Source organism: Lithobates pipiens, unplaced genomic scaffold (genome assembly GCF_037356315.1).
Source record: "Lithobates pipiens isolate NorthernLeopardFrog02 unplaced genomic scaffold, aLitPip1_a1.2 Scaffold_10, whole genome shotgun sequence".
In the NCBI taxonomy this organism is placed as follows: Eukaryota; Metazoa; Chordata; class Amphibia; order Anura; family Ranidae; genus Lithobates; species Lithobates pipiens.
In genome coordinates, this window is record NW_027507686.1 from 375,812 (window position 1) to 447,900 (window position 72,089).

Genomic DNA, 72,089 nt, shown 5'->3' on the forward strand with positions numbered 1-72,089 from the left:
GTGGTGTGTGACAACGGTGCCAATCTGCTTAGCGCATTGAAACAGGGCAAAATCACGCACGTGCCGTGCATGGCACACGTCTTAAACTTGGTCGTGCAGCGATTCCTTGTCAAATACCCTGGGGTCCAGGACATCTTGCGGCAGGCAAGGAAAATCTCGGCCCATTTCAGAAGATCTTACACGGCCATGGCTCGCCTTGCTGACATTCAGCGGCGACACCATCTGCCGGTCAGACGTCTTATTTGCGATTGCCCGACGCGATGGAACTCAACCTTCTATATGCTTGATAGGCTGCTCCAGCAGAAACGTGCAGTTAACGTCTACCTGTATGAACTCTGCGAAAGAAACGGTTCTGGGGAGCTGGGTTTTTTTTCACCGCGCCAGTGGCTGCTCATGCGCGACACATGCAGACTTCTGCGGCCATTTGAGGAGATCACCAAACTGGTCAGTCGCAGCCATGGCGCCATCAGTGACATGGTACCTTATGCCTTCTTTCTGGAGCGTGCATTGCGTCGTGTCATTGATCAGGCTGTGGAGGAGCAGGAGCGGGAAGATGAGGAAGTCGCAATGCTGGATGAATTCCCAGGGGGGGCTACTCTATCTGAGACAAGTCAACAACAGGAGTCTGATGAGGAGTCAGAGGAGGATGGTGCCGGGGCGGATGAGCAGGAGCAAGAAGAGCATGCTTTAAACCTTTCTGGGATCCCTGTTGTGCGAGGATGGGGAGAGGAGAATGAAGAGGACGACATTATCCTGGATGATGAGCAGGAGCCAGGCCACCACACCGCTTCCACTTTAGTGCAAATGGGGGCCTTCATGCTCCAGTGTTTTAATAGGGACCCCCGTATAAAAAGCATGAGGGTCAAGGACCAGTACTGGGTGGCAACGTACTTAGACCCCCGGTACAAACACAAAATGGCGGAAATGTTACCGCCGTCGCAGAGGGCTGTCAGAATGCAGCACTTCCAGGCCTTGCTTCGAGAAATGCTGCATTCTGCTTTTGCGTGCGCTGGCAGAGGAGCAATTCCCACTCCCAGAGAAGGATTTGCGGGTACCAATCCAACAGCGCCTGCAAGAAGAGGCCGGTTTGAAGATGTGTTGGTGACTTCGGATATGAGGTCATTCTTTCAGCCGACCCATCGACAGGTGTCATCCGGATCCAGCATCAGGGAACGCCTAGACCGTCAGGTGTCCGACTACATTGGGTTAACGGCCGATGTGGACGCTCTGAGGAGTGATGAACCCCTAGACTACTGGGTGGGCAGGCTTGACCTCTGGCCAGAGCTTGCCCAATTTGCAATCGAACTGTTGGCTTGCCCCTCATCCAGTGTCCTGTCCGAAAGGACGTTCAGCGCAGCAGGGGGGATTGTGACCGATAAGCGTACTCGCCTAGCTCACCACAGTGTTAACTACCTCACATTTCTAAAAATGAATGAGGCATGGATCTCGGAGGAATTCAACACATGTGATCAGTAGACCATGTATATGTCTATAAACAATTTTTGGAATCAAGCACACAGACCTTCTTAATTCATTTGGCTCACTTCCCTGACCCAAAAAAGCACACCGTACTATATGCCCCTACCCTCCTCTTTGAAGAGGTTGAGCGGTGTCATATTTCTACTGGGGCTGCTTATTATGAGGGGTTCCCACCATCCCTGTGCTGTGCTGACTTCCTCCTGGGTGTTCTTATTATGAGGGGCTCCCACCATCCCTGTGCTGTGCTGACTTCCTCCTGGGGGTTCTTATTATGAGGGGATCACACCATCCCTGTGCTGTGCTGACTTCCTCCTGGGGCTGCTTACGGTGCTGCTGTCAGCGCTGTATGTCACGGAGCTGCTGTCAGCGCTGTATGTCACGGAGCTGCTGTCAGCGCTGTATGTCACGGAGCTGCTGTCAGCGCTGTATGTCACGGAGCTGCTGTCAGCGCTGTATGTCACGGAGCTGCTGTCAGCGCTGTATGTCACGGAGCTGCTGTCAGCGCTGTATGTCACGGAGCTGCTGTCAGCGCTGTATGTCACGGAGCTGCTGTCAGCGCTGTATGTCACGGAGCTGCTGTCAGCGCTGTATGTCACGGAGCTGCTGTCAGCGCTGTATGTCACGGTGCTGCTGTCAGCGCTGTATGTCACGGAGCTGCTGTCAGCGCTGTATGTCACGGAGCTGCTGTCAGTGCTGTATGTCACGGAGCTGCTGTCAGCGCTGTATGTCACGGAGCTGCTGTCAGCGCTGTATGTCACGGAGCTGCTGTCAGCGCTGTATGTCACGGTGCTGCTGTCAGCGCTGTATGTCACGGAGCTGCTGTCAGCGCTGTATGTCACGGAGCTGCTGTCAGCGCTGTATGTCACGGAGCTGCTGTCAGCGCTGTATGTCACGGAGCTGCTGTCAGCGCTGTATGTCACGGAGCTGCTGTCAGCGCTGTATGTCACGGTGCTGATGTCAGTGCTCTGTATTACGGTGCTGCTGTCAGTGCTCTGTATCTCCTGCACCCTCTTGTTTGCCTACCCTGGTCCCTGACCTTCCCTCTCCTCCATTGCCTTCATTAGCTCCATAGTCCTGAATTGTCAGAACAATTTCCCAAATAAAAAAAAAATGCTTGTAGTTATCGATCCCAAATTCACCTCATACATGTATTATGCTATTGTCCAGGTGGTGGGACTACGTGCTACCCCCTAATAATTACCCCGTGGCCGCAAATTCGACCTAAAGGTTTGCGAAATTCGCCTCCCATTGAAGTCAATGGAGCCCGCGGCGAACGGTCGTTTTCGCGAACGTTTGTGTCCGTTCGCGTTTCGCGTTCGCGAAACGTCCCGTCGGAAGTTCGTCCATCACTAGTTATGTGTGTGTAAAGGCAGGCGTCCCAATACTGTACTTTTGGCAATATAATAAATAAATATATATATATACATACAAACATATAAAATATGTGCACAATGACTAAGCCATAGATGAGTCCATTTTTTTCATTCATCCAGTAGGTTTATTGAAAAAAACTGACCCAATTCCCCCCCCCCCCCATGCACAATTCCCCCCATGCACAACTCCCCCCCCCCATGCACAATTCCCCCCATGCACAACTCCCCCATGCACAATTCCCCCCATGCACAATCACCCCATGCTCAATTCCCCCCATGCACAACTCCCCCATGTACAACTCCCCCATGCACAATTCCCCCCATGCACAATCACCCCATGCTCAATTCCCCCCATGCACAACTCCCCCATGTACAACTCCCCCATGCACAATTCCCCCATGCACAATCCCCCCATGCACAATCCCCCCCATGCACAACTCCCCCATGCACAATTCCCCCCCCCATGCACAACTCCCCCATGCAAAATACCCCCATGCACAATTCCCCCCCCATGCACAACTCCCCCATGCACAATTCCCTCATGCACAATCCCCCCATGCACAGACTAGATGTGGATGGGGAATCCTGTCCGCTGTGTCTCTGTATTGTGACTGCTGGGATCTACAGTATAGCCTGCAGAGGAAGTTCTCCAACAGGGAGGAGGTACAGAAGTTGATTGGTCGATTACCTTCTGTACAACTACAGCGCCCGTACGGCTGGTCTCTGCTGAACCGGCTGAATATTGACCTATCTATGGGCAGCTTTAGTCCCGGTTTACACTAGAATGCAGTGCAGAAATCCTGCGATCCGTAAAACATTTTCCACACTGCGTTCAGAATGCACGTCCCTTGTGATTTGCAGCGGGTGTCAGTGCAGTGTTAGCGACACTCCAAACGCAGGTCGCAATTGCAGCACATTTGGCTGCACCATGCAATCCGGTTGTAGTGCGTTTCCAAAACGAGAACCTGCACTACTTTAAGTGTAATGCGGAGCGATGTGAGCAAATTCAAATGGCTGTGTTAAATATTTTCTAATGCTGCGTACACACGATCGCACATTCCGACAAGAAAATCCATGGGGTTTTTTCCGACGGACGTTGGCTCAAACTTGTCTTGCATACACAAACTTGTCGGAATTTCCTGAACATGAAGAACGCGATGACGTACAACATGTACGACGAACCGAGAAAAACAACGTTCAATAGCCAGTGCTGCTCTTCTGCTTGATTCCGAACATGCGTGGGATTTTGTACATCGGAATTGTGTACACACGATCAGAATTTACACAAACGGATTTTGTTGTCAGAATATTTGAGAACCAGATCTCAAATTTTGTGCGACGGAAATTCCGATGGAAACTGTCCGATGGCGCCTACACACGGTCGGAACTTCCGACAACAAGTTCCGATCGCACATTTGCCATCAGAAAGTCCGACCGTGTGTACGCGGCATTAGGATTAAAAAAATCCAGGTCACATTTTGGGTTTATTAAATATACAAATTCTGAGTTTCCAGTGATAAGGGGGTGATGGTGGACCCACCAATACATTGTTGGTGGCCTTGATCAGCCGAGCAATGTGGTTGATCTATTTTGGCCAAATTATATATAAATATATATATATAGTCCTAAAGAGGAACCACCAGGTGTGAAGGATCATATTGTGTCCCAAGTAATGAGATTTCCCTAGCACACCATTGAGGACTGAGGAGGACCTGGGAGCTCCCACACAATGTGGTCTGTCCATATATTGTGACACTCCAAACAGCCAGAGATCTTGAGGGAATCAAAGAGATAAGACGTTGGTGCCATCAAGCATAAAGTCCAAGCATTGAGCGATCACCATCACCAGCACACCATTGTAGAAAAGTATAACGGGTACATTTGTTTGGCACTACAGGAAACCGATATTTTAGGACCTCGGAGAACCTTTTCCTTGGGAAGCAGTGATGACAAAATTACCTGGGGAAGGTGGCAAATATGCGACACTTTTATACTTTTCTACAATGGTGTGCTGGGGATATCTCATTGATTGGTGCTTGATGGGGCCAACGTCATATCACTTTAGCACCTACTGTAGGTCTATGGCTGTAGTGAGGGCACTTGATTTCCTTATTATATGAATAAAGTAGATTGTGTGGGACCTCTTAGGTTCCCCTCAGTCCCCAGGTAGATTGTGTGGGAGTCCCCAGGTAGATTGTGTGGGACCTCTTAGGTTCCCCTCAGTCCCCAGGTAGATTGTGTGGGACCTTTTAGGTTCTCCTCAGTCCCCAGGTAGATTGTGTGGGACCTCTTAGGTTCTCCTCAGTCCCCAGGTAGATTGTGTGGGACCTCTTAGGTTCCCCTCAGTCCCCAGGTAGATTGTGTGGGACCTCTTAGGTTCCCCTCAGTCCCCAGGTAGATTGTGTGGGAACTCTTAGGTTCCCCTCAGTCCCCAGGTAGATTGTGTGGGACCTCTTAGGTTCCCCTCAGTCCCCAGGTAGATTGTGTGGGACCTCTTAGGTTCCCCTCAGTCCCCAGGTAGATTGTGTGGGAACTCTTAGGTTCCCCTCAGTCCCCAGGTAGATTGTGTGGGAACTCTTAGGTTCCCCTCAGTCCCCAGGTAGATTGTGTAGGACCTCTTAGGTTCTCCTCAGTCCCCAGGTAGATTGTGTGGGACCTCTTAGGTTCTCCTCAGTCCCCAGGTAGATTGTGTGGGACCTCTTAGGTTCTCCTCAGTCCCCAGGTAGATTGTGTGGGAACTCTTAGGTTCCCCTCAGTCCCCAGGTAGATTGTGTGGGACCTCTTAGGTTCTCCTCAGTCCCCAGGTAGATTGTGTGGGAACTCTTAGGTTCCCCTCAGTCCCCAGGTAGATTGTGTGGGACCTCTTAGGTTCTCCTCAGTCCCCAGGTAGATTGTGTGGGACCTCTTAGGTTCCCCTCAGTCCCCAGGTAGATTGTGTGGGACCTCTTAGGTTCTCCTCAGTCCCCAGGTAGATTGTGTGGGACCTCTTAGGTTCTCCTCAGTCCCCAGGTAGATTGTGTGGGAACTCTTAGGTTCTCCTCAGTCCCCAGGTAGATTGTGTGGGAACTCTTAGGTTCTCCTCAGTCCCCAGGTAGATTGTGTGGGACCTCTTAGGTTCTCCTCAGTCCCCAGGTAGATTGTGTGGGAACTCTTAGGTTCTCCTCAGTCCCCAGGTAGATTGTGTGGGAACTCTTAGGTTCCCCTCAGTCCCCAGGTAGATTGTGTGGGACCTCTTAGGTTCCCCTCAGTCCCCAGGTAGATTGTGTGGGACCTCTTAGGTTCTCCTCAGTCCCAAGGTAGATTGTGTGGGACCTCTTAGGTTCTCCTCAGTCCCCAGTGGTGTGCTGGTTATATCTCATTGCTTGGACTTTATACTTGAGGGCATCTAAGTCTACTGCTGTAAAGAGTGCACTGGATTTCCCAAATATATGGACGGCTCGGATTATGTGGGACCTCCCAGGCTCTCTTCAGTTCTCAGTGATGTGCTGGTGATATCCCATTGCCTGGACTTTATTCTCCTAGGCCTATGGCCATAAGGAGTGCAATGGAATTTCCAAATTTATGAATGAAGCAGATTGTGTGGGATCTCTCAGGTTCCCCTCAGTCCCCAATAATGTCTGATATTTCCACATAGATATCTATATCCTGGCTCCCAGAATTACCCCCCCGGCTGCGGCCTTCAGATTGTACATTGGAGAATCAGGGACATGTAAATGTATTTAAAAAACGACACTACCATGACTGGAAGATAAGCATGTAGGGCAGGTGGGTGACACTCGCTCCATGTTTCCCTCCTCGTTGAGTGTCAAGTGTTGGTCACATAAGTGCTAGGCACCCTCAACAGGATCACTCTCCTGCATATGGGGTATCTTTATTTGTGCCATATTCATCAATGCCCCGGGACAAGGCGGAGGCCGCTTTCAGGGATAACTCAACCTTAAGGCGGACATACAACTTCAATATGGCTGTACACCGTCTACATTTAAACAAAAAAACTGTCTTCCAGTTAACTTTCCCATCCCCGTGTCAATGTGCACCTTCAGGCCGCGTACACACGGGCGGACTGTATGGCGTACTTAGTCCGTCGAAACACATTTCAGCGGACAGTCCGCTCGTGTGTGGGCTTCAGCGGACTTTTTCAGCGTGCAGTCTGGCGTACTAAGTATTTCGGATTTTTCGAAATACTGTCCGTCATACTTTGGTTTCAGCGGACAATCCGCTCGTCAGTAGGCTAGTTCGACGGACTAAGAATGGCGCATGCTCAGAAAGGATTTACACGGCGGAAGGTTGCATTGCTGTGTATTGGACGTCCTATTTCTAGTCCCGTCGTACGTGCTGTACACGTCATCGCGCAAGCTTTCGACGGACTGTTTGTGCATCCGTGTGTGGTCAAGTCCGTTCATTCGAAAGTAGGACGGACTGTCCGTCGGATTGTATGATGGACTAAGTAGGCCATACAATCCGCCCGTGTGTACGCGGCTTCACTTTAACTTCTTGCACTTAGGACAGGGTGACCAGATGTCCCCGGGTTCAGGGGACAGTCCCCGGATTGAGGACACTGTCCCCGGACCAATTCTGTCCCTAGATTTGATTTCAACAGGAGCTGGGGCAATTTTCAAAGACAGTCAGTGCAGAATAAAAAAAAAAAATCTGAATTACACCCCTCCCCCTCCCCCGCTCCTACTAGCTTAGGGGGTGTATTCTTTCCATTCTCTGTGTCCCTTTCTGATGATGATGTGTTGGTCGGAGCGGATGGAATATTTCTTCAGTTTCCGGCACATGCCCATTCAGCTCACATCTTCTTCTGCCTTGGCTCAATTCATCAGCCGCCTGCCTGATTATCTCCTTCCCCGGCAGAGTCATTTTCCTCCGGGCCCCACCCAGTAGTAGGCGGGGCCCAGAGAGTGAGACCTGAGAGGCTGTGAGGCCGGCGGAGGCGACGGGCAGAGAGGCTGTGAGGCCGGCGGAGGCGACGGGCAGAGAGGCTGTTAGGCGGGCGGAGGCGACGGGCAGAGAGAGGCTGTGAGGCGGGCGGAGGCGATGGGCAGAGAGAGGCTGTGAGGCGGGCGGAGGCGACGGGCAGAGAGGCTGTGAGGCGGGCGGAGGCGACGGGCAGAGAGAGGCTGTGAGGCGGGCGGAGGCGACGGGCAGAGAGGCTGTGAGGCGGGCAGAGGCGACGGGCAGAGAGAGGCAGCTGAGATCAGCTGATGATGTCCAGCAGCAGGAATAGAGGGGGAGGGGATCCAATCGGGGGGCTGCCAGTGCCTTCAAGGCTTCAACACAGGTGAGCTTTGGGGGTGTCTGTGAATAGACTACATTGCACTGTGTCTGTCTCTCTGGCATAATGGATGGTATCAGAACTCACAGGCAGCGGGGGGCACTTATTGGTCACAAAATCAGCACCCAGCAGCCATGTTATGTGATACACTGTGACAGAGCCATGATAGAGCGCCCCCTGCCTGTGAGTTATCATGATGCTGATGATCTTAACCAGTTTCTGATCGCCTGATAGCAGATTTACTGCTACAGGGGGGTCGCACCGCACAGGATCACTTATACACGTGATCCTGCATTTCTGGGTATCAGAGCCAATCAGCGGATCCGGTGGACTCGCCTAGTGGTCTGCTATGTAAACAAGGCAGTTCACCATTCTGTCAGTATGGAAGACATTGATCCTGTGTTCCTGCAGAGCAAGTACAGGGATCTATGTCTTCCCTTAGTAAAAGCACCTCCCCCACAGTGAGAAAACACTTGTTAGGCACACATTTAACCCATTGATTGCCCTACATGTTATCCCCTTCCAAGGCAGTGTCATTAGTACAGTGACAGTGCATATTTTTAGCACTGATCACTGTATTAATGTCACTGGTTCCCACAAAGTGTCAATAATGCCGCGTACACACGACGAGCGGAATGTTAGACAGAAAAAGTCAGACGGAATCTTTTCATCGTATATTCCGATTGTGTGTGGGGCCTCATCTGACTTTTTTTTTCGAAAATTCTGACGGACCTAGAAATAAAACATGTTTTAAATATTTCCGACTGAACCATTTCCTATCAGGAAAACCGCTCGTCTTTGTGCTGTTCCGACGGACCAAAAATGACCCATGCTCTGAAGCAAGTATGAGATGGAAGCTATTGGCTACTGGCTATTGAACTTCCTTTTCTAGTCCCGTCCTATGTGTTGTACGTCACCACGTTCTTGACGATCGGACTTTGGTGTGACCGTGTTTAAGCAAGACAATTTCAGTGGAACTCCATCAGAAAAACCTTCAGAGTTTATTCCGACAGGAAAACCGGTCGCGTGTAAGCAGCATTAGTGTCCAATTTGTCCACCACAATATCGCAGTCCCGCTATGAGTCGCTGATTGCTGCCATTACCAGTAAAAGAAAAACATGCCCCCGGATTTCATTTTAAAAATATGGTCACCTTACCTTAACACTAACCCCCACCCCCTGTAACACCCCCCTATAACCCTAACACTCCCCCCATCCCCTGGAACACTAACCCCCATAACCCTAACACTCCTCCCATCCCCTGGAACACTAACCCCCATAACCCTAACACTCCCCCACCCCCTGTAGCACCTACCCGTCCTATAATCCTAACACTCCCCCCATCCCCTGGAACACTAACCCCCATAACCCTAACACTCCCCCCATCCCCTGGAACACTAACCCCCCCATAACGCTAACACTTCCCCCACCCCCTGTAACACTGACCCTCCCTATAACCCTAACACTCCCCCACCCCCTGTAGCACCTACCCGTCCTATAACCCTAACACTACCCCCCATCCCCTGTAACACTAACCCTCCACCTCTTGTAACACCAACACTCCCTAGAACCTTAACACTAACACCCCCACCACCTGTAACACTAACCTTCCCTATAACCCTAACACAAACCCAATGCCCCCTGATGGGTGCTACTTCCTCTTTGTCTCCCTGCAAAGGTAAAGCATAATGGACTACTGTGCATCTCATCGCATCGCATAGTAGTCCATTATGTGTCACTTACCTGACACAGGAGCCAGTGAAGTCACCGCTGTCCCCTGTAGCACGAAGCGTCCATCTTCCTTCCGGGTATCACTGCTCCGGCGCTGTGAGTGGCCGGAGCAATGACGTCACTTCCACGCATGTGCACGGGAACTGCCACTAACGGCATATCGCTCAGTGCGCCTGCTCGCCGCTGTCTACGACACATGCGCCATAGACAGAGGTGGCTGTCTTTTTGCAAAGCGTGTAGGTTTAGGAGATATTTCTTGGACCTACAGGTAAGCCTTAATCTAGCCTCACCTGTAGGTAAAAGTGGTCCGTAAGGGTTTACAACCACTTTAAAGTGTTTCTAAAGGCTCAAGGGTTTTTCTATTCTATTCTATGCATGAAGGTAAAAAAAAACTTCGCAGTGCAGGAGCACACACCCCATCCGCCTAATACCTGAGCCCCATCATGATCCAGTGATGTGCAAGAGAGCCTCAGCTCTCCGGGAACTCTCTCTCCCTATTGGCTCCCACTGAGCCAATCAGGAGAGAGAGGGGGAGGGCTGAATGGACACAGAGCCCCAGCTTGGAAGCGAGCCTGTTTGCTCTGGGGGCACTTGGGAGGTGGGAGGGGCCAGGAGTGCCAGCGAGGGACCCAAAAAGAGGAGGATGGGGGCTGCTCTGTGCAAAACCACTACATAGAGCTGAAAGTATAACGTGTTCGTTATTTAAAAAAAAAAAAGAAGAAGACTTTAATATCACTTTAACAATCTTACTTTTGCTATGCATGTAGGTGGCATATAAATCCCAAGTCCATCAGTCCCCGTTGTGAAGTGGGGACACAGTCACCTATGGACAGTACTGATGACCGGCAAAGATCATACAAGTGCTAACCTATAAATAAGGAAAGTTCTAGAGACGCCGCTCTAGAAATTGACATCAATCAGAAACAGATGCACAGAATCTTGTGGTTCAGAAAGAATTTAATGCAACATGTTGCAAGCAACAGAACCATCAACAACAAACCCCTTAAGTGCCATGAACCTCCCATCCTATAGGGGGCCTTCACATCCCTTTGCTGTGGGGTTTCAGCCACTTCATGTGATTTTAAAGTGCAAAAGTGTCACCAAAGTAACAAAACAAAAGTGGTCACCTGGACTTTGGAATACACATTGGAACTTCTTCAACATGACGTGAGGACAATCTGACAAATTGCTTGTGTACGGCATCGGACCACCAACATGATCCACAAACATTCTGTGGCAAGTCTCTGACCCAACAGGGGGAGGGGGCCACTAAAGGTATTTAAAGGTGTGGTAGATGAGGTGTACTTAAGGCTGCGGGGGAGGGGGGGAATCTGTGCTTATGAAAGACATTTATGTCAACTGGAATTAGTCCCAAAAGCTGCCGACTGCCATCCTGAAGTGTCCTCCTCTTTGTGTCTCTGGAGAGAGGGGTGGGATTGTGGCAGATCTCATAGAAGGTCCGTCATGGATGTGCTTCCTTACTTTCCCACCAATCAGCATTGTGCTGGTGTAGACCCAATCATTGTGAGTGCTGAGTCTCAGCTTCTTGTTACGTCTCCTTGGAGTATTCCTCAATCTCTGATTCCTCGATCTCTGATTCTTCAGTCTCTGATTCCTCAATCTCTGATTCCTCGCTCTCTGATTCCTCGATCTCCGATTCCTCAGTCTCTGATTCCTCAATCTCCGATTCCTCGCTCTCTGATTCTTCAGTCTCTGATTCCTCAATCTCTGATTCCTCGCTCTCTGATTCCTCAGTCTCTGATTCCTCAGTCTCCGATTCCTCGATCTCAAATTCCTCTGTCTCTGATTCCTCGATCTCTGATTCCTCAGTCTCTGATTCCTCGATCTCTGATTCCTCGATCTCTGATTCTTCAGTCTCTGATTCCTCAATCTCTGATTCCTCGCTCTCTGATTCCTCGATCTCCGATTCCTCAGTCTCTGATTCCTCGATCTCCGATTCCTCAGTCTCTGATTCCTCAATCTCCAATTCCTCGATCTCAAATTCCTCAGTCTCTGATTCCTCGATCTCTGATTCCTCTGTCTCTGATTCCTCGATCTCTGATTCCTCAGTCTCTGATTCCTCGATCTCTGATTCCTCGATCTCTGATTCCTCAGTCTCTGATTCCTCGATCTCCGATTTCTCGATCTCTGATTCCTCGATCTCTGATTCCTCAGTCTCTGAGTCCTCGGTCTCTGATTCCTCGATCTCTGATTCCTTGATCTCTGATTCCTCAGTCTCTGATTCCTCGCTCTCCGATTCCTCGATCTCTGATTCCTCAGTCTCTGATTCCTCGCTTTCCGATTCCTCGATCTCTGATTCCTCAGTCTCTGATTCCTCGCTCTCCGATTCCTCGATCTCTGATTCCTCGATCTCTGATTCTTCAGTCTCTGATTCCTCGCTCTCCGATTCCTCGATCTCTGAGTTCTCGATCTCTGATTCCTCGATCTCTGATTCCTTGATCTCTGATTCCTCGATCACTGAGCACCAACAGACCATAGGGCAGGGAATGGCGTTGAAGGGCAGTCAATCGGTTGTGCTGTACTGTGGTTCTCTGATGCCTGGATATTGAACTGATAATTGTACAATGTCACCTATACTATTGTAGTTACTAGTCCTTCACTTCTCTGCACTTCACTGATACTTGCAGCTCCTCTACTCTTTTGTGCTGCAAGAAAGTATTCAGAGTAGGACCCTGGACCCCCCAGTTATATGCCCAGCAAGGTTCTACCATGAGGGCAGCGCCAAGGTGGCCTCTGTGATATTGCAGTTTGGAGAGTTATGGTCTTGGCAGTTGGCACTTTCTGTGGTCCATTCCCTGATATGGATGATAAGAGGGCAGCAGGGACCAGTCTGAGTTGGTGGGGGGGGGGGGGGGGGTAAAGGCTTATCTTCTTTTTTTAATTCTCTTTGGATCTCTCTACAGCAAGGTACGTGTCCAGCAGGCCTCCTTGCAGTTCTGAGTCACTGAGATGCTTCTTCTCCCTCTCTGCTCGCGATCGGGTCCAGGATGGAGAGCGTAGATACCCAGCACGGGGCAGGGGAGGTAACTGTAGACCTGTAAATGAACAGAGGGTATCAGAGAGGGCATTCCACCAGACACAAAATCCTAACATGTAAACTTACATACAGAAATGTATCCAGGATGGTCACAACTCAGTGCCGTCCTTTCTGGACCATGAAGGTCATAGAAAGAGCTGAGCTGATCCTTCATGTATTCCGAGCACGCTCTCACCCAACACTGGAATTCTTTTATTAAAGGTTCATTAGCCTTGGGGTGGATGCTGAGTCACCTGCAAGGCTTGCCCATTTTTTACCCTCAGCTCCATCCTCTACTGCAGCACAATATATGGCTCTTCATGTCTAAATACATTTTGGATGGCAGATCATTTTCCAAGGTCACAGGGGGGCCTCTTGGCCATTTGGAATTGATTTCTACCATCACACTAAAGCTTTAGAAGGACGTATCTCCAAGCGACACTTCTGTCTGACTGTGATATGTTGTGTAACTGTACGGGGCTGTCTCCAGTTCTTCCTCCTCTCCAGCATCAGGACAGGAAGGTATCCCCATGATTAACCACTTGCTTACTGGGCACTTAAACCCCCCTCAGTCCCAGACCAATTTTCAGCTTTCAGCGCTGATGCACTTTGAATGACAATTGCGCGGTCATACAACACTGTACCCAAATGAAATTTTTATCATTTTTTTCCTACAAATAGAGCTTTCTTTTGGTGGTATTTAATTCCAGCTCGGAGTTTTATTTTTTGCTAAACAAACAAAAAAAGATGCAAAAAAAAAAATCATGTTTTAATAGTTTGTTATAAAATTTTGCAAACGGGTCATTTTTCTCCTTCATTGAAGTGCGCTGATTAGGCGGCACTGATAGGCTGCATTGGTGGGCACTGATAGGCTGCATTGGTGGGCACTGATAGGCTGCACTGGTGGGCACTGATAGGCATAGTTAAGGCGGCACTAATAGGCACAGATAAGGCGGCACTGATGGGCACAGATAAGGCGGCACTGATGGGCAAAGATGGGCACAGATAAGATGGCACGGATGGGTGGCACGGATAAGTGGCACGGATGGGTGGCACGGATGGGCACTGATAGGTACCACAGATAGATGGGACTGATGGGCACTGATAGGTGGCACTGATAGGTGGCTCTGATAGGTGGCACTGCTGGGCACTGATGGGCAGCACTGCTGGGCACTGATGGGCGGCACTGCTGGGCACTGATGGGCGGCACTGGGGTGCAGCACCTTTGAGGCAGATTGTGGGCACTGTGGGTGGCACTGTGGGAGGCACTGTGGGTGGCACTGTGGGGTGGCACTGTGGGTGGCACTATGGGCACTGACGGGGGGCACTTACTTTTATTCAGGATGGCACTGCGGGAGGCAGGTGGGCACTGGCAGGTGGTAGCTTGTATTGCTGGCCGTGATCGGGACTGATGTCCCGATCACGGCCGCCGGTGATCGGCTTTTTTTTTTTCTCCTCGTGCTGTCAGCGCGAGGAGGAATAATAGCCGATTACCGGCTCCGTTCTATCACATGATCAGCTGTCATTGGCTGACAGCTGATCACGTGATAAGGGGTCGGGATCGACCCCTTGCACGGATCGGTGATCAGGCAAGTCTCATGGACTCGCCGATCACAGAGCGCGCCGCGCGCGCCCCTCAGGGGGCGCGCAGGCCCGCTCGTACACGGGACGACGTCAATAGACGTAGTCCCGGAAATGTAGGTCCGCGCTAATGCCGTCATTTGGCTATAGCACGGATCCCAAGTGGTTAAAGTAGAAAAAGTAAAAGTAGCCACTGAACTCGTTATTTGGTTTATCTCATCGCTTGTTCTTTCCATCCACTGATCCAATGGATCTGCTAGACAGGAGATTCTGCTGTGTTTGAGCAGTGAGGTAGTCACCCTCAATGGTAGTATAGAAGCGGTGTAATATATATATATATACACACAGCATATAGATCAGCCTTTCTCAAACTTTTCAGCACAGAGTAACCCTTGAAATAACTTTCCGGTCTCAGGGAACTCCTTCTAAAGATTCTACATCTACAGCCCCTTACACACTATCAGATTGTCTGCTGAGTTTTTCCTTCAGATTTACCAAAACCATGTAGTAGAAGGGCCTGCCTGATTGCATACGCATTGAAACTCCTAAGGTCTGACCTCATATTATATGGTTTTGGTAAATCTGAAGGAAAAACTCAGCAGACAATCTGATAGTTTGTACGGGGCTTAAAACTCAGGATACATTAGTGTGATGGTCAGTGGGAAGAATGTTCCTTACTCTTGTAGTCAATGGGAAAAATTACCTTCTTACAGATAGATAAAAAGATGAATGGTGTCAGTGGGAACTTATCTGAGAGGCAGAAATTGTTCATTGACCAAGGAGCCCCTACAACCTCTGGAGGAACCCTGGTATTCCATGGATCCCTGGTTGAGAAACCCTGATATGACCTCTTCCCATATCCATCCAACCAGCATAAACAAGACACAAAACACCCTCTGGAGGGCTGTAGGGCACAAAGGGTGACCAACACCACCCAAGAGCCTCGAACCTACAGTATAGCATTCATTAGAGGAAAAGTAAAAAGACCTTCCAGCACTCAGACCAAGGAACTTCAACCAGGGACCAAGGCACGTATTGCACGAAACACCTAGTGCAATACTTTCAAAATTGTTTATTATAAAATCATAAAATGGTAACATACTTCACAAAAGCATATAGCTCTGAGGAAGGGGGTCTGTCTCCTGAAGCGCGTAAGTTTCTCCATTGTGCGCCGTTGGTGGGGATGCTCACCTCACTTGCTGGATTTCTGCTATTGTCTAGCTTGATTTTATTCTGCTTTTTACCATTTTATAATAAACAATTTTGGATGTAATGCACGAGGCATTTGCACCCTGTTGTTCATGTTTTCACATATATATCATTCACCCCTGAGGACTTTGGAGCAGTTATTTTATGCTTCTTGATGAAATAGTCCCACCTTATAACCTATTTTTGAGGGAGGCGCGATCTGTCTTCTGGCGGACAGAAGAATCAGATAAATGCCCCACTGGGGAAAATGGTTTCCAGCAAGAATTGTATTTCCTTAGCTTGAGGTTGTGTTGGCTTTTACCCTCAGAGAGGCCGTCATCTCACATGGCACCTTCCTGTGATGCCTGGGCTATGGTCTACACCTTGCCCACCACTTACTTCTTATCCGCCTGATGCTGTGTCCTATTGATATGGAAGAAATCAGGAATACAAGGCCTGTACAGCCGCACTCTTCCCCAAAGCATACTTAGACACCTGCATACTAGAGTGTGTGGCAGGATATTATAGTGGTGAGTGTATATAGAGACAGTAGGGTGGCATGAAGGGACATAACATCCCATCCAATGTAATATATGGGAGCTGCAAATGGTGACCTGGTTTAGAAGGTGCTTATGTCTGACAGAGACTCACAAGATAGTACAGAAAGTATGGCAGCCCCCCGATATTTGCACCTTCGAGTTCAAGTTGTCAGGGCTGGGCTCTTAGCAGCTCCCTTCTCTGTGCTCAGGCTGCTCAGCTGTCGGTTAATTATCAGCACTTCGTCATTACCTGCTCGTCAGTCCCGCCTACAGCCTGCCCCTTATGGCTATTTAAACTGCCCTGTTCATTCCTTTCCTGCCTTTGCCTGGTCAACATATCTGGAGATTCTTTGATGTGTTCCTGTGAATGACTTTGCCCGGCTGATGTCTCTTCTGGTTCCTGATCCCGTTCTTCTGCCTCTGACTATGCTGATCTCTGGTTTCCTGATTACTGGCCTGTCTGACTACCCATTTTGGTTACCAATCCCTGGCCTTATGTTTTGACCACATTTACTGTTCTGTACAATTTTTACCATTGCATTAAAGGTGTGATTTTTACTGCATTTCTGCCTCAGTCTGATTCATGGTTCCTGACACCAGTCCACCACGAAGCTTCCATGTTTCTAACCTGTTCTTCTGAGATGGAACATCATCATTTTATCATTGAACCTTCATTATTTTTTACATAATGGCTAAAAAATTGAAGTTTCTTTAATAACACGGGAGACCAAGTTGGATTTATTGTTATTTCTTTACAGTAGCCCTGAAATCAGAGCAAAATGGTGGAAATTAAGTTAAAAATCTTAATTCATTAACCGCTTGCTGACCAGCTGCCACAGTTATATTGCAGCAGGTTGGCACGTGCAAATCGCCATAGCTGTTCATCGGCCGCATTGAGAGCTCTAGGGGGCGTGCACATGTCGCCTGAGGCACGTGCGCCTGGAGCCAATGAACTTGGCAGGTGGCCGTGATGTCCGCCGGCGACCTGCAATCGTTCCAGAGAGAGACAGATCAGGGATCTGTCAATGAAAAACAGACAGATCATCGTTCTGTCAGGGAAGTAGAGAGAGATCTGCTGTTCCTAGTGATCAGGAACAGCAATCTCTCTCCTCCTCCAGTTAGAAACCCCCCGATCGCCCCCTAGTGCTAACCCCTTCCCTGCCAGTGACATTTATACATTAATCAGTGGCTATTTTTAGCTCTGATCTGCCACAATGTGTCAGTCCCGCAAAAAAATCGCTGATCACCGCCATTACTAGTAAAAAAAAAAAAATATACTAAAAATGCCATAAATCTATCCCCTATTTTGTAGACGGTATAACTTGCGCAAACCAATCTATATACGCTTATTGTGATTTTCTTTTTTTTTTTTACCAAAAATATGTAGAATACATATTGGCCTAAACTGATGAATACATTTTTTTTTTTTGGACATTTAATATAGCAGAAAGTAAAATATATTGTTTTTTGTTTTTTCAAAATTGTCGCTCATTTTTTTGTTTATAGCGTGAAAAATAAAAACCGAGGTGAAAATACCACCAAAATAAAGCTCTTTTTGTGGGGAAAAAAAAGGACTTAAATGTTGTTTGGGTACGGCGTCGCACAACTGGGCAATCGTCAGTTAAAGCGACGCAGTGCTGTTTCGCAAAAAAACTTCCAGTCATTAAGTGGGTAAATTAAGTTAAGATTCTCCTCAACCGTCCAATAATATGACCAGCATATGATTGCACAGGTAAGTAGATTTTTGTAAGAAGTCATGCAGGCATGGTAGGTGGGCCCGTCTCCTAGGTCCAGTCTACATTTCTGTGGCTTCAGACAATAGTCATGATGGACGCCATACCTGGGGGCGGAGGCTCGTTGTGCGGGTTTTCATCATCGGAGTCGGCGAACACTTCGGCCAGTTCCTGATCGGACATATCTGTGAGTTCTGTCAGGTCCAGGAGATCAAAGTGCACTTCGAGAGAGGAGACGCTGCTCAGAGGCTCTGCAAAGGTGCCAACAAAGGACCCGTCACTCCACACCGCCCACAACAACAAGAACGCTTTATATGCCCATCTAACACTAATGTAACTTTCATTACAGCGGCGTCACCACACACCAGGGGGGCGCCCACACACCAGGGGGCGCCCACACACCAGGGGGCGCCCGGGGCTGCTTACAGTGTCACCTGCACAGAAAAATGACACATTTTTCTATTTTGGTCCAATGGGAAGGTGAGAGGAACAGGACGGCGCAAGAAGTCATCTGTTTGCATTTTCCTCTACAAGGCCCAGTTCACACCTTTGGCATTTTTAGTGCTTTTTGCATTTTGCAGATTGGCACCACAGTCCATTTATCGTGGTTTCCTATGGAAGGTGTTCTGTAGTGCAAATCTGCAAAATGCACTAAAAACGCCAAAAGGTGTGAATCAGGCCTTACAGTGTTTGAATGGAAAGATATTCCAGGAGCTTTTCCGAAAAGTAACAGTACATGCAGACAGTACATGCAGACAGTACATGCAGGCAGTACATGCAGACAGTACATGCAGACAGTACATGCAGGCAGTACATGCAGACAGTACATGCAGACAGTACATGCAAACAGTACATGCAGACAGTACATGCAAACAGTACATGCAGACAGTACATGCAAACAGTACATGCAGACAGTACATGCAGACAGTACATGCAAACAGTACATGCAGACAGTACATGCAAACAGTACATGCAGACAGTACATGCAAACAGTACATGCAGACAGTACATGCAGACAGTACATGCAGACAGTACATGCAAACAGTACATGCAGACAGTACATGCAGACAGTACATGCAAACAGTACATGCAGACAGTACATGCAAACAGTACATGCAGACAGTACATGCAAACAGTACATGCAGACAGTACATGCAGACAGTACATGCAGACAGTACATGCAAACAGTACATGCAGACAGTACATGCAAACAGTACATGCAGGCAGTACATGCAGACAGTACATGCAGACAGTACATGCAGGCAGTACATGCAGACAGTACATGCAAACAGTACATGCAGGCAGTACATGCAGACAGTACATGCAGACAGTACATGCAGACAGTACATGCAGGCAACAGGAGGGGACTTGACTATCATGTGACCAGCAGGTGTCTGTTACCTGTGGCTGTAGTGGCCAGAGCTTTGCTGCAATATGTTGCACCACATGGGCTTCACATGGCCTCCTGGGTGATACCGAGAATGAAATAGGGATGGGAAAGACTGCTTGGGATTCCAACTGGTAGGTTTAATATAGAGCAGTGGTCTCCAGACAGGCCCTCTACTTTCCTTGATCTGGCCCTCAGGGCACTATTCCTCCCACTGACACCAATGATGGGGCACTATTCCTCCCACTGACACCAATGATGGGACACTATTCCTCCCACTGACACCAATGATGGGGCACTATTAATCCCACTGATACCAATGATGAGGCACTATTCCCCCCCACTGACACCAATGATGGGGCACTATTCCTACTACTGATACCATTGATGGGGCACTATTCCCCCCACTGACACCAATGATGGGGCACTATTCCTACTACTGATACCATTGATGGGGCACTATTCCTCCCACTGACACCAATGATGGGGCACTATTCCTCCCACTGACACCAATGATGGGGCAACATTCCTCCCACTGACACCAATGATGGGGCACTATTCCTCCCACTGACACCAATGATGGGGCACTATTAATCCCACTGATACCAATGATGAGGCACTATTCCCCCCACTGACACCAATGATGGGACACTATTCCTACTACTGATACCATTGATGGGGCACTATTCCTCCCACTGACACCAATGATGGGGCACTATTCCTCCCACTAATACCAATGATGGGGCACTATTCCTCCCACTGACACCAATGATGGGGCACTATTCCTCCCACTGACACCAATGATGTGGCACTATTCCTCCCACTGACACCAATGACGGGGCACTATTCCTCCCACTGACACCAATGATGGGGCACTATTCCTCCCACTGACACCAATGATGGGGCACTATTCCTCCCACTAATACCAATGATGGGGCACTATTCCTCCCACTGACACCAATGATGGGGCACTATTCCTCCCACTGACACCAATGATGTGGCACTATTCCTCCCACTGACACCAATGATGGGGCACTATTCCTCCCACTGACACCAATGATGGGGCAACATTCCTCCCACTGACACCAATGATGGGGCACTATTAATCCCACTGATACCAATGATGAGGCACTATTCCCCCCACTGACACCAATGATGGGACACTATTCCTACTACTGATACCATTGATGGGGCACTATTCCTCCCACTGACACCAATGATGGGGCACTATTCCTCCCACTAATACCAATGATGGGGCACTATTCCTCCCACTGACACCAATGATGGGACACTATTCCTCCCACTGACACCAATGATGGGGCACTATTAATCCCACTGATACCAATGATGAGGCACTATTCCCCCCACTGACACCAATGATGGGGCACTATTCCTACTACTGATACCATTGATGGGGCACTATTCCTCCCACTGACACCAATGATGGGGCACTATTCCTCCCACTGACACCAATGATGGGGCAACATTCCTCCCACTGACACCAATGATGGGGCACTATTCCTCCCACTGACACCAATGATGGGGCACTATTAATCCCACTGATACCAATGATGAGGCACTATTCCCCCCACTGACACCAATGATGGGACACTATTCCTACTACTGATACCATTGATGGGGCACTATTCCTCCCACGGACACCAATGATGGGGCACTATTCCTCCCACTGACACCAATGATGGGGCACTATTCCTCCCACTGACACCAATGATGGGGCAACATTCCTCCCACTGACACCAATGATGGGGCACTATTCCTCCCACTGACACCAATGATGGGGCAACATTCCTCCCACTGACACCAATGATGGGGCACTATTCCTCCCACTGACACCAATGATGGGGCACTATTAATCCCACTGATACCAATGATGAGGCACTATTCCCCCCACTGACACCAATGATGGGACACTATTCCTACTACTGATACCATTGATGGGGCACTATTCCTCCCACGGACACCAATGATGGGGCACTATTCCTCCCACTGACACCAATGATGTGGCACTATTCCTCCCACTGACACCAATGATGGGGCACTATTCCTCCCACTGACACCAATGATGGGGCACTATTCCTCCCACTGACACCAATGATGGGGCACTATTCCTCCCACTGACACCAATGATGGGGCACTATTCCTCCCACTGACACCAATGATGGGGCACTATTAATCCCACTGATACCAATGATGAGGCACTATTCCCCCCACTGACACCAATGATGGGACACTATTCCTACTACTGATACCATTGATGGGGCACTATTCCTCCCACTGACACCAATGATGGGGCACTATTCCTCCCACTGACACCAATGATGGGACACTATTCCTCCCACTGACACCAATGATGGGGCAACATTCCTCCCACTGACACCAATGATGGGGCACTATTCCTCCCACTGACACCAATAATGTGGCACTATTCCTCCCACTGACACCAATGATGGGGCACTATTAATCCCACTGATACCAATGATGAGGCACTATTCCCCCCACTGACACCAATGATGGGACACTATTCCTACTACTGATACCATTGATGGGGCACTATTCCTCCCACTGACACCAATGATGGGGCACTATTCCTCCCACTGACACCAATGATGGGGCAACATTCCTCCCACTGACACCAATGATGGGGCACTATTCCTCCCACTGACACCAATGATGGGGCACTATTCCTCCCACTGACATCAATGATGGGGCACTATTCCTCCCACTGACACCAATGATGGGGCACTATTAATCCCACTGATACCAATGATGAGGCACTATTCCCCCCACTGACACCAATGATGGGACACTATTCCTACTACTGATACCATTGATGGGGCACTATTCCTCCCACTGACACCAATGATGTGGCACTATTCCTCCCACTGACACCAATGATGGGGCACTATTCCTCCCACTGACACCAATGATGGGGCACTATTCCTCCCACTGACACCAATGATGGGGCACTATTCCTCCCACTGACACCAATGATGGGGCACTATTCCTCCCACTGACACCAATGATGGGGCAACATTCCTCCCACTGACACCAATGATGGGGCACTATTCCTCCCACTGACACCAATGATGGGGCAACATTCCTCCCACTGACATCAATGATGGGGCACTATTCCTCCCACTGACACCAATGATGGGGCACTATTAATCCCACTGATACCAATGATGAGGCACTATTCCCCCCACTGACACCAATGATGGGACACTATTCCTACTACTGATACCATTGATGGGGCACTATTCCTCCCACTGACACCAATGATGTGGCACTATTCCTCCCACTGACACCAATGATGGGGCACTATTCCTCCCACTGACACCAATGATGGGGCACTATTCCTCCCACTGACACCAATGATGGGGCACTATTCCTCCCACTGACACCAATGATGGGGCACTATTCCTCCCACTGACACCAATAATGTGGCACTATTCCTCCCACTGACACCAATGACGGGGCACTATTCCTCCCACTGACACCAATAATGTGGCACTATTCCTCCCACTGACACCAATGATGGGGCACTATTAATCCCACTGATACCAATGATGAGGCACTATTCCCCCCACTGACACCAATGATGGGACACTATTCCTACTACTGATACCATTGATGGGGCACTATTCCTCCCACTGACACCAATGATGGGGCACTATTCCTCCCACTAATACCAATGATGGGGCACTATTCCTCCCACTGACACCAATGATGAGGCACTATTCCTCCCACTGACACCAATGACGGGGCACTATTCCTCCCACTGACACCAATGACGGGGCACTATTCCTCCCACTGACACCAATGATGGGGCAACATTCCTCCCACTGACACCAATGATGGGGCACTATTAATCCCACTGATACCAATGACGGGGCACTATTCCTCCCACTGACACCAATAATGTGGCACTATTCCCCCCACTGACACCAATGATGGGGCACTATTCCTCCCACTGACACCAATGATGGGGCACTATTAATCCCACTGACACCAATGATGGGACACTATTCCTCCCACTGACACCAATGATGGGGCACTATTCCTCCCACTGACACCAATGATGGGGCACTATTAATCCCACTGATACCAATGATGAGGCACTATTCCCCCCACTGACACCAATGATGGGACACTATTCCTCCCACTGACACCAATGATGGGGCACTATTCCTACTACTGATACCATTGATGGGGCACTATTCCTCCCACTGACACCAATGATGGGGCACTATTCCTCCCACTAATACCAATGATGGGGCACTATTCCTCCCACTGACACCAATGATGGGGCACTATTCCTCCCACTGACACCAATGATGGGGCACTATTCCTCCCACTGACACCAATGATGGGGCAACATTCCTCCCACTGACACCAATGATGGGGCACTATTAATCCCACTGATACCAATGATGGGGCACTATTCCCCCCACTGACACCAATGATGGGACACTATTCCTACTACTGATACCATTGATGGGGCACTATTCCTCCCACTGACACCAATGATGGGGCACTATTCCTCCCACTAATACCAATGATGGGGCACTATTCCTCCCACTGACACCAATGATGGGGCACTATTCCTCCCACTGACACCAATGATGGGGCACTATTAATCTCACTGACACCAATGATGGGACACTATTCCTCCCACTGACACCAATGATGGGGCACTATTCCTCCCACTGACACCAATGATGGGGCACTATTAATCCCACTGATACCAATGATGAGGCACTATTCCCCCCACTGACACCAATGATGGGACACTATTCCTACTACTGATACCATTGATGGGGCACTATTCCTCCCACTGACACCAATGATGGGGCACTATTCCTCCCACTAATACCAATGATGGGGCACTATTCCTCCCACTGACACCAATGATGGGGCACTATTCCTCCCACTGACACCAATGATGGGGCACTATTCCTCCCACTGACACCAATGATGGGGCAACATTCCTCCCACTGACACCAATGATGGGGCACTATTAATCCCACTGATACCAATGATGAGGCACTATTCCCCCCACTGACACCAATGATGGGACACTATTCCTACTACTGATACCATTGATGGGGCACTATTCCTCCCACTGACACCAATGACGGGGCACTATTCCTCCCACTGACACCAATGATGGGGCACTATTCCTCCCGCTGACACCAATGATGGGGCACTATTCCTCCCACTAATACCAATGATGGGGCACTATTCCTCCCACTGACACCAATGATGGGGCACTATTCCTCCCGCTGACACCAATGATGGGGCACTATTCCTCCCACTGACACCAATGACGGGGCACTATTCCTCCCACTGACACAAATAATGTGGCACTATTCCTCCCACTGACACCAATGATGGGGCACTATTAATCCCACTGATACCAATGATGAGGCACTATTCCTACTACTGATACCATTGATGGGGCACTATTCTCCCCACTGACACCAATGATGGGGCACTATTCCTCCCACTGACACCAATGATGTGGCACTATTCCTCCCACTGACACCAATGACGGGGCACTATTCCTCCCACTGACACCAATGATGGGGCACTATTCCTCCCACTGACACCAATGATGGGGCACTATTCCTCCCACTAATACCAATGATGGGGCACTATTCCTCCCACTGACACCAATGATGGGGCACTATTCCTCCCACTGACACCAATGATGTGGCACTATTCCTCCCACTGACACCAATGACGGGGCACTATTCCTCCCACTGACACCAATGATGGGGCACTATTCCTCCCGCTGACACCAATGATGGGACACTATTCCTCCCACTGACACCAATGACGGGGCACTATTCCTCCCACTGACACCAATGATGGGGCACTATTCCTCCCGCTGACACCAATGATGGGGCACTATTCCTCCCACTAATACCAATGATGGGGCACTATTCCTCCCACTGACACCAATGATGGGGCACTATTCCTCCCACTGACACCAATGATGGGGCACTATTCCTCCCACTGACACCAATGACGGGGCACTATTCCTCCCACTGACACCAATGATGGGGCACTATTCCTCCCGCTGACACCAATAATGTGGCACTATTCCTCCCACTGACACCAATGATGGGGCACTATTCCTACTACTGACACCAATGATGGGGCACTATTAATCCCACTGATACCAATGATGAGGCACTATTCCTACTACTGATACCATTGATGGGGCACTATTCTCCCCACTGACACCAATGATGGGGCACTATTCCTCCCGCTGACACCAATGATGGGGCACTATTCCTCCCACTGACACCAATGACGGGGCACTATTCCTCCCACTGACACCAATAATGTGGCACTATTCCTCCCACTGACACCAATGATGGGGCACTATTCCTACTACTGACACCAATGATGGGGCACTATTCCCCCCACTGACACCAATGATGGGGCACTATTCCTCCCACTAATACCAATGATGGGGCACTATTCCTCCCACTGACACCCATGATGGGGCACTATTCCTCCCACAGACACCAATGATGGGGCACTATTCCTCCCACTAATACCAATGATGGGGCACTATTCCTCCCACTGACACCCATGATGGGGCACTATTCCTCCCACTGACACCAATGACGGGGCACTATTCCTCCCACTGACACCAATGATGGGGCACTATTCCTCCCACAGACACCAATGATGGGGCACTATTCCTCCCACTAATACCAATGATGGGGCACTATTCCTCCCACTGACACCAATGATGGGGCACTATTCCTCCCACTGACACCAATGATGGGGCACTATTCCTCCCACTGACACCAATGACGGGGCACTATTCCTCCCACTGACACCAATAATGTGGCACTATTCCTCCCACTGACACCAATGATGGGGCACTATTCCTACTACTGACACCAATGATGGGGCACTATTCCCCCCACTGACACCAATGATGGGGCACTATTCCTCCCACTAATACCAATGATGGGGCACTATTCCTCCCACTGACACCCATGATGGGGCACTATTCCTCCTACTGACACCAATGATGGGGCACTATTCCTCCCACTAATACCAATGATGGGGCACTATTCCTCCCACTGACACCCATGATGGGGCACTATTCTTCCCAATGTCTTTTATTTACTCTCATTGAACATGTCAGAGGCAGTGTTTACACCCACAGATGCTAAGGCATTTTCTACCCCTGGGGGACCACCATCCACCCCCCCCCCCCCCCAATGTCTGAAGGACAATAAACTTCCCTATTCTGGCCACATGTAAAGACAGATCCCACCGACTCCTGCCATCCACTCCAGTCCATGAATGTCACCAGTGAGGGAGCAGCAGTGGGGTCATGACTTACTGGTCCGGCCAAGTCAGTGGGGAACACCATGGAAGCCAGTGAGCTGTTTCTTTGCCCTCCCAATGATTTTGGCAGCTTCAGTTTCCTCCAAGAGGCGGATTGCAGGTTGGACACAGACATTCTTCTTTATTCTGTGCTATTGGTGGGGGGTCCCTGATCTAAAAACAGCCCCACACTGAAGGTACCAGAAATCCGGCGCGGAATACTTACGTCTTCTTTCTGTGACCTGCAGAAGGCCGGAATTTGGTGCCAGGATTCCCGATTCTTCTTCTACAACCGGCGAATGTTGGGGTTCCTGTACAGTCACCTCTGCAGGGGTGCTAGGGGGAGAAACAGCCGAGCGCTCTGCTTCTCTGCTCCGCTCTGCACAGGCTGAAATGGACAGAAAAACAGGAAAAATACAATATGGATACAAATCATATATTACTGGATAAACCACAAAGAGACAAGAAGGAGCGACCTGACCAGTGATGGATGATAGAGGAAGACACCAAATCAGGAGCTGCGACACGTCTACCATAGTCCAATAACCTTCTCTGGTAAGGAGTCAGATATAAGAACCGTCTATTAAGTCCCAACCAATCAGAATAATAGATTATTTCTTATACAACTTGTCACAAATGCCCCGGGGGTGGAAGGAACTTTTCTTCCCATGGTGTGGGAGAATACCAAGAGAAGGCCTCTATGGTGACTGAATTTATAGATGACATATTTGACCTTCCTAATATAGCTCCCCCTTGTGTTGCCTCTTGGGAACTTTTGAACAAGAGGAGTTGGATGTGTATACCAAATCCTCTATTTTGCAGTATGGAAGCTCATTGCAAGGAGGTGGATATATGGCTATATATATATATATATATATACACATATACGCGCACGCAATAACTGATGTTAGAGATGTGGTTGAAGGTAGTAAATGTTGACGTTCTTTTATATGGTATGAGGTCCGGGGTTCCCCCACAAGGTTTAGGAAGGTGTGATTTCGGTGGGTAGACTCGAAAGATACGCTGGAGGAAGATGCGGATCACTGATTGGTTAAGGGGTGAGGGGAAGGTAATTGTCTTTGTGTTTTCTATTGCTAGGCCTTAACCGAAGCTTAGGGATGAAGGTGCTGTGATATAAAGGATGGGATTCCGGAGCAACATAGATTTATGTATATAGCTGAGTTATGCAAGGGGGAGGGTAGTGAGCTATATATAAAACAGATTTATTATATAACGGACCTCGGATATGGGACCAGGATAAGAATCTTCTATGGCTGGTAGCGCTGGCCTCCTTGGCTGGTTGTATTTGACATATATACTGTTTCCATGCCTGTTATTTACTTATTTGACACTTTGTATGCTAATTATATTTTATGTGTAGCGGCGGCTCCTGAAGAGCACTCGCTTTGTGTTTTTTAAAGTTAAAACTTTACCCAAACTACAGTTTGTTTTGGGTCTATTTGTCTAAATTTAACTTCTGTGTCAGTCTGACTGGACTGTGAGATGTTCAGCCTGGCCACAGGGGGCGCTGTCTCTGGTGGCAGGTGTGGAACTATGGTCTGGTCAGGAGCTTGAGTTACTCTCTTTCGGAGTCAGGTCAGTGGGAGTGGCCCTCTCGCTGTGCCCTCTGGGAGAGGGTATTTAAGATGCGGACGTCACGTGGTTCGGGGTTCCGGTCCAGTATGAAGTGCTGAGTATATGGTCCTGGTCCTCCTGAGCAGCCCCCAGGAAGGCTATGGCCTGCGGTGTGGATCCACACGACTTTAATGCCTCGCGGCTGGCTAGCCCAAGGCATGGAAACTAGAGGAGGATTCTGAGGTGGTTGGGTGCCGTCTCCGGTTCGGTAGAGACCCACTGAACTTCAAGCATTCCAGGGGAGGACTCTTCAGAAGAAGACCACCTACGGGTTGGTTTTCTTAGTAAGAGTCTGGAAGGGCTGAAGTAACCGAGAGAATCCGGTCTTGTGGGTATCGCCAAGCTGGCTGAAAGATCCAGATATCCTACAAGTGTTCTACAGATTCGTTTCCCTACATGTTCTACAAAAATGTTGGTGTTAAAGACTTTATTCCTGAGGAAGCACCTTGTTGGCTGCTCGGCCTTGTGAGAGACGGACTGTCCAACCTGAGTGATCCTCCAGCTGTGATTGGCTGTTCTCTGGATGCAATCAAAGTAAGCAAGTTCTTCACCATTTATAGACTTTGACATTGAGAGAACCTGAATTCCTTCCCAACCCTCTGATCCCAAGTTATAGACTGTTCAATGGTTGAAGTTTGCAAATAAAATCCATTCAAGGTGGATCTATTGTCAGTCTCAAGTTACTGGGGCACCTACCACGGGACACCCCTAGACGTGCAACAAGGAGAAGCGGAAGGTAACAGTAAGTAATTAGTGCTACATATGCTAATAAAATCTTTTCAAAAGATATAAATAAAATAAAATCTGCACTGAAAAAGGACAGCTTGACTATGAATATCTAAATCCACCCTCACCATCAGTTTCTTATGTTTGTGTTCAATCTTAGTTCATTAAAGTTTTCAATAACAAAACAGAGTGGACAAATACAAAAAAGGTACAGATGTATCATAGCGAGTAGCAAAAACATATAAATTAAAAAATAATATATATATATATATATATATATAAAAATAATAATAAAATAAACATGTACCATACAAACACGAGTGCACTAGATACTCCGACCCCCCCATAGAGATACATAATGCTGGGACCAGAGATACTATTGATAGATGTACCCAGATATGAGGATTATAAAAGCTGTTGAAAGGTTTCAAACAACACCAACAACAAAGCAGTTTAGAAACTTCTGGTGTACAAAAACAAAACTTCAGCTCACCGCCAGTATAAACTAGTCCTAAAACAGGGTCTAAAGTCCCCGCCTGCCCCAGGGGTTCCAGAAAGGTGGCAAGAGCTCAACAGTGTCTCAGCCAAGCAGCAGTCCTCTCACAACTATACCAAGTTCCACACCATACAGCATGGACACCTGATGGCTGCTTCCTGCCCTTTACGGCCCTCTGCTGTAGGTGGGTCAATCCTTTAAGGACCACAGTACCCATAGCTGGAGGTTCTTCCCACCCAAAAATCCCGGACTTATTAATCGTGGGGAAATTGCACATCAGCTATCGGATTACCATGAAACCCCTCACCTTGCTTTTGTTAGAATCTCTGAGTACCCCTTTAAAGGGACCACAGGCCAAATATTGGGGGAACATATATGCCTTTAAGAACCCATCCCTGGCATCCTGTACAGTATTTCTATAAGCAAAATTTACCATTTGGGTTTAGTCAATACAGTGAGGAGAGCAGTGATAATAAAGATATGGAATGCTGGAACCCGTGATGTCTATTCGGTTCCAGGAGTTGACACATGAACTTTGCCTCTGGAACATGGAGTGTAAAAAAGAAGGAAGCCCATCCTTACCCAAGGAGTAAAGCCGTCTACAATTATTAGATAGAGGTCAGCCATGCACGCATAATTCAGCCACTGGATTATATTTCTACATACATACAACTACGGAGGGGTCTACAAAACATTCCCCAATCCAGCTGTAGATTACCGAATTGGACAAATGCCCTTTAAGGTCGGGAGCCACCATAGAACACGTTCTCTAAAGCTCTACACTTGAAACCATTTTCTAACCACCCAACAGCTTCCATCCTCTACATTAAACCCTTTTAAGCTACAAGTGGCTCCCCGCTGTCTTCCTCCACGTCTTACAAACACGTTCTCTGGCACGCATAACAGCTTATGCAACATGCATGTGTACTGTAACTGGAACCCCCACGAGGCAATTTTCAGCAAATGTAATTGACTATCATAAGTCGTTTTTTTTACTAACAAAGCGCACAAGCGCAAATGGAAAGCAATTAGCTTTCTGTAGACAATCATATTAGACCTGAAAGAGGTTGATTTCCATGTAATAGGCTTTCTTTTTATAGCACACACTCTTCTTTGTGTTCTTCTCCCGGAGAATAGTCTAAGGGTGGTCATAAATGGGGCAATAATTCCACGAAATGCTACCTATTTTTAGCATTGCTTCGGTGGTGAGAATGAACGCCCTAATTGGTGGATAATGCCAAAATTTCACTGGTAAAATTGTAAAAGGGAAATAGTATATTGGGTTGGACTGTTCTGGTGATGATGAAGTGGAAATTTCCCTGGAGAACAGCAATTAACTTAAATAGGACCTCACAGTGTCAGCAGACCTTGCTTGTGTCCTGACCACTACAGTGGGCTGTGATGGCCACAAGAATAGATTAGGAGGGTCCCATGCCCAGTTTGGCCCCCATGGTCCAGCACATTGGGTCTTATAAATAATTGTCTGGAAAGCAAAGAACTAATGCACAGCAGAAATATAAAATATTTATATTTTTATAAAATTCTGCCATTGCAGGATGTCACGATTTGATAGATATCAAACATGATATTGATGTCATGTCTATTCATTTTAGGAGATGTTATCTCCTGCACCTGGTAATATAGGACTGTTAGGTTCTTATACATTCGGATAGATGCTTGTAATAACTGTAATGTTGTCATGGCAGGATTTATGGAATATGAATCGATTTTGTGAGCTGGGTTGTATGAAAAGGTCAGCTTCAGGTCAAGTAGAGCCAAACCTGCCCTCCCCCTTTTTTAATTTTATTTTACCCCCCACATTGTTTTTTAAAATGTTACCCCCCTTACTTTAAAGAGGTCTGCCCACCCCTGCAAAAATAAATTAAAAGCCAGGAGCTATACATACTGCAGCTGCTGACTTTTAATAATCGTACTCTTACCTGTCCTGGAGTCCAGCGATGTAGGCAACACAGCTGATGTTTCCATCAGCAGTTGGGTGCTGCCGCCTCCATTGCACTCTCCTACTGCCCCAGCGGTGTGGGAAGGAGGCCAAGCTGCCGACGTAATGCGCCACGGGCAGAATTTCCGGAAGTGGGGACAGGGTACCTGACAAAGACATTGCGGGGAATAAACCCCTCGCCCTCTGGGTGATCTCTTTACATTGCAGGGAATAAACTCCTCCCCCTCTGGGTGATCTCTGTACATTGCAGGGATTGTAACAAACTTTGTTGCAGATTGCAACTTTTTGTTACTAGAAATAGCTGTTTGTTCCTCTGTGTCCATGTCCAGAGTAAATGTGAATGGGAGTGACTTTATAATTATCAATCAGCTGCTGCACATGCGGGGCTCTAATGTGGAAAGTGGCAGGGTCTGCATCACTTTAGAGATGATTTACCTTTGTAACTTGCATCTCAGTGCAGACTTCTGGGAAAATCAGTGAGCCAATCACACAAGCAGGAAATGACATTGTCTGGGGGGGCGTTCCGTATACCATCTGTGTACAGAGCGCCTCCAGGTGGCCACATTTTTTTTTATGGAAATTACAGCGGCTGCAGATTGAAAAGGAAAGAGAATTTTTAGTAACATTCAGTTACAATATGACTTGTGTAGCAATTCTACATGATATATTGTATTTTTTATTGGCTATTTTTTCCCATGAAACTGGAGTTACCATTTAAATGCTGTTTATTATGGATATTAGTGCTCGGACTTCTGCTAGGACTGTTATGCACTCCAGCCTGATCTTGTATTGCGCTGGGTGATTTTAGTTGGTGGGGGGGGGGGAGACAAGATTATAAATCGAATCGTCTGTCGCTGACTTGCACATTTTGGGGAGATCAGGGTGTCACTGCCATTGTCACTGGTCAATAAATCCAGACTCTGAACGGTGACTACAGGAGGAAATGATTTTCTATTCTGCATGTTCTCTTGCCGGCCTCTGGGATGTCTTTGATAAAAGGTTTCTGGAAGGCGGATGCAGGACTGCCATTCTCAGCAGCCGAAATTAGAAAAAAAAAACCTTTAATAATGAAGAACAAAGAGCGATTGTCTCCAGTGGCGTCAGAAAATACGCTGTACATTGGGAGGAGCGATCTAATAAAACGGAATTTTAAAGAAGCTATTATCAGTGTACTGGAATTGGAGTAAACTGGTACTATACTGGTATTATACTGGTACTATACTCGTACTATGCTTGTATTATACTGGCACTCTACTGGTATTATACTGGTACTATGATGGATGGGTGGAGACATGGGTGGAGACATGGATGGGTGGAGACATGATTGGATGGGTGGAGACATGGATGGGTGGAGACATGGGTGGAGACATGGATGGATGGGTGGAGACATGGGTGGAGACATGGATGGGTTGATGGGTGGAGACATGATTGGATGGATGGAGACATGGATGGGTGGAGATATGATTGGATGGGTGGAGACATGGGTGGATGGGTGGAGACATGGATGGATGGAGACATGGATGGATGGGTGGAGACATGATTGGATGGGTGGAGACATGATTGGATAGGTGGAGACATGGATAGATGGGTGGAGACATGATTGGATGGGTGGAGACATGATTGGATAGGTGGAGACATGGATAGATGGGTGGAGACATGATTGGATGGGTGGAGACATGATTGGATAGGTGGAGACATGGATAGATGGATGGAGACATGGGTGAATGGGTGGAGTCATGGGTGGATGGGTGGAGACATGGATAGATGGGTGGAGACATGGATAGATGGGTGGAGTCATGGGTAGATGGGTGGAGTCATGGGTGGATGGGTGGAGACATGGGTGGGTGGATCTATATATTAATTAGGTGACTTCTGAAGGCAATTGGTTCCTCTAGATTTTAGTTTGGGGTATCGGAGTAAAGGGGGCGCCATATAAATGCCCCTCTCCCCCACTTTTCACATATTTATTTGTATCATTTATCGTTTTCCTTCCACTGCACAATTATGTGACACTTTGTGTTGGTCCATCACATAAAATCCCAATAAAACACATTTATGGTTTTGGATATAACATGACAAGATGTGGGGAATGTCAAGGGGTATGAATACTTTTTCCAGGCCTGTACCTTGGGGGCGGCTCTAATTGCTTGTTCACAGGGTTGGGGTTTTGATGCCCCTGAAGACTAACGAATCAGAGATGAGATTTACTTCCTACTTTGTGGAGGTTTTTACAACCGATGCAAAAAAATCTCATAAAGAAGAAGCCGCCCCCTCCGCACCTTTCTATTCCCGGCGCTGAGACTCGCCACGTTGTATCGGAAATGGAGTTTATTTTCATAGAATAGAGACGGCGACTTGGAATCGCTCTCCGGAGATCTGTGACGCCAGACGATGCCGCCTCTGGCCCTGGCACCGGGTTGTGATCTCCCAGCAGGGAAGTGTCGCTAAGATGCGATGCCATGTGACTCTCACCTCGGGGAGTCACCGCTGTGCCACCTCCGCCATCATCAGACTCGGCCGGCGGCTAATGAGGACATGACTGACGCCAGCAAACATTACACAACTCACATGTCAGCACAAAGCCACAACGTGCTCCGGATCTCCAGCCTGGCTTCAAAATCAGCAGAAAAACGCCACATTGTCCCAATAATCATCACTTCTATATACTATATACTATATACTGCAACTTCCCTCTCCCAATCATCACTTCTATATACTATATACTGCAACTTCCCTCTCCCAATCATCACTTCTATATACTATATACTATATACTGCAACTTCCCTCTCCCAATCATCACTTCTATATACTATATACTGCAACTTCCCTCTCCCAATCATCACTTCTATATACTATATACTGCAACTTCCCTCTCCCAATCATCACTTCTATATACTATATACTGCAACTTCCCTCTCCCAATCATCACTTCTATATACTATATACTGCAACTTCCCTCTCCCAATCATCACTTCTATATACTATATACTGCAACTTCCCTCTCCCAATCATCACTTCTATATACTATATACTGCAACTTCCCTCTCCCAATCATCACTTCTATATACTATATACTGCAACTTCCCTCTCCCAATCATCACTTCTATATACTATATACTGCAACTTCCCTCTCCCAATCATCACTTCTATATACTATATACTATATACTGCAACTTCCCTCTCCCAATCATCACTTCTATATACTATATACTGCAACTTCCCTCTCCCAATCATCACTTCTATATACTATATACTGCAACTTCCCTCTCCCAATCATCACTTCTATATACTATATACTGCAACTTCCCTCTCCCAATCATCACTTCTATATACTATATACTGCAACTTCCCTCTCCCAATCATCACTTCTATATACTATATACTGCAACTTCCCTCTCCCAATCATCACTTCTATATACTATATACTGCAACTTCCCTCTCCCAATCATCACTTCTATATACTATATACTATATACCGCAACTTCCCTCTCCCAATCATCACTTCTATATACTATATACTGCAACTTCCCTCTCCCAATCATCACTTCTATATACTATATACTGCAACTTCCCTCTCCCAATCATCACTTCTATATACTATATACTGCAACTTCCCTCTCCCAATCATCACTTCTATATACTATATACTGCAACTTCCCTCTCCCAATCATCACTTCTATATACTATATACTGCAACTTCCCTCTCCCAATCATCACTTCTATATACTATATACTATATACTGCAACTTCCCTCTCCCAATCATCACTTCTATATACTATATACTGCAACTTCCCTCTCCCAATCATCACTTCTATATACTATATACTATATACTGCAACTTCCCTCTCCCAATCATCACTTCTATATACTATATACTGCAACTTCCCTCTCCCAATCATCACTTCTATATACTATATACTGCAACCGGCCACGAGGATTCCTTATAGAGCAACTTCCCTCTCCCAATCATCGCTCAGCCCCATTCCCATCCCAGCCACTTGTGATTGGACAGGTGAAGTCAGTCGCAATTCTCAGCAGTGGCGCTGCTCCAATCAGTGTGGTGATTCTGGGATACGACTTGCATAGACGTCTGTACAGACAGCCGGACAGACAGCCGGACAGATGTCTTCAATGTCACACCTCACGTTGCGGCTTTGAAATGATGCGATTTCAGATGAATTTGCACAATTTCAAAGCCGCATTCGATGTGAACGAGGAGCTGATTATTTGTAACCCTTATGCTGCCAGTGTTAGTAAGAAAGTATTTTCCACATTTACCTGTTTTATACTTTTTCTTTTTACATTTATTCACTTACTTCCTGGCCTAGGCCACAATGATGTCATACATCCCAGGAGTCTTCAGGGGGGGAGGAGGGGTTTTCTCAGCTAAGCACATCCACCTGCCTGCATGTCTGAACAAAGGGCAGATGGATTCCTGGAAATACATGAGTCATCTGCTCTTACTCAAGATGGCCACAGCTAGAAATACTATGGGGGTGTTTTTCAAAGTGTTTTCTCGGAAAAATAAAGCATGGATGAAGGCATGGATGGATGGATGGATGGATGGATGGATGGAGACATGGATGGATAGATGAAGGCATGGATGGATGGAGAGATGGAAGGATGAAGACCTGGATGGATGGATGGAGACATGGAGGGAAAAATGGATAGATGGAGACATGGGCGGATGGATGAAGACATGGATGGATGGATGTTGGAAACATGGATGGATGGAGACGTGGATGGATGGATGTTGGAAACATGGATGGATGGAGACGTGGATGGATAGATGGAGGAATGGATGGATGGAAAGAGACATGGATGGATGGATGGATGGAGACATGGATGGATGGATGGAGACATGGATGGATGGATGGATGGATGGAGACATGGGTGGATGGAGACATAAATAGAGGGATGGCGAGAAGGATGGATAGAGACATGGATGGATGGAGATATGGATGGATGGAGATATGGATGGATGGATGGAGACATGGATGGATGGAGATATGGATGGATGGATGGAGACATGGATGGATGGAGATATGGATGGATGGATGGATGGAGATATGAATGGATGGATGGAGACATGGATGGGTGGAGACATGGATGGAGACATGGATGGATGGAGACATGGATGGATGGAGATATGGATGGATGGAGATATGGATGGAGGGATGGAGATATGGATGGAGACATGGATGGATGGAGATATGGATGGATGGATGGAGACATGGATGGATGGAGATATGGATGGATGGATGGATGGAGATATGAATGGATGGATGGAGACATGGATGGAGACATGGATGGATGGAGATATGGATGGATGGAGACATGGATGGATGGAGACATGGATGGAGATATGAATGGATGGAGACATGGATGGATGGAGACATGGATGGATGGATGGATGGAGATATGAATGGATGGAGATATGGATGGAGAAATGGATGGATGGAGACATGGATGGATGGAGATATGGATGGATGGACGGATGGAGACATGGATGGATGGACGGATGGAGATATGAATGGATGGAGATATGGATGGATGGATGGATGGAGATATGGATGGAGGGATGGATGGATGGATGGATGGACGGATGGAGACATGGATGGATGGAGACATGGATGGATGGAGATATGGATGGATGGATGGATGGATGGAGACATGGATGGATGGACGGATGGAGACATGGATGGATGGAGACATGGATGGATGGAGATATGGATGGATGGATGGATGGATGGAGACATGGATGGATGGACGGATGAGGTGAGTTTTCTTTGTAATAAAAATGAATGAAATGTTTTCGGTTTGTGGTGCTCGGGTACAATGACGATCTCATACACTGTGGACACCTTTAGACTTTTAGCAGAAATAATCTGGGTAAAGGGCAAACCTCCTGCCACCCGATACAATCAGATTGTAGCAGATGTGGAGAGCAGAAGCTTTACTATAGAAAGTGCTTTTTTTTGCCCCATCCCAACCTAACGGGTTCACACATTAACGCTCCAACTGTCATCTTTCCAGGCTGGTCTTGGATTGGTTGGGATTCAGGCAGTTCTTATAACATTCTTTATAATCAATTCTCACATCACTCCGCATTGTACACAAAACCCGGAACAAATCTTCTGCGAGGCATTGCAGGCCTCTGCCTAAGGACGTGGGCCGAGATGGGGCAACACAAAGCACAAATTATGATTTCAGTCTAATCTGCTCCTCCTTCATCTCCGGAGCTTATCGGAGCTCAGCATTAAACTAAAAAATCAGATTTCGGGAAATGTTTGACTTTCTACGGCTTCAGTCACATGATTGCAGGGCGGAGGAGAGGGGCGGCCGCCAGCAGGAATCATCAGGTTCTTGCAGGTGATTCTCACTATACTCTGTGCAAATCAATGGCCAGTCACACGGAAGTGCTCATTTGAGCCGCTGAATAGAGCCTCCCACTGACACCGAGTCCTGGCGGCACACAAACCGCCCGCAGCTAATCGATGATCGCGCAGAGCGTCGCTGCGCCCAGAGGCGGCGGTTCAGCAGGCGTGTGAATGTAATCTGACGGTTAATGAGGAGCGAATCCATCATCGTTTGCAGCTCTTCCCACAAAGGAAAAGTCCGAGGAGCAGCGTGGAAAATATTTGTTGAATGAATGAAATTCAAACGTTTTTATTCGGGGAATTCCATTCGCTACAAAATCCAATGTTGAAAGCAAACGGCATTGTGAAGGACATTTGAATAACATTCGTCTGTAATGGTGGAATGTAGAGGCCACACCCTTCCTACAAATGTCTCTACAGAATCTGAGCAAAGCCTTGGTGGTCATTGTGTCCAATCACTACGTTCATCTTGGTACCCCTACATTACTGCACAGCCAGGACGGTGCCAGGATACAATGGTGTCACCTCCCCACCAGAGATGAGCCCCCGTGTGTTCAGATCATGTACTGCACCCACCTGAGCTATCCCTCCAGGAAGCCGTCCAATGGTATGCGGCCAAGGCATTCCCCGCCCCCTGCACGTGCACATACAAACGCCCATTGTATAGGTGTGGCTGTGGGCGGGGAATGCTTCCACCAATTACCTTTTGGCTCTGCGCAGCAACAACTTCCTGGGCGGGACACCCCCTGCTGGGTTTGGAGCATGACCCCAACACACCTAAACTCACCCTTACTCCCCGCCCACGGCCTCCTGATTGGCCAATAAGGCTCAGTTCACTGTAAACTTGCTCTGCAGTTTTCTCTTGCTCCGTTTTGCGTTTTTGCACGCGCATTTGTTACGCATTTTTCGTAATTTTATTTTTATGCGTTTTGCATTTTTTATGCTTTTTTTTTGTGGCCAGATTAAAAGATGCAAAACACGGTAAAAATCACTATAACAACCACACCACGCAATTTTCTGCCGCTTTTCCGTTGAAATCGATTGAACCAAAAATGCACCGTTTTGCATTTAAAAAAAAGTCCCCGACCCTTTCCAAAAACGCAGCGACTGAAAAAACGCACAGATGTGAAGGTGTCCCATAGGATGATACATGGACTGTAGTGCAATTCTACAAAAAGCACTAAAAAAACCGCACAGGTGTGACCCAGGCCTAAAGGATTAGCTACACAACCCGGCAACTCTGATCTCTCCTCCTGCCAGCATCTTCCCCATCGGGATTGGCTCCTCCCTCTCCTGCTGATAGGAGGAGGCTGATATCAGAGAGACTGACATTATCCTAGGCCCAGTGATGGGGAACCTCGGCACTCCAGATGTTTTGGAACTACATTTCCCAGGATGCTCCACTACACTGCAGAGTACCTGAGCATCATGGGGAATGTAGTTCCAAAACATCCGGGGTGCCGAGGTTCTCCATCACTGGGCTATGCTGTATGAAAAAAAAAAAAATAAATGTAAAAGAATATACAAGTGTGCTAAATAGCAGCTCCATTACCTACACTGAGCTCAGCTATAAGGAGTGAAACAGAAGAAGTGAGACTCTTCTGCCTGAGTTGGGAAAGCAGAGGCAGCTTCAAGAATAAGATGCACATGGAGAGGGCTTTCTCCCAGACACCTGCAATCTCCTGAACAGCATAGCTCACACTGGGAGAGGGGAAAGCAGCACACTGAGCCAATCAGTGCTCATGCGCTAACAAGGAATATGCTGATAGTAGGAGAGATCAGAGCGATGAGCTCATCATGAGGCAAGGAGGAAAAGCTGGCAACTTATTCTCGTGAATATTGTAATTTTATTGCAGGTGGAGTACAGGAAATACAGCGGTCTACGCATTTCGGCTATGATCAAGGCTAGGGGCTCGAAATGCGTAAGTGGCTGTATTTCCTGTACTCCACCTGCAAGAAAATGACAATATTCAGGAGAATGAGTTTCCAGCTTTTGCCTTCTTTGCTCGTGTTGCTCGGGTGATGGGAAGAGACGCCACAAGGGTCGTGTGCCGTCTGGCTGCCTTCTCGGGGAATTGGTTGCCTTTCCTGATGAGGTCATCAGTCTGCTGCTTCTCATATCCATGTCCTGGGGGGGGGCTGGGGGGAGGGGCATGACCTGCATTTGTTACTTACCTGCAGCAGAGAAAAATCAGGTCTCCTGCCCTGCTGGACAGGGCTGCGCTGTGTGGCAGAGCTGTGTAAAACTCAAACTGGATGGACAGAATAACAAATCCTTTGGCGAATATTACAGCTCCCATAAGTGTATTCTGTATCTGCACTCAGGGCTGCTCTTAGACATCACGGGGGCCCTGTACAGCCTTCCTGACAACCCCCCTCCCCCAACCCTGCCTATACCCCCCCTCACCCACTTCTCTGGGGTGCAGCAAACAGAAACACTGACTTTACCCCCCTACACCCCAAAACTGAAAAACAAAAGTCCCACCACCCGGGGCCCCTCTGTTGACCTGACGGGGCCGGGGAAATGTAATTTAAGCCCTTATAAACAGGTAGGAGTGGGAGAGAGGGGGTGGGGATATGGATTTGTGTCGGGTTCAAAAAAGGCACCAACATCCCCGAAATCTCAATAGAATGTCATTTCAGTTCTCTTAAAATACAATATGTCTCATTTTCTATGTAGTGATACTTATTATCAGAATGATCTCCCCTGAGGAAGCCCACGGTGGCGAAACATGTCGGGATAACCATCTGATTGTCACCCACTAAGTGACAAGACTACTTCCTCCGTGATGATGGCGCAACATAACAAAGTTTTAATTCGCCTCTTTTTGTACATTAAATTAAAACTATTTTATATATATATATTTGTCTTTAATTTTTGCTGGCACTTTAAGAATACCCTAAAAAAAAAGCTCTTTGTAAGTAGGAGTGGGGGGTGGGGTGTAGTAAACATCCATGTATTCATTTAGCCTCCGTTTACACCGGTGCGGCTTGTCATGCGACTTTGGCAGCTCCAAATCGCATGATAAGTTGCATCCCATTGCCGGCATTGGAAGTGTTCAAATCGCCGCGACTCATACTGAAACTCATACTGAGACTCATACTGAGACTCATACTGAAACTCATACTGAGACTCATACTGCGACTCATACTGCGACTCATACTGTGACTCATACTGAGACTCATACTGAGACTCATACTGTGACTCATACTGCGACTCATACTGAGACTCATACTGAGACTCATACTGAGACTCATACTGAGACTCATACTGCGACTCATACTGAGACTCATACTGAGACTCATACTGAAACTCATACTGAGACTCATACTGAGACTCATACTGAGACTCATACTGCGACTCATACTGAGACTCATACTGAGACTCATACTGTGACTCATACTGCGACTCATACTGAGACTCATACTGAGACTCATACTGTGACTCATACTGCGACTCATACTGCGACTCATACTGAGACTCATACTGCGACTCATACTGCGACTCATACTGAGACTCATACTGAGACTCATACTGCAACTCATACTGAGACTCATACTGAGACTCATACTGCGACTCATACTGAGACTCATACTGCGACTCATACTGAGACTCATACTGAGACTCATACTGAGACTCATACTGCGACTCATACTGAGACTCATACTGTGACTCATACTGTGACTCATACTGAGACTCATACTGCGACTCATACTGAAACTCATACTGCGACTCATACTGAGACTCATACTGCGACTCATACTGAGACTCATACTGAGACTCATACTGCGACTCATACTGAGACTCATACTGAGACTCATACTGTGACTCATACTGTGACTCATACTGAGACTCATACTGAAACTCATACTGAGACTCATACTGAGACTCATACTGAGACTCATACTGCGACTCATACTGAGACTCATACTGAAACTCATACTGAGACTCATACTGAGACTCATACTGAGACTCATACTGCGACTCATACTGAGACTCATACTGCGACTCATACTGAGACTCATACTGCGACTCATACTGAGACTCATACTGAGACTCATACTGCGACTCATACTGCGACTCATACTGAGACTCATACTGCGACTCATACTGCGACTCATACTGAGACTCATACTGAGACTCATACTGTGGCTCATACTGTGACTCATACTGAGACTCATACTGAGACTCATACTGCAACTCATACTGAGACTCATACTGAGACTCATACTGCGACTCATACTGAGACTCATACTGCAACTCATACTGAGACTCATACTGAGACTCATACTGAGACTCATACTGCGACTCATACTGAGACTCATACTGTGACTCATACTGTGACTCATACTGTGACTCATACTGAGACTCATACTGCGACTCATACTGAAACTCATACTGCGACTCATACTGAGACTCATACTGCGACTCATACTGAGACTCATACTGAGACTCATACTGAGACTCATACTGTGACTCATACTGTGACTCATACTGAGACTCATACTGAGACTCATACTGTGACTCATACTGAGACTCATACTGCGACTCATACTGAGACTCATACTGTGACTCATACTGCGACTCATACTGCGACTCATACTGAGACTCATACTGCGACTCATACTGTGACTCATACTGAGACTCATACTGCGACTCATACTGAGACTCATACTGTGACTCATACTGAGACTCATACTGCGACTCATACTGAGACTCATACTGTGACTCATACTGTGACTCATACTGTGACTCATACTGAGACTCATACTGCGACTCATACTGAGACTCATACTGTGACTCATACTGCGACTCATACTGAGACTCATACTGAGACTCATACTGTGACTCATACTGAGACTCATACTGCGACTCATACTGAAACTCATACTGTGACTCATACTGAGACTCATACTGCGACTCATACTGAGACTCATACTGTGACTCATACTGCGACTCATACTGCGACTCATACTGAGACTCATACTGAGACTCATACTGCGACTCATACTGAGACTCATACTGCGACTCATACTGAGACTCATACTGTGACTCATACTGAAACTCATACTGTGACTCATACTGAAACTCATACTGTGACTCATACTGAGACTCATACTGTGACTTGCATAGACTTCTGTTAATTAAATAAAGGCGCAAGCCACAATCAAATCGGCTTTGAAATTGCACTGAAGTAGCCCGATTTCAAACATGAAACAATAAAGTTGCCCTGCCTCCACCCCCCCTTCCATTTAGCTGCTGAGGTCCGGGCCCAATACAACAGGACCAGTTGTACTGCCTTAGGCCCCATTTGTGCGACTTGGGACTGCAAAGTCGCATGACAAGTCGTACCCCATGATTTCCAATGAGTTACATAGTTAGTCAGGTTGAAAAAAAGACACAAGTCCATCCAGTCCAACCTTAAAAACAATAAATAAATAAAATAAATAAATCATACAATCCAATATACCCATTTTTATACCCACAGTTGATTCAGAGAAAGGTGGAAAAAAAAACCAGCAGAGCCATGATCCAATTTGCCCCTCAGGAAAAAAAAAATTCCTTCCTGATCCCCCCCGAGAGGCAATCGGATTTTCCCCGGATCACCTTTCCCTATAAATGTCAGTTCCCGGTTATATTCTGTACATTTAGGAAAGTATCCAGTATATAGCAATCCACTGATCTGGCCGGATCCACCTCTGCAGGGAGTCTATTCCACATTTCACAGCTCTTACTGTGAAGAATCCTTTCCGTATTTGGAGATGAAAGATGTAAAGAGTGCCATTCATATCCGTGCAACTTCAAAGTATTCCCTGCACCACTTTGATGCGAGTTTTGTTCCACAGACCTCAAGATTACACAGGCATTCCCTGGAATCGCGGCAAAATTGTGGTAAAATCACAAACTGCGCGACTTTCAAGTCACAGCAGTGTGAAAGGGGCCTTACCAGCGGCTCTGTCTGCATTTAGTTGATAGGAATTCAGCTTTTGATGCACATTGGAGGAGGCCTGGTGCTTTTATTTCATAGCAGCTTCCATAATCCAGGGGGGGTCACTGCCCCCCATCTCCCCCCCCCCCCCCCCCAGCCTCCAGCAAACCCGGAGAGATGAGATTTGGGTGGGCCGACCCTTTAAATGTACTCCTCATGCACATCAGCCTCATTAAATCGCACATAATAAAAGGGGCACCTTCATTAACATCTATGATTATGCAACATCCCCCCCCCCTCCTCGCCAATCCCAGCGGATGTAGAACCGGCTTTTGCTGCAGGGATTAGCGACGCGGCATATGGGGCTTTGCAAAACTTAAAGTAAGCGCCTGGGGACTTTTCCACCCTCCCCGAGGACAGGCGGCCAGCGGCGGCGCTCCTCCCCATCCAAGCACAAAATCACATTCTAGATCTGATTCTTACGCAGCTGTTTTGTTGCTATTATAAAGAAATGCTCCGCATTCCGCGGCCAGGCGTTTGTACCGTCAATGCGGCCCCCCTCCCCCCTCCCAGACTAGGATTACAGACTGGATTGTGGTCTCTCAGACCTCTCCGAGAGTCTGGCCAAAAATTCATCCAATCTGCAGCAGATTCCTCCATGGACTCCCCAATCCTTGGCCGGATATTTCCACTGAGAACCGGAGACAAGAACTGTTGTCCCATGAGGCATTGCAAGGCTGACAGTTACAGGCATGACTCCCACAGGCAGAGGCATGATGGGACTTGTAGTTCTGCAATGGCTGGAGGGCCGCCAGTTTAACACCCCTGTTCTAAGGGCTCATTCATACCAGATGCAGCGAGATGTGTTTTCAACAGTAGGGAGTCCAATCCCGCCTGGGCTATCCCACTAGGGAAGCTGTCACTGCAGACTGCTAATCGTAGGCATGCGTGGCATTCCCAGCCCCCACAGCAGTGTGCGTACAAGGGGCGGGTATAGATGCAGCGAATGCCTCAGCCGTTTATTGGCGGTGTACAGTGACAGCTTCCTGGCGGGATAGCCTGGGAGGTTGCGGACTCAGCTGTTTATTGGCTGTGTACAGTGACAGCTTCCTGGTGGGATAGTCCAGGCAGATGCAGACTTGACAGCTTCCTGGTGGGATAGCCCGGGCGGGTGCAGACTTGACAGCTTCATGGTGGGATAGCCCGGGCGGGTGCAGACTTGACAGCTTCATGGTGGGATAGCCCGGGTGGGTGCGGACTCAGCCATTTATTGGCGGTGTACAGTGACAGCTTCCTGGCGGGATAGCCCAGGCGGGTGCAGACTTGACAGCTTCATGGTGGGATAGCCCGGGCGCGTGAGGACTCAGCTGTTTATTGGCGGTGTACAGTGACAGCTTCCTGGTGGGATAGCCCGGGTGGGTGCGGACTCAGCCGTTTATTGTCGTTGTACAGTGACAGCTTCCTGGCAGGATAGTCCAGGCAGGTACAGACTTGACAGCTTCCTGGTGGGATAGCCCGGACGGGTGAGGACTCAGCTGTTTATTGGCGGTGTACAGTGACAGCTTCCTGGCGGGATAGCCCAGGCGGCTGAGGACTCAGCTGTTTATTGGCGGTGTACAGTGACAGCTTCCTGGCAGGATAGCCCAGGCAGGTGCAGACTTGACAGCTTCCTGGCGGGATAGCCCGGATGGGTGAGGACTCAGCCGTTTATAGGCGGTGTACAGTGACAGCTTCCTGGTGGGATAGCCCGGGCGGGTGAGGACTCAGCTGTTTATTGGCGGTGTACAGTGACAGCTTCCTGGCGGGATAGCCCAGGCGGCTGAGGACTCAGCTGTTTATTGGCGGTGTACAGTGACAGCTTCCTGGCAAGATAGCCCAGGCAGGTGCAGACTTGACAGCTTCCTGGCGGGATAGCCCGGATGGGTGAGGACTCAGCTGTTTATTGACGGTGTACAGTGACAGCTTCCTGGTGGGATAGCCCGGGCGGGTGAGGACTCAGCTGTTTATTGGCGGTGTACAGTGACAGCTTCCTGGCGGGATAGCCCAGGCGGCTGAGGACTCAGCTGTTTATTGGCGGTGTACAATGACAGCTTCCTGGCGGGATAGCCCGGGCGGGTGCAGATTCACATCCCCGATAAAGTGTAAGAACCGATGTTAGCTAATGGGTACGACATCATTGCAGCGAAAAAAAGTTCAGCAAGCTGCATTTTTATTGTAATGCAAACCTGACACGTGGAAACGCAAAGTATTTACATGCCACTCGGGGAACAAATAACAAGTCTGCGGCTGATCTTCCTCAATGCCAATAAAATGCAAAACATGTCAATTTGAATGTGGAAATGCATGAAAAACGCACAGTTCCCGTGTGAAGTCTATACATGATCTCTGCCCCTCCCCCCCAGGCCTGCAAAGTGTAGATAGTTATTTCCAATGGCCGCTCATAGTGAACAGAGTGTTACATTGTTACCTGGATGTGGACACTGAAGGTGTTAAATTATTTAACCCTTCAGACACCAACCTACATTTTACCTCATTAGAAAACTGCTGCCCAGATGATCTTGTGACAGTTTCCCCAGATGGTTACAATGTATGAGGAGTCATGGAGTCTGTATGTCCTCCTTGTCTTTGTATGGGGCTTGTCTAGGCGTTACCCGGACGTTCACCAGCAACCCAAAACTTTTTTTATAATATTATTATTATGATTGTTTATGTTTGAATTATTTTTATGTTTACTTACATTTATGTTGTTTAATATTATGTTTATTTTTTATTATTATTATTATAATATTATTTTTATGGTTGTTTATGTTTAGTATTATATTTATGTTTACTTACATTTATGTTATGTTTATTATTATGTTTATTTTTATTATTGTTATTATTATTATGATTGTTTATGTTTATTGTCATCTTTATATTTACTTAGGCTGGCCATACATGTTCAATTTTCTTGCACACATTTCCTTTAGATTTACCAAAAAACATATAATATAAGGTCAAAACTAAACAACACTTTTATTTGTATCCAGCCAGGCGGCCGGCTCTATATAGTTGATGGTAAATCAAAAGAAAATTGTACAGAAAATTGTATAATGTATGGCCGGCCCTTTACATTTATCTTTGTTATTATGTTTATGTGCTCAGCTGAATTTACTGGCACTAAATATAAAATAAAAACAATCAATTCATATAAATGACAATATTTCAATGTATTAAACATTAAAAGGGTGTGAAAGATACAATGTTTCTTATATATACATATATCAGCTGTCATGTGATTTGTAGAATGTAGGGGGTATAAAGACATTTACACTTTTGTCCTCGGAGGCTGAGGGTGGTCCACAGTAACTCTGGCACCCCTGGAAGGGGCATCCTCTGTCCAATGCGGTAGTGCCTCATCTGCAAAATGTGCAAGTCTCCAGCAAAGCTTACCACCCCCTTCCCATAGACCCCCACCCCCCCCCCCCCAGACCTCCCCACCCCCTTCCCATAGACCCCCCCCCCAGACCTCCCCACCCCCTTCCCATAGACCCCCACCCCCAGACCTCCCCAAGAGCTCACAGTCTGTACTTGAATGCAACTAAGTACTCCTAGCTATTGCTCATAGAGGCAGCTTGTAAAAAGTGAGTGTCACCCTTTAGAAGGTGAAGGGAGCTGCTTTAGATACATCCCCACAGGACATGGAGGGGAGCTGCCTTAGATACACACAATATCCCCACACAGGACATGGAAGGGAGCTGCCTTAGATACATCCCCACAGGACATGGAAGGGAGCTGCCTTAGAGACATCCCCACAGGACATTGAAGGGGGCTACTTTAGAGACATCCCCACAGGACATGGAAGGGAGCTGCCTTAGATACATCCCCACAGGACATGGAGTGGAGCTGCCTTAGAGACATCCCCACAGGACATTGAAGGGGGCTGCCTTAGATACATCCCCACAGGACATTGAAGGGGGCTACTTTAGAGACATCCCCACAGGACATTGAAGGGAGCTGCCTTAGATACATCCCCACAGGACATGGAGTGGAGCTGTCTCAGATACATCCCCACACAGGACATGGAGGGGAGCTGCCTTAGATACATTCCCACAGGACATTGAAGGGAAGGTGCCTTAGATACATCCCCACAGGACATTGAAGGGGGCTACTTTAGAGACATCCCCACAGGACATTGAAGGGGGCTACCTTAGGTACATCCCCACAGGACATGTCACTCACCTGAAGCATCAGGCCCTTGCTGGGTCTCCATCCAGACACTGAGCCAGGGGCTGCACCCTTCTTCAGCTGTGCAGGCAGGGTAGGGGCAGGGGGCAGCATCAGACACAGCCTCCTCCTTGCAGCATCCAGCAGGCTGAGTGTTCTGCAGCACAGGAGGCACACATCCCCAGCCTGAGAGCTGCCTGTGTGATAAGTGAGCCTTGCATTGCAAATGAGCAGACAGAGGCTGGGGAGGGGAGGGATGAGGAGGGATGAGGAGAGGAGTCTCCCAGTGTCATGAGACGTGTGCGCCTGTCTGTGGAGGAGAGTCTGCAGCCCAGGCTGGGGAGATGTCAGCTCCATCTGGGATGCTGCAGAGCGTTGCACCGTGTCATGGACCAGACTGCGCGCTGGCAGAGACGCCCCATCGAGACGCCCCATCGAGACGCGTCTATTATATTATAAAAACGTCACCAGTTCCCCAATGTCCCCGGACTATTCCTTTCCAAATCTTCCCATAAGATTATATCAGCATTTATTAATCCCAAAACCAGAAATCATTAGATGTGGCGGCTGCATTCGTTTTCTTTTTTTCTAGGCTGTTTAGGTTTTCATATGTTTATTATGAGTTTTTCCAAAAAAGTATACAAATGATGACATCAAAGTGTACAAAGGAGGGGAACATATAGAGACATGAATAACAAACACCAAGCATATTGTAGCACACAGCGGGGGCGGAGCATTTAGCACCCGGGGCGGATCCTATATCTGCCACCCCTCCCAACTTTAAAATGTAAAAAAACACCCCATTGTGCCCCCTGCATACCTCTGCACCTCCCCAATATATTTATGTCACTACTGTGTATCCCCTCTCCACAACTGCACTCCCGCTGTACCCCTCTGCCACCAACCCTACCACCTCAGTGAGAGATCACCCCTGGGAGCCATAGAGATCACCCCTGGGAGCCATAGAGATCACCTATGGAAGTTATAGAGATCACCTATGGAAGTCATAGAGATCACCCTGGGAGTCATAGAGGGCACCTATGGGAGTCATAGAGATCACCCTGGGAGTCATAGAGGGCACCTATGGGAGTCATATAGATCACCCATGGGAGTCATAGAGATCACCCTGGGAGTCATAGAGGGCACCTATGGGAGTCATAGAGATCACCCTGGGAGTCATAGAGGGCACCTATGGGAGTCATAGAGATCACCCTGGGAGTCATAGAGGGCACCTATGGGAGTCATAGAGATCACCCTGGGAGTCATAGAGGGCACCTATGGGAGTCATAGAGATCACCCTGAGAGTCATAGAGATCACCTATGGGAGTCATAGAGATCACCCTGGGAGTCATAGAGGGCACCTATGGGAGTCATAGAGATCACCTATGGAAGTTATAGAGATCACCTATGGGAGTCATAGAGATCACCTATGGGAGTCATAGAGATCACCTATGGGAGTCATAGAGATCACCCTGGGAGTCATAGAGATCACCTATGGGAGTCATAGAGATCACCCTGGGAGTCATAGAGATCACCTATGGGAGTCATAGAGATCACCTATGGGAGTCATAGAGATCACCCTGGGAGTCATAGAGATCACCTATGGGAGTCATAGAGATCACCTATGGGAGTCATAGAGATCACCTATGGGAGTCATAGAGGGCACACATGTAGCGATGACACTTTGGACAAAGTGTCTGCTATGTACAAATGTCGTTTTTGCCTCAGAACAGTAGTGGGGTTCTGAGGGTTGATTGTGTGGGTGTAACTTTGACATCAGTCTGGCTGGGCTGTGTTAGAGCTCTGCCGGGTCTTGTGTACAGTGAGGGGCACATGACAAGTCAGAACCAGGCCTGGTTGGATGTTTTGGGTATCAGCGTTCCTCGGAGCCAATCAGTGGGTGTGCCGGGCCCCGCTGAGGAGTCTGGAGAGGGTACTTAAGATGTTGAGGTCACGTGTTCAGGGATGTTCGTTCATGAGGCGATAGCCGCCTGTTCCTGATTCTGGACTGGGGTAGCCCCACGGGAGCATGCTTCGGTTGGCTGACCCCAATAGACCCGCCTGGTCTGGAGTGAGGATCCGTCTGTTCCCGAGTCTCGGAACCGGCTGGTCCGAGGCGCAGTAACTGAGGGAGGATTCAAGGTGTCCGGGTGTCCGGGTGTGCTCTCGGCTTGGAGGGACACCACAGTTCGTGGAAGTGACGGGGGAGGACTCTTCGGAGGAGGGCCGACAAGTGGCACCCTGAGAAGTGCCTGGTTGCTGGGTTGGGAAGGACATTGATGAATCCACACTTTTTCCAGTACTGCCAAGGAGACAGAGAATGTTCCGGGTACTGAGGAAAAAGTTCCTGTTCACTTTCTGTTACATCTTGTTCAAAGTCAGAGATTTCACAAGTTCCGGATCAAAGTGCTGACTGTCATAATCTCTGGATAGAGATTTGTTCAGCTTTGAAGCGCCCAGCTGCGAGTGGCTACTCTCTGGGTGGAATTAGAGACTTTCTATTGATTAGCAGTTCAAGGTGCCTGAGCTCTTCACCCCGCCCTCTGTTCCCATATGAGAGACGGTGTTGTTGGATGTCACCCCTGCAAATAAAAACCTTTTCTAAAGGACTATTTCTATTGGTGTCAGTGTCCAAAGTGTTGGGTACCAACCCTGGGAATCCCGAGACATGGAAGAACCAGCCAAGCGGAGGCAACCGGTAAGTCCAAAAGTTAAGGCCGCCCTGCCAAGGGTATTGGCCGCTACACACAATATAAGATCACCTTTCAAGTAGGGTCAAGAGTTAACCATGCCCAAAAAGAAAAAGACAGATACTGTGGCTGTAGTGGACAAATATAGGAGAATACCGATTAGTTCAAACTTTTTATTAATTGGCAAAAAAAGGGCCACACCAATATAAAATCACATTGCCCTATGGCTAAAATACATCCGACCCTGCTGGGCCTCAGATAGTGACACACCTAAAAGTCCAATATATGCGCCCTTAGTGCGTCCTCCAACCTATGACCAAGATACATCTAAATAAAAGACTCGCATATAACAGACAAGGCGCCACTCACATCACTCACGTCACTCACATCACTCACGTCACTCACTCACATCACTCACTCACGTCACTCACTCACATCACTCACTCACGTCACTCACGTCACTCACGTCACTCACATCACTCACGTCACTCACGTCACTCACATCATTCACGTCATTCACGTCACTCACATCACTCACGTCACTCACGTCACTCACATCATTCACGTCACTCACGTCATTCACATCACTCACATCATTCACATCACTCACATCACTCACATCACTCACATCATTCACATCACTCACGTCACTCACATCATTCACATCACTCACTTCACTCACATCACTCATTCACGTCACTCACGTCATTCACATCACTCACATCATTCACATCACTCACATCACTCACATCATTCACATCACTCACATCACTCACGTCATTCACGTCACTCACATCACTCACGTCACTCACGTCACTCACGTCACTCACATCACTCACGTCACTCACGTCACTCACATCACTCACATCATTCACTTCACTCACATCATTCACATCACTCACATCATTCACATCACTCACATCACTCACGTCATTCACGTCACTCACATCACTCACGTCACTCACATCACTCACATCATTCACTTCACTCACATCATTCACATCACTCACATCATTCACATCACTCACATCACTCAGGCCGCGTACACACGCGGGGACTGTTCGCTCAACTTTGTCCGTCAAACAGTTTCAGAGGACAGTCCGCTCAAAATTAGCATGGACGGACTTGCCCACACACGACGAACGAACAGTCCGCTGAAACCGTGCGCGATGACGTGAACGGCACGTACGACGGGACTAGAAAACGACGTCCTATACACTGCAATGCAAACTTCGGCGTGTAAATCCTTTCTGAGCATGCGCGGAACTTAGTTTGACGAACAAGCCTACACACGAGGGGACTGTCCGCTGAAACAAAGTTTCAGCGGACAGTTTTTCGGAATTTCCGAAAAACTTTGTTCAGCAGACTGTCCGCTGAAACTGTCCGCTGAAAGCCCACACACGAGCGGACTGTCCGCCGAAACACTGTTCAGCGGACAAAGTTGAGCGAACAGTCCCCGCGTGTGTACGCGGCCTCACGTCACTCACATCACTCACATCACTCACATCACTCACATCATTCACATCACTCACATCACTCACATCATTCACATCATTCACATCACTCACATCACTCACATCATTCACATCACTCACATCATTCACATCACTCACATCACTCACATCACTCACATCATTCACATCACTCACATCACTCACATCATTCACATCACTCACATCACTCACATCACTCACATCACTCACATCATTCACATCATTCACATCACTCACATCACTCACATCATTCACATCACTCACATCATTCACATCACTCACATCACTCACATCACTCACGTCACTCACGTCACTCACATCATTCACATCACTCACATCACTCACATCATTCACATCACTCACGTCATTCACGTCACTCACGTCACTCACGTCACTCACATCACTCACATCACTCACATCACTCACGTCATTCACGTCACTCACGTCACTCACGTCACTCACGTCACTCACATCACTCACGTCACTCACGTCACTCACATCACTCACGTCACTCACATCACTCATTCACGTCACTCACGTCACTCACATCACTCATTCACGTCACTCACGTCATTCATGTCACTCACGTCACTCACATCACTCATTCACGTCACTCACGTCATTCATGTCACTCATGTCACTCACGTCACTCACTCACGTCACTCACGTCACTCACGTCACTCACGTCACTCACTCACATCACTCACGTCACTCACTTACATCACTCACGTCACTCACGTCACTCACGTCATTCACGTCATTCATGTCACTCACGTCACTCACGTCACTCACATCACTCACGTCACTCACTCACATCACTCACGTCACTCACGTCACTCACATCACTCACATCACTCACTCACGTCACTCACGTCATTCATGTCACTCACATCACTCACGTCACTCACATCACTCACATCACTCACGTCACTCACATCACTCACATCACTCACATCACTCACATCACTCACATCACTCACGTCACTCAAATCATTCGCGTACTCTCTCTTGTGTCTTATGGGGGTTTTCTCCCTTATTGCCAATAATAAATAATTTATACTATAACAAAGAGCTCAGTGTGTGTGCGGATCCCTAGAATTACAATCTATAAAAAGAAATCAAACGTATTTTCTATAACATGGTTGAAAAAGTAGCCGGTTAGTTAATGTCGGGTGTTACTAATGAACTATCAGCGCTACAGCAAAGTCACTTTACTCTCCATCAAATCTCATTGAAATCCACTGAAGTTCTAATATTCCATAAGCTACGCTGTTTCTTTATATATTTTGTAGGCGACGTGTTTTTATGGGACAAGATTGTTCAAAAATATCAAATTCAAATGCTGATAAGGAAGAAATCTTTTTCCGTTATAGTCAGAAGTTTTGTTGATCATTTAAATCACAGAAAACTTCCCCAGATGTCTCCAATATCGAGGTACAAGTCATCAGCCCCAAACAAAGTAACAATCTGTGAAAAGAAGGGAACCAATGGGAGTCATACAGGGCACCCCTTGGCAACCAGAGTGGACTGCCCCCCAATTTGTGGCACCCGAAGCGGACTGACTCCCCAAATTTTGCCACTCTGAGCAGACTGCCCCCCCTTGTGTGGCACTCGCTCGGTGCGCACTGCCCCCCCCCCACAATGTGTGGCACCCGGAGTGGACTGCCCCCCCAATGTGTGGCACCCAGAGAGGACTGCCCCCCCAATTGTGTGGCACCCGAAGCGGACTGACTCCCCAAATTTTGCCACTCTGAGCAGACTGCCCCCCCTTGTGTGGCACTCGCTCGGTGCGCACTGCCCCCCCCCACAATGTGTGGCACCCGGAGTGGACTGCCCCCCCAATGTGTGCCACCCAGAGAGGACTGCCCCCCCAATTGTGTGGCACCCGAAGCGGACTGACTCCCCAAATTTTGCCACTCTGAGCAGACTGCCCCCCCTTGTGTGGCACTCGCTCGGTGCGCACTGCCCCCCCCCCACAATGTGTGGCACCCCGGAGTGGACTGTCCCCCCAATGTGTGGCACCCAGAGAGGACTGCCCCCCCAATTGTGTGGCACCCGAAGCGGACTGACTCCCCAAATTTTGCCACTCTGAGCAGACTGCCCCCCCTTGTGTGGCACTCGCTCGGTGCACACTGCCTCCCCCCCACAATGTGTGGCACCCGGAGTGGACTGCCCCCCCAATGTGTGGCATCCGGAGCGGACTCCCTCCCCATGTGTGGCACTTGCTCGGAGCGCACTGCCCCCCCACACAATGTATGGCACCCGGAGCGGACTGCGCCCCTAATGTGTGGCACTTGGAGCCGACTGTCCCCCCAATGTGTGGCACCCGGAGCAGACTGCCCCCCTAATGTGAGTCATCCAGACTAGACTGCCCCCCTAATGTGTGACACCAAGAGCGGATTGCCCCCTCAATGTGTGGCACCAGAGAGGACTACCCCCCCCCAATATGTGGCACCCAGAGCGGACTGCCCCCCTAATGTGTGGCACCGAGAGAAGACTCCCCCCTAATGTGTGGCACCCGGAGCGGACTGACCCCCCAAATTGTGGCACTCTGAGCGGACTGCCCCCCCCATGTGTGGCACTCGCTCGGAGCGGACTGCATCCCCCACAATGTGTGGCACCCGGAGCGGACTGCCCCCCAATGTGTGGCACCCGGAGCGGACTGCCCCCCAATGTGTGGCACCCGGAGCGGACTGCCCCCCAATGTGTGGCACTCGGAGTGGACTGCACCCCCAATGAGTGGCACTCGGAGTGGACTGCCCCTGCCCCCGTTGGTACGCCGCTGCCACACAATCATCTACAATGCAAAGGATCGTCATATAAAGTACAATCCTACTCAGGGACCCCAACACAGGGGGGGGATAGAATCTTAAAGAGGAACTCCGGGCTCTTTCAGAAAACATTTTAAACGTCAGCAGCTACAAATCCGGTACAAATCCTGTAGCTGCTGACTTTTAATATAAGGAAACTTACCTGTCCAGGGATCCGGCGGTGTCCTCACCCAAGCGGATTTTTCAATCAGAAGCTGCCGCCACCATCTCCACTAAGGGAAACTGGCAGTGAAGCCTTGTGGCTCCCTACCGCGCATGCATGAAGAGCGCAGAGCTCTACGAATGAGTCGGCTGTGGGGGAGAGGAGGAGGGGAGGTGAACTTCTGGCTGACATCGCAAAGTCAGCCGAAAGTGGGAGCAGGTACCTGTCAAAACCAGATACCTGCTCCCCCCTCCCCTCCCCCCAAAAAAAGGTGTCAAATGTGTCAGCGGAGGGGGGAAGAAAGCAGATAAGTAGAGAAACAGCAGCACACGGATCTTCCCAAGACATGGCTGTGTGTGTGCCAGCACAGGTCTGATCATTGGAGGAGAGCAAGGTAAGCTCCCAGCACAGCTAAAGAACGGTTTAACTGACCACGATGTGCTCTCATGCCTAGTGCGGTCAGTTTATAATAGGAGAGCAGAGGGACTGGCAGGAATATCACACAAAGGAAACAATACAAAGAGAACAGGAGACTTCTTCATGGGACAGCAGCCACATATCAGGGGGAGGGGATGTTGGGAGAACAGATTGGCACACAGCTAAGTACACAGAGGGGGTCATTTACTAAACCTGGAGAGGGCAGAATGTGGTGCAGCTCTGAATGGGAGCCAATCAGCTTCTACCTTCAGCTTTGAGGATAAAACCTGGAAGCAGATTTTGGTTTCTATGCAGAGCAGCACCAGATTCTGCACCCTCCAGCTCCTGCTCACTTTCACTAATAGGATTTCATCTCCCCCACCATGCCTAGGCAGGGAGAGGAACAGCAGCACACTGATCAGACCACCTCTGTGTCACTCTGCGCTCTCTTTCTATCAGCCTGCTTCTGGCATAGCAATGCACCTGATTGGCCCCTTGTGCTGCTTCCCCCACCCCCTCTCTGAGCTCTGTGGTACAGATTATATAACAGAATCCAAGAGGCGGATTCGGTTCAGGCACTTACCTTTCTTGCGATAAAAAATGAATGATGTATTATGAATAGGGGAGGGGGAGGGGTACACTCATTGTGTCTTTCATATTTCAGCTTTTCGTTGCCAAACTGCAGGAGATCTGAACTGAAATGAACTTCTGAATTGCTCTGAATATCTTTCTGCTGATTGTGCCGCAATCGGGCGCTACAAAATGTCACAACAACTGCAGATTATTGCCGAGATCCACAAACTGGTGGCACCCGATAATAAGCGCCGGAGCGATCGCCGACCTCCTCCATGTTTGTTCGGTTTATAGGGAAATATCCGCTATTCTGTCTTATAGCTTTGAATATATTTTATTTATTATTTCATTTATTTTTTGATTGCTGGTATAAGTACCTTCAATAAACCCTCTGAATACCCCCCCCCCCCCCCCCCAATACATGGAGTCAGAGACTGTAAACCAATCAGGCTCTACTTCTTTGCACCCACCAATTTCTTGTATGGGTGTCACAAGGTTAGGAAGTGACCCAATGGGGACCCAATGGGGTGACACACAGAAATAGGAACTTCAATGGAGAGAAAAAAAACATCCAAGAGGTGTCGGGACTTTGATGGAAGTTCATATAAAGTAGTAAGCGTTAGTGGCGGCTGGTGGGTTTTTTATTTTGGGGGGCAGCAGCCCCCCCCTGGTGGCACTCCCCCCAAACTACCCCCACCCCCCACACTTGTTGTCTCTATGGTGATGGGATGTGGGGCGGTGGCTCCTGTGTCCTCTCCGCCAGCAGGGCGGGTGTCCACCTCCGCCGTACGTCTCCTCTCTCCTCCTCCTAGGTGCTAGGCATCCAATAGGATCGACTGTCCTTTCAGCTGCTTACTGATTGGCCGGGAGGAGGATTAGTGTGAGAATAGTGCTCTAGCTCACCCTATTTTGAAGCCAATTAGAGCCTCTTGCTTTAAGCACATGCATAAACCCCCTAAGGAAACAATGGGTCTATAGGTCTATAGGTAGTCTATAATATAAGGAAACAATGGATCTGCAGGCCTATAGGTAGTCTATAATATAAGGAAACAATGGGTCTATAGGTAGTCTATAATATAAGGAAACAATGGGTCTGTAGGTCTATGTGTAGTCTATAATATAAGGAAACAATGGGTCTGTAGGCCTATAGGTAGTCTATAATATAAGGAAACAATGGGTCTGTAGGTAGTCTATAATATAAGGAAACAATGGGTCTGTAGGTCTATAGGTAGTCTATAATATAAGGAAACAATGGGTCTGTAGGTCTATAGGTAGTCTATAATATAAGGAAACATTGGGTCTGTAGTTCTATAGGTAGTCTATAATATAAGGAAACAATGGGTCTGTAGGTCTATAGGTAGTCTATAATATAAGGAAACAATGGGTCTGTAGGTCTATAGGTAGTCTATAATATAAGGAAACAATGGGTCTGTAGGTCTATAGGTAGTCTATAATATAAGGAAACAATGGGTCTGTAGGTCTATAGGTAGTCTATAATATAAGGAAACAATGGGTCTGTAGGTCTATAGGTAATCTATAATATAAGGAAACAATGGGTCTGTAGGTCTATAGGTAGTCTATAATATAAGGAAACATTGGGTCTGTAGGTCTATAGGTAGTCTATAATATAAGGAAACAATGGGTCTGTAGGTAGTCTATAATATAAGGAAACAATGGGTCTGTAGGTCTATAGGTAGTCTATAATATAAGGAAACAATGGGTCTGTAGGTCTATAGGTAGTCTATAATATAAGGAAACAATGTGTCTGTAGGTCTATAGGTAGTCTCTATAATATAAGGAAACAATGAGATGAATGTTTTTTCAATCGTTGATTGAATTGGAAAGGTGAATATAAAGGGGGATTCCGGGTGTGGATCTCTTATACATGGTTACATTGTTCCTGGTTAGGCCAATCTCTGTATATATCAGACATAACCACAGAAATATTCCCGGATCAGTTTACCAATCTGCCTGTATTATTCAGTCTAACAGTTAAACAAACTGTTATGCCGCGTACACACGGTCGAACTGTTTGACGTACTTAGTCCGTTGAAACACATTTCAGCGGACAGTCCGCTCGTGTGTGGGCTTCAGCGGACTTTTTCAGCGTGCAGTCCGGAGTACTAAGTATTTCGGATTTTTCGAAATTCTGTCCGTCATACTTTGGTTTCAGCGGACAATCCGCTCGTCAGTAGGCTAGTTGGACGGACTAAGAATGGCGCATGCTCAGAAAGGATTTACACGGCGGAAGGTTGCATTGCTGTGTATTGGACTTCCTATTTCTAGTCCCGTCGTACGTGCTGTACACGTCATCGCGCAAGCTTTCGATGGACTGTTTGTGTATCCGTGTGTGGTCAAGTCCGTTCAGTGGAAACTACGACGAATTGTCCGTCGGATTGTATGGCGGACTAAGTACGCCATACAATCAGCTCGTGTGTACGCGGCATTAGGATCATTTGGTTGGTTGCAGGCTGGTCGGTGAGTTGAGCTGGGAATTCTTCTTTGGTTCTGTCTTGAATGCGTTGCCCTTCCATGTGCTCCTTGCTGCGAAGGCTGGTAGTAATTGGGGGGAAGCCCGTCCATTAAGGGCGCACGGTCTCCTCAACCCCATCCATGCATCCGGCCCCTGTGCAGGACGACGGACCCATGGATTCCAGTGGGGGGGGCTGTTGTTTTTGAAGCACCTGATTAGAGCCAGAGGCTCTAATAGGCTTTAGAATAGGGTGGGCTCGGGGCGCAGAGAACTACGAGCCCACCCAGGTGTTTTCCAATAGCGAATAAACGTTCCCTATTGAAGCACTGATCCTCCATCCAGCCAATCAGGAAGCGGGTCTGAGACCAGCCGCCACTGATTATCCAGTCTAACAGTTAAAGCAAACTATTAGGAACATTTGGTTGGTTGCAGGCTGGTCGGTGAGTTGAGCTGGGAATTTATTCTTTGGTTTTGTTTTCTATGTGTCGCCCTTCCATGTGCTCCTTGCTACGAAGGCCGTTTAATAGGTGGGGGCAGGGGCCATTTGTTTGTATTGTTGTAGTCTCTGTATATACCTGACCTGGTCATGCCAAGCGGCCAACCTCCTGTATCCAGAATGTAGCAGGGCAGCCACTTGGCGCTGGACCCAAAAGCCAAAGGCGTACATTGGTGGTGTACTAGCGGTGTAGTAGTGGTGCAATAGCAGTGTAGTAGTGGTGTAGTAGTGGCGTAGTAGCGGTGCATTAGCGGTGTAGTAGTAGTATAGTAGCGGTGTAGCAGTGGTATAGTAGTGGCGTAGGAGCGGCGTAGGAGCGGTGTAGCAGTGGTATAGTAGTGGCGTAGGAGCGGCGTAGGAGCGGTGTAGCAGTGGTATAGTAGTGGCGTGGTAGCGGTGCATTAGCGGTGTAGTAGTAGTATAGTAGCGGTATAGTAGCAGTGTAGTAGTGGTATAGTAGTAGTGTAGTAGCGGTGTAGTAGTGGTGTAGCAGCGGTGTAGCAGCAGTGTGACGCACCCGGCACTGGTTGGGGTTCATTCTAGCGTGAGGTGGATGATATATGATCGGCGATTCCCGATTACATTCTGGCAGTAAGCCCGGGGTCCGGGCAGATGTCTCTTTATGGAAAGGAGGAATAATTCTGGGTGGGGGTCGGGAAGCAGCTGAACTCGCAGTCGGGTCGCACATCATCACACCTTGTGTCTGCACAGGGAAAGGTGTGAGCTGACAAATCATCACCCCTCCCCCCTCCCCCTGACTTTCCAGGATCTCTCCCGGATTAACCCTTTATCCTCACACACGGAGCGTCATGTGACAATCATACATGTGTGACCCTGTAGGGCGAGGTCAGTCTGCCTCTAATAGCACCACGTCAATGAGATTTCCCAGTTTTTCTTCTCCTTTTCTAGCAAGTGTGTAATATTTTAAAGTGGCCCTTTCTGTAATACCCCAAGCCCTGCGGCCCGGGGATATGTAATCCCCCCTCTTCTCCCTGCAGTGCTTCCAGGATGGATCAGAGTGAATCACTGAGCATCACTTAGATCCATCCTGGAAGATCTGCAGAGAGAAGAGGGGAATTTCATATCCCCGGACCGCTACACTGGCTGTGTGGGCACTGACAGCCCATCCCCCGTGGAGGTAAGTACAGCGGGGACCGAGAGGCAGGGGGGGGGGGGGTTTGAATGTTTTCAGTTCAGGCTCTGAAAGACTTTGCATTTTCTGTACAATTGTTTGCTACTCTATGGAAGATTATGAGCTTTTGGTATTGAGACCTGTGTACACTTCTCTCAAGCAAGTTCAATAAAAACTGTTCTTTATATATAAAAAAATATATACAGGCCAAGGACCCAGCGAGGGAACGATGATGACTGTTGCATGTCCACTGTATGATGGTAAAATGTACTCCTTCTATAGGTCTGTGCAGAGGGGGGAGGGTATGGGGGTAATGGCTGGCAGGACGGTGTATATGTGCCATGTAGGTTTCTCACCCACACATGGTGAGAAGGTCCAAGTTTGTGTCTGATAAGGAGAAAGCAAGTGTGTCCCTCTTTTGCGGGAGCATGAGAAATGGTCCTCCCCAAACAGGATATTGTGCCAAACCAGTAGATGAATAAGAGAACTAGAACCTTCTCTAAGTGGAAGAGTGGGTTTGATAATAACGTTGGCAATGCCCTCACCCTGGACAGGGCCTCAGCCCCGGGCAGGACCTTCACCCAGGACAGGACCCCGACCCAGGACAGGACCTTCACCAGGGCAGGACCTTCACCCGGGACAGGACCTTTATCTAGGACACCTAGGACAGGGCCCTCACACAGGACAGGGTCCCCTCCCAGAAAAGGACCTTCATTCACGACAGGGCATCCAGCCAGGACAGGACCTCCATCCAGGACAGGGTGCCCACCTAGGACAGGACTTGCTCCCAGGTGAGAGCCCTCACCCAGGACAGGACCTTCATTCATGACAGGGCCTCCACCCAGGAGAGGACTCCCACCCAGGACAGGACCTCCAATCAGGACAGGGCCTCCACCCAGGACAGGGCCTCCATCCAGGACAGGGCCTCCACCCAGGACAGGGCCTCCACCCAGGACAGGGCCTCCACCCAGGACAGGGCCTCCATCCAGGACAGGGCCTCCACCCAGGACAGGGCCTCCACCCAGGACAGGGCCTCCACCCAGGATAGGGCCTTCACCCAGGACAGGATCTTCACCCTAGAACAGGGACTCCACCTAGGACTGGGCCCTCACCGATGACAAGGGCCCCCACTCAGGACAGGACCCTCACCCTGGACAGGGCCTCTCCCCAAGATAGGACCTTCACCTTAGACAGGGCCCCCACCCAGGACAGGATCCCCACCCAGAACAGGTCCCCCACATAGGACCTCCACCCAGGACAGAACCTCCACCTAGGACAGGGCCTCCATCCAGGACAAGGCCCCCACCCAAGACAGGGACTCTGCCCAGGACAGAACCTCCGCCTAGGACAGGGCACTAAACCTGGACAGGGCCTCCACCCAGGACAGAGCCCTCACACAGGACAGATCCTCAACCCAGGACGGGTCCTCTGTGAACAGAGGGGATTCCCATCCTGGGAAATTAATCAGTAATCTAACAAAAGTAATTGGGAGCAGAAGGACTACTGTAACCAGCATATAACGGGGTACTGACATTTATAGGTAAAGTTGATTCGGGGAAAATCCGATAGCCTCTCGGGGGATCAGGAAGGAATTTTTTCCCCTGCTGGGGCAGATTGGATCATGCTGTGCTGGGGGTTTTCGCCTTCCTCTGGATCAACTCTGGGTGAAGGATTGTGTACCGTATTTTTCGGACTATAAGGCGCACTTAAAAGCCCTAAATTTTCTCACAAAATCGACCGTGCGCCTTATAATGCGGTGCGCCTTATATATGACCTGTTGACATCGCTGGAGTTCTTTGGTTAATGCACCCGGAATGATGGCAAGCACCGAATTAGTTTTCTTCACTTGGGCTTTGACAGTATCTGTCAGATGGGCGCGCATGGAGTCACAGACCAATAGGGATGGAGATTTGTGGAAAAAGCCACCCGGTCTCTTACCGTAAACCGACGTACCGTAAACCTCTCTCAGGTTGTTCTACTGCGTGACTGATAGCGATGAGTTTGAAATCCGCTTCGTAAGCATGTCTCTTAACAGGAGCCATTTTTGGGGCAGCGGGTATACCGTAGAAAATGAACGAATGAATGCGCACACCTCCTGACTAAGATGGCCGTAATGCCCAATCCAAGCAGTGCAGCTTCGTGGGATTACCAAAGCTAGCAAGCTGCACTGCTTGGATTGGGCATTACGGCCATCTTAGTCAGGAGGTGTGCGCATTCATTCGTTCATTTTCTACGGTATACCCGCTGCCCCAAAAATGGCTCCTGTTAAGAGACATGCTTATGATGCGGATTTCAAACTGAAGGCTATCAGTCATGCAGTAGAGCATGGAAATAGAGTAGCTGCGAGAGAATTCAACATGAATGAATCAATGGTACGGAAGTGGAGGAAGCAAGAAGATGCCCTGCGCCAGGTAAAGAAGACCAAACTGAGTTTCCGAGGAAACAAAGCAAGATGGCCACAGTTGGAGGACAAAATTGAACAGTGGGTTATTGAACAGAGAACCGCAGGTAGAAGCGTCTCTACTGTCTCTATTCGACTCAAAGCAACAGCGATCGCACGCGACATGGAGATCAACGACTTTCGAGGAGGTCCCTCTTGGTGCTTCCGTTTCATGAAAAGGTGGAATCTCTCTATCCGCACAAGAAGCACTATGTCACAGCAACTGCCAAAGGATTACGAAGAAAAGCTGGCCATTTTCCGTACCTACTGCAAGAACAAGATCAATGAACAGAAGATCCGGCCAGAGCACATCACCGACATGGACGAGGTCCCCCTTACCTTTGATATCCCTGTAAACCGTACTGTCGAGAGAACAGGGACCAGTACGGTATCTATACGCACTACAGGAAACGAGAAGTCATCCTTCACTGTAGTTCTCGGTTGCCAGGCTAATGGCCAGAAACTACAACCCATGGTCATTTTCAAGAGGAAGACTCTGCCAAAAGAAAAGTTTCCGGTTGGCATCATCATCAAGGCTAACCCGAAGGGCTGGATGGACGAGGAGAAGATGAGTGAGTGGCTGAGAGAGGTTTACGTCAAGAGACCGGGTGGCTTTTTCCACGAATCTCCATCCCTATTGGTCTGTGACTCCATGCGCGCCCATCTGACAGATACTGTCAAAGCCCAAGTGAAGAAAACGAATTCGGTGCTTGCCATCATTCCGGGTGCATTAACCAAAGAACTGCAGCCACTAGATATAGGTGTCAACAGGTCATTTAAAGTTAAATTGCGAGCTGCGTGGGAGCATTGGATGACAGAAGGCGAACACACATTCACCAACACAGGGAGGCAACGCCGGGCGAGTTACGCCACTATCTGCCAGTGGATCGTGGATGCCTGGGCGAAGGTATCAGTCACCAGTGTAATCCGAGCTTTCAAGAAGTCCGGAATTATCACTGAACAGCTAAGTACCGGTACCGATGACAGCAACGAGACTGACTCGGATACTGATGAGAATGATGAGAGGGATACGGGCGTGCTTGATGCCGAAATCGCCCAATTGTTAAACTCAGACACTGAAGATGAAGAATTTGATGGATTTGCGGGAGAAGAATAAAGTGAAAAAGTGAGTGTCTGGTTTTGTACGGTATTCACCGGTAACTGAACAGTGTTAAGAGTTATTGTTGTAGACCATTTTATGGTTATTGCTAAAGAGTTGAATAAAATTTGACTTACGGTACCGCATCAGAGTTTTGTTTCATTAAATGCGCCTTATAATCCGGTGCGCCTTATATATGGAAATATCCCATTATCAGCCGATCATTGCTAGTGCGCCTTATAATCCGGTGCGCCTTATATATGGAAATATCCCATTATCAGCCGATCATTGCTAGTGCGCCTTATATATGGAAATATCCCATTATCAGCCGATCATTGCTAGTGCGCCTTATAATCCGGTGCGCCTTATAGTCCGGAAAATACGGTATATGGGAATGTATCATTTATTCATTTTTTTGTTGATGGACTTCTTTTTTCAACCTGACTATGTAACTGTATAGGAAATAATACTAGATTTATATAAGAAGAGAATAATAACAGTCCACACATCCAATGTACAAACAGGTATTATCAGAAGAGAGCCTGAAAGGAGTCCTGGGGGAATTGTGCATGTATACCCGGGTATATAGAGGTATTAACAGAGATCCCTCCAGATGAATGTTGCAGCAAAGTCCAGTTGCAGGGTCCCTGAGGATGATGCGGCATCTGTCTTTGTGTCGGCGTCCTGAAGACAAGATCTGTGGTCATAGGAAGATCCTCCAGCTGTTCTCAAGCTAACTGACAATTTTAGTCTCCACTTCTGGTCTGGGTAAAAATACAACAGCAGTAATTACCCTAGACAGGGCTAGGGTTGCCACCTGTCCAGGATTCACCCGGACAGTTCGGGTTTGGAATCATGTGTCCGGGTTTCAGACTGCCTGAAACCCGGACACATTATTTAGACTGGACTATGGCTTCCCAGCAGGGTTGCTGGCTGCAGTTGTCTAAGCTGAGAGTGTCTGTTACACTCTTTCACACTGCCCCTCTCCAAACACACCGACGGGAGAGGAGAGGGGGCTCAATCTGCACCTCTTCCCCCCACCCCTACCCCTCTGTGTCTGCCCCACACTTCAATCCCCAGCGCTGTGCCTCAGAACAGGAAAGTAAGTTGGGGCCAGGAATTTGAAGTCCAACAGCCTCAGATACATCTGGATGAGAGGTGCTGACTGCCAAGGGGTGAGTGAGCTCACCATCCATCCCTGTCTGTGACTGAAGTCTCCCCCCTTCTCTTTACTGCCAGTACACTAAGGTAAATTAGGGTTCTCAGAGCACCCCTAACATCACAGTTCCCCTTTACACCAGATGCCACAGTTTTTCCCCTTACATCAGAGTCCTCTCCGTACATCAGAGTTCTCAGGGTTCCCACTTAAATCAGGGTTCCCAGAGCATCCCTTATGTCGGAATCCTCCCTTACATCAGAGTCCCCAGAGTTCTCCCTTACATCAGAGTCCCCAGAGTTCTCCTTACATCAGAGCCTGCAGAGTTCTCCCTTACAGTGAAAGGGAACTCTGTGAGTTCAGATGTAAAAGGGGAACTCTGTGGACTCTGATGTAAAGGGGGACTCTTGTTCTTAACTTCATATGATTAGAAATGTTATTTAGTAGCAAAATATATGTATAGTTTATACTATAAAAAAAAATTGCCGTGCGCCACTAAAGTGTTCGGGTTTGATGTAAAAAAAAGGTGGCAACCCTAGACAGGGCATGTGGCTGAGACTTTCTCGCTCTCTCTCTCTCCCTCTCTCTCCCTCTCTCCACTTCCACCTTCTGGGGTTTTCAAAGCCAACAACCCAGGGACAGGAAGTATTATATAATTATACATAACAATGTCATATTAGCAGCTAGCAGTACATGATCACAGATCCCTACACAAGCTTTTTGTTTTCTTAAAATCATAAAGTGGTTCTAAAGGTTCAAGGTTTTATATCTTCATACATTCTATGCATGAAGGTAAAAAACCTTCTGTGTGCAGCAGCCCAGCCCCCCCCCCCCCCCAAATACTTACCTGCTCCCCCTCTCAGTTCAGAGATGTGCATGTGAATCTCAGCTCCTGGGACTTCCTGGCTGAGACAACAGCAGTCAATCACAGCCAGTGAGCCAATAAGGAGAGAGAGAGGGTGGGGCTGAGCTATGGCTCTGTGTGTGAACGGACAGACAGAGCTGTGGCTCGGGAACGAGCCTGCTTGTGTGCCCCCATTGCAAGCTGCTTGTTCTGTGGGCAGGAGGAAGGCTTAGTAAAGTAATCCTTTAGTTAAATAAATCATGTACTGGGTCTTGGAGCCCGGAGACTTTGTAGAGCTTTAGGTGGGAAAAGCCTCCATTCATAGGTCCCTATCTTACCTGGGGGGTAAAAACTCAGTCAATAGTCTCAGCTATCCATAGGCCTTACATGTGGGCTGACTGATGCTCAAGACTCTGTCTGCAGCTGGGTGAAAAGGCAGACTGCTGACAGAACAAGGAACAGGTCCAAGTGCTGCCGTCTTTGTTTTGGGGAGTCTGTTAGGAGGCACCTTGTTATCAATGAACTGATGGGTTCAGTGATTGAATGATCACATGTATTGGTTGTTTTATGCTGTGGATTTGCTGCACAGAGCCCCCCCCCCCCCCCCCCCGCATGGAAATGCGAGTTCCCAGGGATCCCTGTGTCATGCATGGTTACCGCAGACAACGCCACTTGCTCCTCTCCCTCTTAGTATACACTGTATATATATATATATCAGCAATTCATAGACTGAATGTACTTCTTGCTCAGAATTTCTCTTTAGCATCCCTGGGTTTAAACAAAGTGATAAAATAAAAGTGAAAGATTTCAAACCAGGCCGAATGTAGGAAAAGTAGAGCAGTCGTTTCTTTTCCCCAAATCCCAGTCTAAGCAGCTGAAACCTCCCAGACTCCGGATCCGGCAACAACGGCTATTCATTAAAGGAGAAGCTGAACCCGATCTCCAGCCTATCACTTATTCATCAGAGTGAGAAGCGGTTATAAATAGCGTAGTTCCCCTCGCCATGCGCGGTGTCGCTTTCCAGGGATCAGCTGTTCTACGCTCCCTTTTCATTTCCTTGTCTGAAAAATGCCTATAAAATCCATCGTACTTGGATCCTAAATTAGATATTCGCAGCGATCGCTCCTCTGTGCCCATAACAGGCGGCTCTGATCCGACTCCGAGGAGAAGATGATGGAGGGGAAGACAGAGAATAATTCACAATGAGATCATGTAGAGTAGAGGCGACACTCCGTGTATTACAATGTACATTCCGTGTATTACAATGTACACTCCGTGTATTACAATGTACACTCCGTGTATTACAATGTACACTCCGTGTATTACAATCTACATTCCGTGTATTACAATGTACACTCCGTGTATTACAATGTATATTCCGTGTATTACAATGTACACTCCGTGTATTACAATGTACACTCCGTGTATTACAATCTACATTCCGTGTATTACAATGTACACTCCGTGTATTACAATGTATATTCCGTGTATTACAATGTACACTCCGTGTATTACAATGTACACTCCGTGTATTACAATCTACATTCCGTGTATTACAATGTACACTCCGTGTATTACAATGTATATTCCGTGTATTACAATGTACACTCCGTGTATTACAATGTACACTCCGTGTATTACAATGTACATTCCGTGTATTACAATGTACACTCCGTGTATTACAATGTATATTCCGTGTATTACAATGTACACTCCGTGTATTACAATGTACACTCCGTGTATTACAATCTACATTCCGTGTATTACAATGTACACTCCGTGTATTACAATGTATATTCCGTGTATTACAATGTACACTCCGTGTATTACAATGTACACTCCGTGTATTACAATGTATATTCCGTGTATTACAATGTACACTCCGTGTATTACAATCTACATTCCGTGTATTACAATGTACACTCCGTGTATTACAATGTATATTCCGTGTATTACAATGTACACTCCGTGTATTACAATGTACACTCCGTGTATTACAATCTACATTCCGTGTATTACAATGTACACTCCGTGTATTACAATGTATATTCCGTGTATTACAATGTACACTCCGTGTATTACAATGTATATTCCGTGTATTACAATGTACACTCCGTGTATTACAATGTACACTCCGTGTATTACAATGTACATTCCGTGTATTACAATGTACACTCCGCGTATTACAATGTACACTCCGTGTATTACAATGTACACTCCGCGTATTACAATGTACACTCCGTGTATTACAATGTACACTCCGTGTATTACAATGTACACTCCGTGTATTACAATCTACATTCCGTGTATTACAATGTACACTCCGTGTATTACAATGTATATTCCGTGTATTACAATCTACATTCCGTGTATTACAATGTACACTCCGTGTATTACAATGTACACTCCGTGTATTACAATCTACATTCCGTGTATTACAATGTACACTCCGTGTATTACAATGTACACTCCGTGTATTACAATGTACATTCCGTGTATTACAATGTACACTCCGCGTATTACAATGTACACTCCGTGTATTACAATGTACACTCCGCGTATTACAATGTACACTCCGTGTATTGCAATGTACACTCCGTGTATTACAATGTACACTCCGTGTATTACAATCTACATTCCGTGTATTACAATGTACACTCCGTGTATTACAATGTATATTCCGTGTATTACAATGTACACTCCGTGTATTACAATGTACACTCCGTGTATTACAATCTACATTCCGTGTATTACAATGTACACTCCGTGTATTACAATGTATATTCCGTGTATTACAATGTACACTCCGTGTATTACAATGTACATTCCGTGTATTACAATGTACACTCCGCGTATTACAATGTACACTCCGTGTATTACAATGTACACTCCGCGTATTACAATGTACACTCCGTGTATTGCAATGTACACTCCGCGTATTACAATGTACACTCCGTGTATTACAATGTACATTCCGTGTATTACAATGTACACTCCGCGTATTACAATGTACACTCCGTGTATTACAATGTACACTCCGCGTATTACAATGTACACTCCGTGTATTACAATGTACACTCCGCGTATTACAATGTACACTCCGCGTATTACAATGTACACTCCGTGTATTACAATGTACACTCCGTGTATTACAATGTACACTCCGCGTATTACAATGTACACTCCGCGTATTACAATGTACACTCCGTGTATTACAATGTACACTCCGCGTATTACAATGTACACTCCACGTATTACAATGTACATTCCACGTATTACAATGTACACTCCGTGTATTACAATGTACACTCCGCGTATTACAATGTACACTCCGTGTATTACAATGTACACTCCGTGTATTACAATGTACACTCCGCGTATTACAATGTACATTCCACGTATTACACTGTACACTCCGTGTATTACAATGTACACTCCGCGTATTACAATGTACACTCCGTGTATTACAATGTACACTCCGTGTATTACAATCTACATTCCGTGTATTACAATGTACACTCCGTGTATTACAATGTATATTCCGTGTATTACAATGTACACTCCGTGTATTACAATGTACACTCCGTGTATTACAATGTACATTCCGTGTATTACAATGTACACTCCGCGTATTACAATGTACACTCCGTGTATTACAATGTACACTCCGCGTATTACAATGTACACTCCGTGTATTGCAATGTACACTCCGCGTATTACAATGTACACTCCGTGTATTACAATGTACATTCCGTGTATTACAATGTACACTCCGCGTATTACAATGTACACTCCGTGTATTACAATGTACACTCCGCGTATTACAATGTACACTCCGTGTATTACAATGTACACTCCGCGTATTACAATGTACACTCCGCGTATTACAATGTACACTCCGTGTATTACAATGTACACTCCGTGTATTACAATGTACACTCCGCGTATTACAATGTACACTCCGCGTATTACAATGTACACTCCGTGTATTACAATGTACACTCCGCGTATTACAATGTACACTCCACGTATTACAATGTACATTCCACGTATTACAATGTACACTCCGTGTATTACAATGTACACTCCGCGTATTACAATGTACACTCCGTGTATTACAATGTACACTCCGTGTATTACAATGTACACTCCGCGTATTACAATGTACATTCCACGTATTACACTGTACACTCCGTGTATTACAATGTACACTCCGCGTATTACAATGTACACTCCGTGTATTACAATGTACACTCCGTGTATTACAATGTACACTCCGCGTATTACAATGTACATTCCGTGTATTACAATGTACATTCCGTGTATTACAATGTACATTCCACGTATTACACTGTACACTCCGTGTATTACAATGTACACTCCGCGTATTACAATGTACACTCCGTGTATTACAATGTACACTCCGTGTATTACAATGTACATTCCGTGTATTACAATGTACATTCCGTGTATTACAATGTACACTCCGCGTATTACACTGTACATTCCGCGTATTACACTGTACACTCCGTGTATTACAATGTACATTCCGCGTATTACAATGTACATTCCGTGTATTACAATGTACATTCCGTGTATTACAATGTACACTCCGCGTATTACAATGTACACTCCGTGTATTGCAATGTACACTCCGTGTATTACAATGTACATTCCGTGTATTACAATGTACACTCCGTGTATTGCAATGTACACTCCGTGTATTACAATGTACATTCCGTGTATTGCAATGTACACTCCGTGTATTACAATGTACATTCCGTGTATTGCAATGTACACTCCGTGTATTACAATGTACATTCCGTGTATTACAATGTACACTCCGCGTATTACAATGTACACTCCGCGTATTACAATGTACATTCCACGTATTACAATGTACACTCCGTGTATTACAATGTACACTCCGTGTATTACAATGTACACTCCGTGTATTGCAATGTACACTCCGTGTATTACAATGTACACTCCGTGTATTACAATGTACATTCCGTGTATTACAATGTACACTCCGCGTATTACAATGTACACTCCGTGTATTACAATGTACACTCCGCGTATTACAATGTACACTCCGTGTATTGCAATGTACACTCCGCGTATTACAATGTACACTCCGTGTATTACAATGTACACTCCGCGTATTACAATGTACACTCCGCGTATTACAATGTACACTCCGTGTATTACAATGTACACTCCGTGTATTACAATGTACACTCCGTGTATTACAATGTACACTCCGCGTATTACAATGTACACTCCGCGTATTACAATGTACACTCCGTGTATTACAATGTACACTCCGCGTATTACAATGTACACTCCACGTATTACAATGTACATTCCACGTATTACAATGTACACTCCGTGTATTACAATGTACACTCCGCGTATTACAATGTACACTCCGTGTATTACAATGTACACTCCGCGTATTACAATGTACATTCCACGTATTACAATGTACACTCCGTGTATTACAATGTACACTCCGCGTATTACAATGTACACTCCGTGTATTACAATGTACATTCCACGTATTACAATGTACACTCCGTGTATTACAATGTACACTCCGTGTATTACAATGTACACTCCGTGTATTACAATGTACACTCCGCGTATTACAATGTACATTCCGTGTATTACAATGTACATTCCGTGTATTACAATGTACACTCCGCGTATTACACTGTACATTCCGCGTATTACACTGTACACTCCGTGTATTACAATGTACATTCCGCGTATTACAATGTACATTCCGTGTATTACAATGTACATTCCGTGTATTACAATGTACACTCCGCGTATTACAATGTACACTCCGTGTATTGCAATGTACACTCCGTGTATTACAATGTACATTCCGTGTATTACAATGTACACTCCGTGTATTGCAATGTACACTCCGTGTATTACAATGTACATTCCGTGTATTGCAATGTACACTCCGTGTATTACAATGTACATTCCGTGTATTGCAATGTACACTCCGTGTATTACAATGTACATTCCGTGTATTACAATGTACACTCCGCGTATTACAATGTACACTCCGCGTATTACAATGTACATTCCACGTATTACAATGTACACTCCGTGTATTACAATGTACACTCCGTGTATTACAATGTACACTCCGTGTATTGCAATGTACACTCCGTGTATTACAATGTACACTCCGTGTATTACAATGTACACTCCGCGTATTACACTGTACATTCCGCGTATTACACTGTA

General features: G+C 47.5%; 2 protein-coding genes across 2 annotated transcripts; both read right to left on the reverse strand.

The window, feature by feature from the left end:
• Window positions 1–11,268: 11,268 nt before the first annotated feature.
• On the reverse strand, window positions 11,269–12,357 carry LOC143926579 (uncharacterized). Its single transcript, XM_077450453.1, has one exon. It carries the CDS (start codon window positions 12,355–12,357, stop codon window positions 11,410–11,412), a length of 948 nt encoding a protein of 315 aa, XP_077306579.1. The 3' UTR covers window positions 11,269–11,409.
• A 401-nt stretch (window positions 12,358–12,758) lies between these two features.
• On the reverse strand, window positions 12,759–48,227 carry DBNDD1 (dysbindin domain containing 1). Its single transcript, XM_077450467.1, has 4 exons — window positions 48,052–48,227; window positions 26,929–27,090; window positions 18,046–18,189; window positions 12,759–12,916 (listed from the first exon to the last, which is right to left on the reverse strand). Exons 1-4 carry the CDS (start codon window positions 48,080–48,082, stop codon window positions 12,759–12,761), a joined length of 495 nt encoding a protein of 164 aa, XP_077306593.1. The 5' UTR covers window positions 48,083–48,227.
• Window positions 48,228–72,089: the final 23,862 nt, after the last annotated feature.

Coding starts and splice junctions, on each gene's coding strand:
- LOC143926579 (XM_077450453.1), bottom strand. CDS start 12,357: ATGGTCTGTTGGTGCTCAGTGATCGAGGAATCAGAGATCAAGGAATCA.
- DBNDD1 (XM_077450467.1), bottom strand. CDS start 48,082: ATGGAGACCCAGCAAGGGCCTGATGCTTCAG. Junction 27,091..48,051: donor GCAAGGGCCTGATGCTTCAG/GTGAGTGACATG, acceptor TGTCCATTTCAG/CCTGTGCAGAGCGGAGCAGA. Junction 18,190..26,928: donor GCAGGTCACAGAAAGAAGAC/GTAAGTATTCCG, acceptor GCACCTTTGCAG/AGCCTCTGAGCAGCGTCTCC.